The sequence below is a fragment of the Vigna unguiculata genome, chromosome 1, assembly GCF_004118075.2.
Source record: "Vigna unguiculata cultivar IT97K-499-35 chromosome 1, ASM411807v1, whole genome shotgun sequence".
Taxonomy (NCBI): domain Eukaryota; kingdom Viridiplantae; phylum Streptophyta; class Magnoliopsida; order Fabales; family Fabaceae; genus Vigna; species Vigna unguiculata.
The window spans coordinates 27,149,077-27,221,165 of record NC_040279.1 but is presented as its reverse complement, the minus strand read 5'-3'; the positions used below and the strand labels follow the sequence as shown (position 1 = coordinate 27,221,165).

At 31.4% G+C, this 72,089-nt stretch overlaps 4 protein-coding genes across 6 annotated transcripts in view; 3 read left to right on the top strand and 1 right to left on the bottom strand.

Moving 5' to 3' along the window:
* The first annotated feature begins 19,018 nt into the window (after positions 1-19,018).
* Positions 19,019-23,476, top strand: LOC114194415 (protein NRT1/ PTR FAMILY 3.1-like). The gene is made up of 4 exons (XM_028084610.1): positions 19,019-19,274; positions 21,290-21,507; positions 21,715-22,274; positions 22,368-23,476. Exons 1-4 carry the CDS (start codon positions 19,166-19,168, stop codon positions 23,308-23,310), a joined length of 1,830 nt encoding a protein of 609 aa, XP_027940411.1. The 5' UTR covers positions 19,019-19,165; the 3' UTR covers positions 23,311-23,476.
* A 15,098-nt stretch (positions 23,477-38,574) lies between these two features.
* Positions 38,575-56,445, top strand: LOC114195610 (ubiquitin carboxyl-terminal hydrolase 5). 2 transcript variants are annotated; one of them, XM_028086140.1, is made up of 13 exons: positions 38,575-38,941; positions 40,183-40,434; positions 40,638-40,782; positions 40,910-40,969; positions 41,071-41,166; positions 41,272-41,673; positions 43,668-43,808; positions 43,889-44,059; positions 53,197-53,457; positions 53,555-53,700; positions 54,041-54,616; positions 55,725-55,998; positions 56,083-56,445. In XM_028086140.1, the coding sequence occupies exons 1-13, from the start codon at positions 38,805-38,807 to the stop codon at positions 56,239-56,241; spliced, it is 2,820 nt and encodes a 939-aa protein (XP_027941941.1). In that variant the 5' UTR covers positions 38,575-38,804; the 3' UTR covers positions 56,242-56,445. The 2 variants fall into 2 exon arrangements, with proteins under 2 accessions (XP_027941941.1, XP_027941949.1); XM_028086148.1 differs by having other exon boundaries at positions 38,805-38,941; positions 56,098-56,445.
* Positions 45,099-46,630, top strand: LOC114195627. Of its 2 annotated transcripts, none has more exons than XM_028086166.1 (2): positions 45,099-46,219; positions 46,477-46,630. In XM_028086166.1, the coding sequence occupies exons 1-2, from the start codon at positions 45,256-45,258 to the stop codon at positions 46,512-46,514; spliced, it is 1,002 nt and encodes a 333-aa protein (XP_027941967.1). In that variant the 5' UTR covers positions 45,099-45,255; the 3' UTR covers positions 46,515-46,630. The 2 variants fall into 2 exon arrangements, with proteins under 2 accessions (XP_027941967.1, XP_027941959.1); XM_028086158.1 differs by having other exon boundaries at positions 45,133-46,240.
* Positions 56,446-71,191: 14,746 nt separating the features above from the next.
* Positions 71,192-72,089, bottom strand: part of LOC114164028 (cytochrome P450 94A1) — a 1,812-nt gene continuing 914 nt past the window's right edge. Inside the window, exon 1 of the mRNA XM_028048492.1 lies at positions 71,192-72,089. This exon is cut by the window's right edge and continues 914 nt beyond it. Within this exon, the coding sequence (XP_027904293.1) occupies positions 71,326-72,089 (764 nt within the window). The 3' untranslated portion in view covers positions 71,192-71,325.

Sequence of the window (72,089 nt, the reverse complement as noted above, 5' to 3'; positions counted from 1 at the left end):
TATATATATATATATATATATATATATATATAAAAGTATATTTTATTTATATGTATATATACTATATTATATTATATTATATTATATTATATTATATTATATTTTATGTGTAAATATATTATTTATTTATATATATTTTTTAGATTATTTAATAAATTATAAATAGTTTAGTAATTTAAGCGGGGACGGGTATTTGGGCGGGTATATATATATCCCCATCCCCATCCCCATTCCCAGTTGAAAATTTCGGGTATTACCCATACCCATACCCATACCCAGTCAAAGCGGGGATTCCCCGTCAAAACGGGGACGGGTTCGGGTGATACCCACGGGCACGGGTTTATTTGTCATCTCTACACATGATAGTTTACTTAGCATCTCGCGATATTTGTGTTTACAATTAAAGGTAAACTTTTGAATTATTTTGATGAATAAAGTAAGTAATAAAATCTTAATAGAGACTAAGATTGTGCTCTATTCTATCAACACGGGATAGAGCTTCTTCTCAATTTTCGTTATGGCATCTATTAATGCTTTCATCTTACGATCAAATGTGTTGCAACTTCAACACTATTATTAACATGTAAATATCAAATGATTTTCGATTGTTAAATTTGATAAAAAATAAAATTTGTTAAAGAATTTGGAATGGAGAGAGAATTAAAAGAACCCCAACTTCTTGAAAATTCATTGTGCAAATTAAATTAGGTCAAGGAAAATTGGGCAAGGAGTATAAATATTTGGTTGAAGACAATCTGTTGTGCAAATTGAATTCACTTAGAAAATTCTGTGCTTTAATTCTAGAGGAGGCATTGGAGAAAATTGGCTAAGGAGAAAATTCTGTGCTTTAAGGATGAAGAGTTTAGCTTTTGAAAATTTGCTCAATGGAAAATTTCACTAAACTAATTTGCATGAAAATGATTTCCCTTTCTGAAAAATTGAATTATATAAATAGGTTTTTAAAGATAAAATAAGCAATAAAAAATAGGAAACTCCAAAATAGCAAAGACAACGGGACAAACTCCACTAAATTCATCCAAAAAACTTAGTAAAGAGAAATATTCTATTAAGTCATTCATTTTCTTAATGAGTTTTGCTCCTTTATCATTATTTTTGTTGGTTTCGCTATAGTTGAGATTGAATATAATTAATCAACCAACTATCTTATATTATTTTAATTATCTAAATATATTTTGTTTATCTGTATTAGTGATTTAATATTCGCATCCAATATTTTTTTTGCTAGGAAATTATAGTTTAAACCTTAAATATGGAAAATTTCAACGAAAAGTTTATATATTTTGTTATAGATTAATTGAATATCTAACAAAAGAGTTTAAGCTGTTAGTTATTTCCAAATATGTCATTTTAACTATCATTATGAACTTTGGCATCTTATTTATCTTATTTATGCTGACACTTCAAAATTCATCAATCTTTTGTCATCACATGAAAATTTATCAAAAATAAAAAATAAAATAAAAGAATACAAAGCATAGGAGATCACACCAAACTCATGATAAAATCAAAACTTCGCGAGATGTAGACAAACTATACCTATTATGAAAAAAAAATCTAAATAAATACATGGAGGTAAAACATTAAACCACATATATTGTTCTTCATGAATGAAAGCTAAATTAGATAACTTATTAATACAATTATTTTCTTCATGAAAAAACATGAGAAACTTTAAACCGCATATGCAATGCAAGCAGTGACGTCATCTCCCTCTAAAACTCAAAGGAACTACTCGTTGATCCAGAAACCATGACAAACTAAAAAAGAATCACTTTCCAACCAAAGTCTTTGAAAGCACTCCTTTTAAGTATGCTTCAAAGCATAAATGGCCTCTATAAACTCAACATAAATAGAAGTTCGTAATCTTAAAAAAGTTGAAAAACTACCCAAATATTCATCTCTGACTTCCTCTAAAAATACCAGCATATGAAGTCAAACTAGGAAAACCTCTAGTTGCACCATGAGTATTCACCTTAAGCCAATTAACATATGGAACTTGTAAATTTACGTCCAAATGAAACCACTTTACCCTCTCTAGTTTGAATATTGTGAAATTTCAACACCAAAAATCATATATAATATTACTCATATACTTCTTAGATTTATTTTCATACTACGTACTAACTCCTTAATTTGAAAATTGGCAGAAGGAAACACAATTGAATCCTGAAAATCTATTATGATTTATCATCCTCTAAATCATCTAAATAACTACAGTAATGTCCATCACTTTAATCAATTTAAGCAAAAGACTACAAGAAAACTTCATAAATTGAACAACAAATCAAAAGAAGAAAATTACAAATATTGAAAAACTTCCTTCTACCATTCCCACAATCGTATAACAATAGTGATGTGATCCCAATAAGCCTAAGCCCAAATGCATCAACAAGCCCAAGCCTGCCTCGAGGCCCAATCACTAGAAGCATGATGAAGAAGATCCACATGGGCATCTCACAACATGATCAAGTCAAACATGGGTTTTTCACTTTATTCACATGGGCCAAAGAAATCTACAAAATATGAGTTGATACATGGAAGACCGTAGTTTAGATTTAAATTTGGCCATTGTTTAGGCTTTGCTTTCAATAAAAAGCTAGAATACTTTTGGATCAATTGGGCCAAGCCCAATTTGCTATCTTTGGTTGAGAATTCCTTGGTTGTCTCTCCACTTGGATGCAAGCAAAGCATGAGCAAAGCAAGGAGAATGTGATGGTAGCATGGAGCGTGTGACTTGGGCAAGGAAACTGTGACATGCCACTTGGTATCATCAAGGCTCATCTTCTACATCACATGGTCTCCAATCAAGCTTCTCCTCCAAGCTACATTTGCATTTCATCTTTGTTGTATTTCCTTCTCATTTGGTCGACCATGTGTCTATAAATAGAGCCATTCAACTATTGTAATGGTTACTATTGAATTGCTAATAGATGCTAGTGTTGAGATCACTCCAAACTTCTATTAATTTGAGAGCATACATGGCTATTCTTCTCCTTCATCTCCTCTAGCCACCTTCCACACCATAGCTCCACTTCTATTCTTCATCTTCACCAAAAACATCCATTGCTGAGAGCTCTTCTTGTTCATATCATCAATTCCGTTGCATTTCATCTCCTTCTTGCTGTCCTCCATGGATTTCCTTCCAATTCTCCATCAAGGACGTCTATCAAATAGAGCAATGAAAAAACTAATAATAAAGTGATTCAACATTATTACCACACACAAAAAACACATAAAGCATAACACCACTCCTTTTCTTTTTAACCTTCAAATCAATATAACAAATCAAGTTTAGCTAGTGGCATCTCATCTAAACAAATCAAGTTTCCCCAAATCACACGTTCCATACAAGAAGGTAAAACTTTTTTGCAGTTTTTTGAGAAAGCACACCAATATCATCTAGAGTCCAATTAGGCACATTCTCGTCCTCATTAACCATTAAAGAAGAAAAATCACATAAACTAACAACAAAAGAATGAAAGTTCTTGTGAGTATTTGTCCAAGACGATCTAAGAATATAATATAATCTTACCTTGTCAGAATAAGGAATTCTAAACAATTTAGATATTGTCGCAACTGAAATCGCGACGAGACGACGAACCAAAAAAATAAAATTTGTAAAAACAGAGTTTGGAGTCGCCACCATAGTTATTATAGGAAACTATGGAAAACCATAAAAAAAGCAAGGTCTGCAAAAAACCAGAATTTGGGTCCGGGGAGTCGGTTACGCGTGGGGAAGGTATTAGCACCCCACAACGCCCATCCTAAGACGGTACCTTTAATTAAATGTGCAAAAGTTTTGTGGTTTTTCAAAATATTTATGTTTTCCCAAAATTAGCATAAAAGAATGTACTAAAAACAAAACTATTTTTTTGATTTTTTGGGCCCGACGAGGATTAATCCTCGCTCCTATGTATCTCCATGTGAATGGAGAATCAGGGTTACGTAGTTTTTTTTAAAAAAATCTATTTGGAAAATTATTTGAAAATGATTTAAAGAGAGATAAAGATGAGAGGTGTTTGTCTATGTGGGTGGTAATGAGAGAAAGAGAGAGTGTAGAAAATGTTTTTTTTTTCTATCTCCTTCAATATGTTTTTTTTTTTAAAGAGAGATTAAAAAGAGGTGTGTATGTGGGAGTGGTGATGGGAAAGAATTAGAGTAGTGTAGAGAAGTTTTTTTTCGAGCATGACAGAGTGCGTATTTGTATTCACACTCTCAGCCTTAATTGTAACAAACAATATAAGGAAGGAATTGATCATGATAGTAGCAAATTATGAGTATCAAATCGCAGCAAAACAGAGCACAAAATCAATCATCATCAATAACAAATCAGAGCACAAAATTAATCACAATTAATAATATTGATTCTAACCATTAACAAATCAGAACACAAAACAAAGGTAGAAAATATTTGAGTGAGTTATTGGGCTCATGAAAATTAATAACAAATTGAGTTCTTCCTCCTTTTTTCTTCTTCTTTTTTTCTCTTTTTTCTTTTTTTTTTCTAAAGTTGATGTTTGAAAATCTTTTTGAAGAAAATTTTGTTTCACATTTTTTTTATTTTCCATTAACTAAAAAACATTTTTTTATTATTTTTTTATTTTTTTCGAAAATAAATTTATTCACCTGGACGAAATTAGGTGTTGACAGATATGCAGATGTTAGACAACCAATGATCATTCTAAATATTAATACAATCACCCTTACCTAGTATCAAAAAAGTATTTTCTAAAAGAACATCATATGCATCCTTAATATACCATGTCAAATTAATGACAATTTAAAGAATATATATTTCTGACTCAGACTTAAGACACCAAATACGCATGAGTTTATTCCAAGTCATTTTTCCATAGTAAACTCTCAAGCTAAACATAGCATATAAGCTATATTTTCCAATATTAGTAATCTACAAACCACCATTCAACTTAGAACCACTACTAAAAATTATCATATTACATGAAATTTTTCTTGTAAATTTGTTAAAAGAATTTGTAAGAAAATATTTTTTCCTCCTATTTTTTCTAAGAATCTTAATTGGCAGGTAATTCCTTCATGAGTAATTATTTACTAAAAAATTATAAAATTCGTAAGTATTTTCTACAAAATTTGTTGTGAAAAAGTGTTTTATACAAAATATTTTGCAAAAAAAATTGCAACAATTTCCTGCATTTTTTTTTCATAACAAGTATTTCCTACAAAAAAAAATCAAAACAAAATTGGTAGGAAATATGAGTTTTTTTAGTAGTGAAGCACATAAGATGGACCCTTTAAACCCTTTAACAGTGAGCAATCCCCGTTTTTGTGTATGTCTAGTCCAAACAAAATTTTGAATTCATTGTTCCATCTCAAGAAGAAGCTTAATATATCGTCTGTAAACTTGAAAACTATAAGCCAATTCTACAATTACTGAATTTACTAACTGAATTATTTTCATCATACTAAGCAACTTCTCTTTTCAAAAAACAAGTTTATTATGAATCTTCTGTTAGTTCTTTGAAATTATTAAAAGGCTTAATTACTCGGATCATACCCATTTTGGTTCGAAAATTTCAAAATGGTACCCACTTTGAACTTTGTCTCAATTTAGTACCCAATTTTGATTATTGCATCAATGTAGTACCCTCCGTTAAGTCTTCACAAACGGCGTTAACTACCTTGTCACGTGTCAGCCTCTGGATTTTTTAATTTTTTTAATTTTTTTTTAATTTTAATTTTTTTTAAAATTTTCTTTTAATTTTTTTTTTGCCACGTGTCAAATTCTTGATGTGACATATGGCAAGGTATCGCCACGCGTCAAGGTACCTGACAAGTGTCATTGTCTTCATTTGAACTTAGTTCCCACATGTGTCTATTTGTTTCAATTTAGTACCCATATATATTTATTGATTTCAATTTAGTACCCAATTTATTTGTTTTAATTTTGTCTGAATATTTTTTTACAAAATAGAGAAATATTATGTCTCCCTTAAGACCAAATTTATTATTTATATAAATGTTATATTTATATTTGTTATTAAAAATGACTTACAAATATGTTATTCATGACTTCTACCATTAACTTTAATATAAATTTCAATACTTAATTTTATAACTCATTTTTAGTAACAAATATCAATATAACATTTATATAAATAATAAATTTTGTCTTAAAAGAGATACAATATTTCTCCATTTGAAAAAAAATATTTGAATAAAATTCAAACAAATAAATTGGGTACTAAATTGAAACAAATAAACATATATGGGTACTAAATTGAAACAAATAGACACATGTGGGGACTAAGTTGAAATGAAGACAATGACACTTGCCAAGTACCTTGACACGTGGCAATACCTTGCCACGTGTCACTGTCAATGTCACATGTAACATCAAATATTTGACACGTGGCAATTTTTAAAAAAAAAATCAAAAAAAAATTAAAAAAAATTAAAAAAAATTAAAAAATCCAGAGGCTGACACGTGGCAAGGTAGTTAACGCCGTTTGTGAAGACTTAACGGAGGGTACTACATTGATGCAATAATCAAAATTGGGTACTAAATTGAGACAAAGTTCAAAGTGGGTACCATTTTGAAATTTTCGAACCAAAATGGGTATGATCCGAGTAATTAAACCTTATTAAAATTAATGCAAATTTTATCTTTAATTATTTAAAAAATAATATTTAAGGAAAAAAATTGAAAATTTAATTTTTAAGAAATTGAAAGTAAATTATTAAGATCTTATTAAGTTACACAAAGTAATCAACTAAAAAAGAAATTTCATTTAAGTTGATAAATTTTAGTGTGATATATTTTAGTTTGAAAAAAAAAACAGTTTAATAAATCTTAGGTTAAATTACACTTTTGGTCCCTTTATTTGTCATGAAATTTCATTTTGGTCCTCACGTTTTTTGTTGTCTCAATTTGGTCCTCATTTTCTTAAAAATGACTCAATTTGGTCATCACCGTTAACTTTGATCAAACAGTGTTAAAGTCAATGCCACGTGTCAATTTCTGGTTTTTTTGAATTCTTTTTGAATTTTTTTTTTATTTCTGACACATGTCATTTCACCGTTGTGCGACGTGTTAAAGTAACTCAATTTGGTCCCTATATTTGTTTTTAGTTTCAATTTAGTCCCAATTTTTGTAAAAATGAAGCAATATTGTCCCTCCTTAGATTGAGACTCAATTTAATCTTTGTATACAACTTATGATGATATTCTTAATAAAATTGACATTTTTATTAAATATTTATAGAAATATTTTAAATAAATTTTTTTTAGTTTTATTATTAAACAAAGTTAAACCCCAAACTTAATTTCAAAAATTAACAATTTTGTCATCATATATAAAGGTATCAAGTGTATATCATATTATACAAACTTGGTAAAGATTAAAAATCAAATAACTTGTCACACATAAATTTAGGAACTAAATTTCAAGTTCAAAACAAAATCAAAGTCTAATGTTTTGTGTAGAATTTAAAGTTAATTTAAAATATTTATAGAAATATTTAATAAAAACGTTAATTTTAGTAAGAATATCACCATAAAATTTATAAAAAAGTAAATTTAGTGTCAATTTGAATAAGGACAATATTGCTCCATTTTTACAAAAATTGGGACTAAATTGAAACTAAAAACAAATATAGGGACCAAATTGAGTCACTTTGACACGTGGCAAAACTGTGAAGTGACACGTGTCAAAAAGAAAAAAAATTCAAAAAAAATTCAAAAAAAATCAAAAAATTAAAAAAAAATTAAAAAAATTAAAAAAAACCAGAGATTGACATGTGTCGTTGACTTTAACACCGTCTTGTCAAAGTTAACGGTGAGGACCAAATTGAGTCATTTTTAAGAAAATGAGGACCAAATTGAGACAACAAAAAACGTGAGGACCAAAATAAAATTTCATGATAAATAAAGAGACCAAAAGTGTAATTTAACCTAAATCTTATCATAACACACACAAAAAAATAATAACAAATAAATTTATTTTAAGTGAATTTAAGGAAGTATATTTTTAAGTATACCTTAACTTTATAAGATTTGGTATAGAATAAAGTTTTTACTTACAAAATGCAAAACATAACAGATCCAATAAATAATAAATCTTGTTAATATATATTTTATATAATTTTAATTTTAAAATATAATAAATAATAAATCTCGTTAATATATATTTTAGATAATTTTGATATCAAAAATAAATTTTAAGTCTAACCTAATTCTTATAAAATTAATTTATAAAATAAAGTTTGTAGTTATGTTAATAAATTTATGTTATCTTTAACGGATGTGAGAGACTATTAATAGTTTTTTTCTTTTACATTATTATTATTTGAGGATGAAAATGTCTTCATTTATTGAGCCAACTAATGTTCTTATCCAACTCTTTTAAAATATGAGTTTCACTAAACAAACAAAGACCAATCCTTGGTTATTGATTATATGGAGGACATCTAAGGTTTTGCTGTTTTTTGTCTTTGGCCTTGATAAACATATAGTTTGTTTGGTTGTTAATTTATACTAAGAAAAACAAAGAAAGCAATGAATATAGAATGGTAATTTGAAGAGTTGATTTGGGAGAGAATCTAAGGTCCATGTGTGGGTGGAGAAGTGGGGACTGATTGGTGTTCACGGACATCACTTTTGCAGAAACCACCACACATTGGCCTCTTCTGTGAGACTCTCATGTTTCCACATTGCATTTTCTGTCCTTATTTGGAAACATAACCTCTCAATTCAAACTTGTTTCAATCACAATCCCAACACAGTGTTGCAGATATTGACTTTTCAATCATTCCAATTCACTTCACGTAAGACAGGACGTCATCACAAATTTAAATTATTTTTCTCAACCAATATACAACTTTTCCAATTTCATCATTTCTATTGCATTAAAAATACAATAATAACCGCGATGTCAAAAAAATCTATATTCTTTGTATTGATTTTGAATGAGTTATATTTTATTAATTAATTTTTATTTTTATTTATTTTTTGTTGTTTTGGTATATCTAATAAATTATATATCGCTTAAGAGTCGAGATAAAATATATTTTATATATTTTTGTCTCTCTCCATCTTTTGAGACGTCTTTTAAGAATAAAATTGTAATAGAATTTCACTTTTAAAACAGACAATACCTCAAAAATGAAATCATTGTCCCATCTCTAATCATGATTTTCTTTTCATTTAACAATCTTAAAACACTTTCATGATTCTCACTGTACTAAATCAAGTTCATGTACTAAAATTCTATCAAGAAATGAAAATGTTCTGAGTTGAAGTTTTTTTAATTAATATTATTATCATTACAATTAATAATTTTTTTTAAGTATTATCTCTTCGAGGAACGATATATCACAATTTTATTTGTAAAGATATCTTAAGATTAATATAAAACTTTTTAGATGTAATAGAAATTTTCTCTTAGGTTTTGAGAAGTAGAACCCGAGACAGCAATTTGAAAAGCTATTCAAATCGTGAATTGTAATCAAGCTAGCCATGGAAAAATAAGTGAGAAGTCATCACGTGTAATTTATAGTAATTAAAGGATAAATATTTGTTTAAAGTAAAAGGGTAAATTGTTTAGAAACATGGAAAACAAATTTATATTTTCTTACAATTATATAATATGAAGTATCCATCAATCTCTATAATAAATTTTGATTAATTAGTTCGTGGATTTTTTTTTCTCTAATTACAATTTTTAATGTGTTCATAAAATTTTAATTTGAGACTTTATTTAAATAAACCGAATTAAGTACTACTTAAACCAATATATAACTTATGCAGATGAAAATCAGTTTCATATACGGTAAATATATAATAAAAAAGTATTTTTCTTAATAGGGAAAATTGAATATAAATCTAATCAGTCCGAGCAAAATGGATTTATAATTCTTATCTTATCTAAGAAAAAAAGAAATCTCTATCTCTATCTGTATTGTTTTTTTCTTCTTTAAAAATAAGTGATGTTGCTTGACAATTTAAAAATAATTTATTTTTATAAAAAATTAAAAATAATTCACGATAAAAATATATTATAATTATATATATATATATATATCAAAGTTAAGTGAAAATAATGAAATTGTTTTATTGTGGTGCTAGAGAAGAGTTATTTCCTAATCAATCATAACCATGATTTTCTTAATCAATAGTAATAGTGTTCTTTTGACTAATGTCGAAGACACTTCTTTATTAAAACTAAAGGTAAAAATTATAATGATCAAAATTGTCCTCAGACCAACTACTTATTAGAAACAACATACAATTACAACATAATAGTGGAATGTTATGTCATTATAAGGAATGAGATATTAAAAAACATTGGGACAAAAGTCAGTATCGCAATTATAATAATTATAGATTATATTATTATAAAAATATAATTTTATTATCATTAACAATAATCACGTTTAATCAATAAAAAAGAGGATAGGACGGTTGTAATTATTTTTATAATAACTAATAATTAAAAAAAAGTGTGACTTGCCTTGCCTTAACAGTTAAATGATATAGAATATTGATAGTAATTCAAATTAAACAAAACATTATGATTTAATATGATAAGTATTTCTTTATCAATAAAATGCATAATACTAATGTTGTGTTTGTTTTATAGGATTGTGTGTTAGTGAAGATGGATTAAAAGGTGATTTGAATGTTTGTTTAAGTGAATATGAAAGTGAGGAAAATGATTATTTATAGGGTAAGGTGATTTTTTAACTGTGTATCGTTGGAATTGATTTGAGAGGATACTTTATGTAAATATCATTTTATCCTAAAAGAAAAAAAAAAGTCATGCTTTCACTTGGAATTGATCCACGGAAAATTCAAGGGAAGAGGGATCAAATTTATTCACTTGAAACCAATCCATGAGACCTTGGAGTGATAGAGGATCTACTTCTCACCTTTGGAGAACCAATCCATTGCACTTTGTGAGAGAGTGGATCCAATCATACTTGCTTCAATCCACACATGGATTACTAAAAAAAATATTTTATAGATATCATTTTTTTAATCTTAATTTTACTAAGAATATTTTGGTAATTTTAATTTTATATCTATTAAAATATTATTTTAATATATTATGTCAGTCACAAATTTTACTTCCAAATTCATTTGTTATGAGTTCTAAATCTTTTTAAAAAATATACAATTCAATCTCAAATCTATTCTCCCAAATTCGCTTACTTAGGGAATACACCCTAATGCCAGGTTTCATTTAAATTAATAGAATGAAATAGAATACATAGAAAACCACCTTTTAAAAAGAAAAAAAGAGAAATAAAGCTAAAGTTTGAATTATCAAATAAAATACTTTCTAACATTGTACATTTTCGTCACAGTTTATCCAACTTTAATTTTTTTTTTTCTTTCTCACAATTAAGAAATATGAGAGGGATTAAAAATAGTCAAATTTTTATAATTATCAAATGGCAATTTTATCCATAATTTTATTGTTTTTAAGCACTCTAGGCACCCCCTATTGCTTCAACACGTTTCTGTGCGTTTATTTTTTTGTCCATGAAATCCTCGTTCAAATGTGGCAGCTATACACTTACGTCTAATCTAAAGCTAAAATATGGGATTTGGTGTGATAAGATTATCATTCTCTCTTTATATTGTTTCACACCCACCACTACTGCTGCCATACACTATTTGGTGAAGTGCTTTATCATACACCAATAATTTTGATTAGGTATAGCAAATTATTGCTTCTTCTTTACGTTATGGTAATATCATTTTTTTTTAAATAAATATAGCACAATATTTTCTTCACAATATTTTTGTATATGATAAATTCCACTCTTCCTTCACCCTTCATACTGTTCATTTTTCATTTTATATTCTTTGGGTTGTCCTATTCTGCCATTAGCTACAGATCTGGGAATATGCATTCATTTTCCGTGATTGGTCTGAACAAATGTCACTCTCAAATATATATATATATATATATATATATATATATATATATATAACACTAAAAATGTTCATAAAAACCATTATAATGTTAATATTTTTGTTAAGAACATAAATTGATATAATAAAGAAGACAATTGATGAAAATAACAAGCATAAATGATATAATTATGATAGTAGTAATGTTGTGAAATAAATAATAACAACAATAATAATCATAACAACCTTGATAATATTAATAGTTGTGTTAGTGATATAGTTCCAATACAGTTACGATAATAAAGACAATGAATATAAGAATAATAATATCAATCATGAATGATATTTAATGATAAAAGCAATACAGTTCTAAAAATTGTAATGAATATGAGATAATAAAAGAAAAAAGTTTGTTACATCACCATGCTAACTTTTAGCTCAATCATTTCTTCAAATTAAAAATTATACTATTTAAAATAGAACAATTAGTAAAATTAAAAGAAAAACTATACTAAGTGAAGATTATATACATTTTATCCTTGCAAGGGTTTCACTTATTTACACATGCATGATCCATGAATGCATAAAAATTGAAAACAAGCTGTGTTTACTAAACTAAAAAAGAAAAGTGTTATAGATTGGTCGTTTTCTACATTTTAGATTATTTTAGACAAAACCGTCGAATCAACTTTTATATATATCTAAAATAACATTAAACTAAGGTTAAATTATGATCTAGTCCTCGTTTTCTTAATTTTTCTTTTACTTTTTAGATGACTTCACTGTGATGTTATTACTTCTCATTATTTTTTTTTAATATTCTATGTATTATTTTTTTTTAATATTCTATGTATCGGATATTAAACTAAGGATGACAAAATGTGTCATCTTGCGTTTTAGCCAGCAAAGTGTATGTCAGGTTGGTCCGTCCCGTAATTTAATATCGAATTCAATTTTCTGGCCCGCCTTGTCCCGTCTCGCGGGTTGGTACGCAGATCCGCGGACTGACCTGCATTTGTGATAAGCAAAATATTTATTTTTTGTTGAGCAAAATAAAAACTTTTTTTTCATAATAATTGATATTCATTTTTTATTAAAATAATTTCAATTAGTTTACCTAAACAAAAGACAAAAAAAAAATAACAATAAAGATTATAGCTAAAGTACAATCGCAACATGTCATCTTACAAGACATGTACCTAAAAATGCATAGAAGGATATTCTATATTCAATAATTAAAATCATTATCTTATATACAATGATTATACATAAACATAAACATAAACATAATAATAATAATAAAAGAAACTTAAAAAAAAGGTGATGATTGATGTGAAAACTAAAAAAATAAGAACATATAATTTTGTAAGCGAACCAACAGGTTAGACTGCCGCACTCCGCCTTTAGCCCACGCGAGCTACAAATCTATGCGGGACGGGCCATTGTGGGCCAGCAGTTTCAACATTCCAGCCTGTCCCGCATTTTTTTGTGCGAACCTACGGGTTAGCCCGCCTGACCCACCCCAAATTGTCATCCCCGTATTTAACTAACAATCTTTTCCTTACTTTTTTTTTCCTTTTAACCATTAAATCAACTTAGTACTTCTAAAAATTAAAGGTAAGTAATTTAAAAGTTATCCCATCTAGAAATGAAAAATAAAATTACAAACTGAATTCAATATATCCAAATCGATTTCCAATATGCCACTTAATATCTTTAAGCAAGAACTTCTTTTACAAATAATAGCAAAAAAAAAGTACAAAATTTTATATCTATTGTTTGCCTTCAAACAAGAATAAAAGATAAAAACCATCAAAACTAACACCTATATATAGCAAAGCCGATACACCAAGCTAAAGAAACTTACCATAATATAATTAATTAGAATACTTTTGAACATAAGTCTATTCATACTTCTTACTAGAACACAAAGAAAAAGTATATTAAATTTTTATCTACCCGTTAGGAATTCAAATTACTAAGACACGTCAAAACAACTCAAATTGCAAAGAAAAATAAAAAAAGGCAAGTATTTGTCAGTTCTTTAATATTAGGTATGAGTGTGCTTATTCTGTTTATGTGTATTGTATTATTACTTTTTAAAAACTTTTAAAATTATGTTTATATTAACATTGTTTATTATTATGTCTAATTTTATATATTTTTACCGTATTTTGAATTCAAATTTTTAGAATTAATAATAAAAAATATTTTGAAATATTTTCAGGTTTTTTATTTCACTCGAGTTAGTTAAAATCATCACAAGATAATAATTAAATAATTATTCACTTTTGAGATAATAAATTGATCAGGTAGTATTTAATGAGTTAATAAGAAATTTGATTAGTGTGATATAATAATTTTTCTAAACTAATAACTTAAAAGTATCAAAATATTTAAATGAAACATAACTAAATGTTAAGTATTATGAATTAATGATTGTCATTGATTTCATACATTTACTCGTATGATTGATACTCGTATGATTCATTAATTATTCTTTATGTCTTTATGTAAATATTTGTATTAATTAAGTTGATTTGTTTCCTTTATAGATTACATGTTGTATCTATAAACTCTTCCTATCAATAATAATAGACAGAAATTGCTCCTTATTCTCTCATTCTATATTCTTCCTTCTATTTCTATTTTTTTCTCTTTTCTCTATTATGTGCTTTATTTTATAACACGTTATCAACACGATGCTTCAACAAACTGAGAGTTAGCGAAAGTTTTTTTTTCTCTCGAAGGACAATGTTTTGCGTGTCTCAATCCAGGCTCTTTCTAATCTTTTCTTCATTTACAATTTTATCTTATATTCTTATTATTGGGATAAGAATTCTTTGACTTTATCGATTTTCTTCTTCGTCTTATTTTTTTTTTTTTTTATTATGATGGTGACTATATTATCATTATTATTTTATGTGCTAGTTCTAAACACGCGAAACGTTGCAAAATTTGATTTGTGACCCTTGATATTACAAGGAAGAATTACTTGTATTGGATATTAAATGTTAAAATACATTTAGATGCAATGAGACTTGGTGATACCACTACATAAAGAAATAAAGCATCTCAGCAATTAATTTGTTCGTGCGAGAACAATATTGTGAACAAAGATTTCACAAATATTATGAATTTATTTCATGCATTTGTATGACTGAACAAAGCAATGAAACTTTTGATGAAAAATCATGAGATTCGCCTAAAGTGATGAGATTCGCCTAAAGTGGCTCTGCTCCATTCCTAGAAGTGAATGCAACAATAAATATTATGAATTAATTTCATATTTCATGCCTTTGGATGGCTGAACAAAGCAATGAGCTTTTGATAGAAAATCATGAAACATGTCTGATTGGTTTTGCTCCATTCCCATAAGTGAATGCAACAACATTTGATTTATATTTTCATGATCGTGATCGTGATATTGATTATGAACATGGTTATAAAAAAAATATCCAAAGACACATTTTGTCACCAGAAGTGGTACAATAATGTGAAAAAGGGAAAAGGAAGATGTGAAAATATTGACAAAAAGTTGAAAGTATATATTACCATTACAGTGGTAAAGGCCATTTGAGTTGTACTTATTGTACACCAAAACATAGAAACACATTTTGCTTATGAAGATGGTGATTCTGATTATGGTCATATGGATGTTACTCATCTTGATATTATTATTTTCTTTGCTAAAGCAAATGGAAACATTGATCACCTCATTGATTATGAGAGTGTTAAAAAAATCATATTGATATTTACGTTTATATGAAGAACGAATGTTGACACTAGTATCAAAGGTTGTGTCTTATGGATAGTGCAACAACTTATACAATTCTCAAGAGTAATAAATTTTTCTCTTGATTGATAGTGTTAGACATTAATGTTAGTATTATTTATAGTACTACAAATATATTTGAAGGCTCTAGAAGAGCTATAATACTTCTATCAAGAAGTTGAATAGAAACTTATTAAGTTTCAAGGATATTTGTCTAAATGGATATTTATTGAGACAAACAATAAAAAAGATATAAAATATCTTTATATCTCTACGATTGAGTTGAAAAAAATCTATATTGGAGAAATTATCAACATTCTCTTATGGTTTGTTAATTCCAAAGACACGCTTGAAGCGTGGTAGGCCTATTGGTTCCAAAGATAAAAACTCTTGAATGAGAAAGGGAGCTAAAATGCAAAATGACCTAATCGAAAAGGTTGAAATCTCAAAAGATTCATTTGACATAATTAATGGTTCGGTTCCAGAAGAAGCTCAAGTACCTGAAATTGTTGAAAATGAAGTTAACATTGACGAAACTTTTACTTATAATATAGCAATGAATGCTATGAATGACAATAACGATCAATAAGCAATGATCATTGAAGATTGTCGGCAAAGAAAAGATTGGGCAAAATGAAAATATGCAAAGAAGCATAATTATATTTGCTTGCTAAACGAAAGGTTTTTGGACATATAGTTGCACACCTGAAGTTGTGAGACTCGTTGGGTACATATGGATTTTTGCGCAAAAATCAAATTAAGAATGATGAAATTGTTAGATACAAAGCACAATTGGTTGCTCAAGGTTGTTCACAAAACCTTGTATTGATTTGTGAAAAAAACATATTCACTAGTATTAAATGCAACCACATTGCAATATTCAATTATCCTAGTTGCACAACAAGGTTTGCATTTACATCTAATGGATGATGTTACAACTTATTTGTACGGTTCTTTTGAGAATGAGAATCATATTTATATGAAAATCCCTAAGGATTTTATTTGCTCAACAAGACCAATTCTAAAGAGGGTTATTCAATAAAATTGAACATGCTCTTTTATTGATTAAAGCAATCAGAACGTGTGTGACATAACCGTCTTATTGAGTACTTATTAAAATAAGGATATAGAAATGATCCTAATTGTTCTTGTATTTATATGAAAAGATCCAAAAATGAATTTGCCATAATTATTGTTTATGTAGATGACATAAACATCGTTGGAACTCCTAATGAGCTCACAAAGGCAATTGATTACTCAAAAAAATAATTTGAGATGAATGATCTTTGAAGGGCAAAGTCTTATTTGAAATTAGAAATTGAGTATTTAAATAAAGGTGTTTTTATACGTCAAGAAGCTTATATAATTAAGGTGCTTAAAATGTTCTAAATGGACAAGTCATGTCCATTATGCACTCCAATAGTTGTGAGGTTGTTAGATGTTGATAAAGTCTCTTCTTAGAACTCAAGAAAATGATGAAGATCTTCTTGGCCTAGAAGCACCATATCTTATTGTCATAGAAACACTAATGTATCTTGTTAATTATACTCTATCTAATATTGCATTTGCTGTAAATTTGTTAAGCAAAATATAGTTCTTCAACTACAAAAAGAAAATGGTTTGGAGTAAAACATATACTTCTTTACTTTAAGGGTACTATGAATATGAGCTTATTCCATCCAAATTATTCAGATTCAGACAAATGGGTTATGTATATACATGTTATTTTACATATTCTCACAATGTCATAATGGTTGATCATAAACAAGATGTTTGTTCACATATGGTAGCACAATGGTTTCATGAAGGTATATGAAACAAATCATAGTAGCAACATTGTCTAATCATACAGAATTACGAGGAAAGTTGTGAATATGTTTGGCTAAGGTCTATAATTCAACATGTGCAAGAAACTTGTGCCTATCCCCGACAAAGATGGAATCAACAATCATATATGAAGACAATAGTGTATTGTTCAATTGAAAGAACGATATAGATATCCAAAAATTCATTCATGTGAAAATATGGCAAGTCTATTTATGAAGTTTTTGCCAAGAAGAACTTTTGAGCAAATGATTCACAAGTTCGGACTCTGTCACCTTAATGATGTAAGTTTACATGAGGGAGAGAAATAGAATATGTGATGAACAATATTGTATTAAAGAATACAAAATGTTGTACTCTTTTTCCTTCATTAGGTTTTTATCCCAAAGGGTCTTTCCTGATAAGGTTTTAATAAGGTACATTCTTTTATCAATGGACACACACTCAATGGGGAGTGTTATGAATTAATTATTGTCCATTAATTTGATACATTTACTCATATGATTGATACTCATATGATTCATTATTATCTTTACGTAAATATTTGTATTAAATTAAGTTGATTTGTTTCTTTTATGGATTACATGTTGTATCTATAAATAAAACTCTTCCTATCAATAATAATAGAGAGAAATTGCTCTCTATTCTCTCATTCTATATTCTTCCTTTTATTGTCTATTCTTCTCTCTTCTCTCTATTACACGCTTTATTTTATAACATTAAGAAAGTTTTAAACATCTACTTTTTTATTAAATAATTTGTTTAGTTAAAAACTGAGTATTCCATTATAAAATAAAAGTTGATTATTTATATTTACCTATGTCCATAATTTTGTAAGAGAATTTAAAGAAAAAATAATTTAAGAAAATATAAATTGAGTTAAAATAAATTTTAAAATAAAATAAAAAATATTATAAAATCTTAATAAATGAAAAATATATAATTTAAAACAAAAATAAAATAAAATAAATTTATTCACAAATATCAAAATCCTAATTAATTAATTTTACTGAATTTATTATTTTAATATGTTTTGTTTCAATTATTTATTCTATTATAATGAAAAACAAAAACATCAATAAAATATTACGCTGGATCATACCTTTACATTTTTTTTTAACATAACCAATTAGATATAAAAATAGAATAAAATATTCACTACACATAATTTTGTATAAACTGTGATCACCTATAAATTTATATGCAAATCTTTAAAGTCCATAAAATGTTCTTTTGTTTACTTTTTCATTTGTGGTATTTTCTTTGGGGTTTTATAGCTCCGATCCTAGGTTTCCACTTCCTGAAGCAAACTATGTGCTAGAATTTAATATCAGAAAATTACATGGCGCAACAAGCATAACTTGAAAATGGGTCAGAAACATTTTGTGCAATAATAAATTACAAGTGGTGAGGGAATATCACAGTACTTTTGGCGTATCCAAATACATAATTCACCCAAACATTTTTGGTAAAGTAATCTTAAGATAAAATAGAGAGAAATGTAGTTTATATTGATAGGACCCCACGAGAGTGAAGTGTTCATCTTTCACAAATCTATATATAGAGAGACAGAAGAGAAGACAAGACCCACATGACTGGGTACACTACAATACACAGTGAGTAACTGGAGTGAAGTGAGAAGAAGAAAAAATGGAGATAGAGAAGAGCGCCAAGAACAGTGAGGAAATCGGTGCTCAGAAAGAAGCCAAGACTACCCAACATCGACGAGGAGGCATCAGAACGTTACCTTTCATCCTTGGTCAGTTCCACTTCTTCTTTCTCCTTCATTTTTTTCTGTCTTTTTTTTTTACTGTTATTTTTGACATTACACCTTCTTTCACTAACATTTTTCATATTTATCCTTTTTTTTCTTTTAAAAATATAAAATTTATATTTTGTTAAAATTATTTTACTTTTATAAAAATTACTAATTAGTCATCAAATGGTTTTACCTTTTCTTAACTTTCGGTTTTCATGAATTTGTTCAAACTCATTAACCAGAAAATATTATTAATTTTTTACAAAATAAAAAAAAAAAGAGTAATGTGGTTAATTTCTTCTTTTCATTATCATTATTTTCTTGATATAATAATTCTTACAAATAGCTCAGTTTTGGTGGTTAGACGAAAAAAAATGAGCAGCGACGGTCGAGTTTAAACGTAGGAGAATTTCTATTCAAATAATTTTTTTTTTCATATACCTTTCATTTCTTTTAAACTAGAGTGTGTCGAGTATTGTTAACTTAATTTTATAATAACAAAATATATATATATATATATATATATATATATATATATATAAATAGAGAGAGAGGAAGAAAGAGTAGTTTTCACTTAATTAATCAGAGAAAGATTTTTATTTTCCTTTGAAATACTCAAGCACTTTTACTGAACCCACGGAACCAAACGGTTTTCACGTGCACTAGAACAGAAAATTTGGGTTTTTTTTTATAGAAAAATTAACCTCGACTTATACTAGTTGTTTTGAAATTTACAATATATATTTTTAATTTCAATTAAAAATAGCTTAATTTAATTTTTTTATTTAAATCCTAACGTGTTTAATACAATATAATTGAGAGGCAGACACTTTTTAACTTATTCACGATTTAAGCTTTGATGTTATACTATTATATTTTAGGTAAATTTTAATTTATTTATTTGATGATATTAAGGGTTTTAGTAGACCCGAGATGTTCCTTTGTTAAAGATAATGATTAATATTTCAGAATATTAAAGTTTATTACCAACTACAACAGTGATTCATGATATTAAATCGTTTAATGCTTTGTATGATCTTTTTTTATATTCTTAAAATTATTAAAATCTAATTTTCTTAATCTACAGTTAGAATATCTGGAGTAGTGATCTTATAAATAGCATACTGAAATTCTTATTTCATTCTAAATGAAATTAGCTATATTATATTATATTTAAGTAATTTATACTAAATATTTACATTTTTTTAATATATTGTTATAAATACTTATATTTTTCTAATAAACACTGTTTCTGGTAAAAAATAATGTTATTAAAATTTTAGAAACTTTTGTTATTACTTAAATTAATTCTACCACAGTTTTTTATAAGATAAACACGGACTAAACATTCTTTGCTCGAAATCATCTTACATAATTAATTAATTCATATGTATTCACTCGAGGGCAATTTTATAAAATATATTTAATGTTATAAAAATGAGCAAGACACATCTTTCAAAGACTTCTTATAAGAACGGTCAAAAGTTGTATCATGAAATATTTAATTACAAGGGTTTAAAAGAAAACAATTTTTTTAAGAATATGAAGTTGTTTTCCCGATTAGGCTAATTTGTCTAAAAATTTGTATTAATTTAGAAAAGAAATTATTTTCTCGACATCATTAATTATCTCATATATCATTTTACCGCGATGACTTGTGCAATTAGTAATTTTGTAAAAAATATATATATATATATAAAAAATAGTTTTTAAACTAAAAACCAGATGAAAAATATATTGATATAGTAAACACTTGAACAAGTAAGTTTTCATCTTTCTTTAGCATTTGAAGCATCTTTCTTCTTTAACTTTTCATGAAGAGACTTATTAATAGCAAAGTTTGAACTAATAAACAACACATTTACTTCTTTTTTCGGGTAAAGCTAGACTTATTAAACACCTCTTGAAGATCATACTTTCAGAAGCTAACAAGTGAAAAGAAAAAAGCAAAAAAACTATGGTGCAGTGTCCAAAACCCAAATATTCTTAACACAAATTTGATACGAATGATGCAGCAAACGAAGTGTGTGACAGATTTGCAAGTGCTGGTTTTCATGGTAACCTGATAAGTTACTTGACCCAAGAGCTGAACATGCCATTGGTGGCTGCCTCAAACACTTTGACAAACTTTGGTGGAACATCTAGCTTCACCCCTCTCATTGGTGCCATTATAGCAGATTCCTTTGCTGGACGCTTTTGGACCATTACTGTTGCTTCTCTCATTTATGAACTGGTTTCTTACCCTTTCCTTTCCCCTATAATCTAATCTTAATCAACTCTCATTTCATTACTCTACTCCTAACCTAATTCAAAAAAATATCAAACACTTATTTCAAACTCTCAAACTTGAAAGTCACAACACTTTCAAGATTCAAACAACTGATTTCAATTATCAGCATCTTTCATTTGAGTACACCCTGAACTATTGTTCTTGCTACAGGGATTGCTCAGCATCACTGTATCAGCTATACTGCCACATTTTCGACCTCCACCATGTCCTACACAAGTGAACTGCCAAGAAGCCACATCCTCGCAGCTATGGATACTCTACATCTCTCTCCTCCTCACATCTGTTGGATCAGGTGGCATCAGACCCTGTGTTGTTCCCTTTTCAGCAGACCAGTTCGACATGACCAAAACCGGTGTTGCATCAAGGAAATGGAACCTCTTCAACTGGTACTTTTTCAGCATGGGATTTGCTTCTCTAAGTGCCTTGACAATTGTGGTTTACATTCAAGACAACATGGGATGGGGTTGGGGCCTTGGAATTCCAAGCATTGCTATGATGATCTCCATCATTGCCTTTGTGTTGGGTTCACCACTCTATAAGACCGTCAAACCAGAAGGAAGCCCTTTGGTTCGTTTGGCCCAGGTAATCGCAGCAGCTGTAAAGAAAAGGAACCAGACTTTACCAGAAGATCCCAAGTTTTTGTACCACAATTGGGAACTCGATGCTCCTATTGCTCTGGAAGGCATGCTTCTACACTCTGATCAATATAAGTGAGTCAGATACTTACCATTCTTTACTCAAACCAAATCCTTAAAAAAACATGAATAATAATGATGTCGTGTTGGCTATTCTTGGATTTGCAGATGGTTGGACAAGGCTGCAATTGTTACAGAGGAAGAAGCCAGAGATTCATCTGCAACACCAGACTTATGGAAGTTGGTCACTGTCCACAGAGTTGAGGAGCTAAAATCTATCATCAGAATGCTTCCAATATGGGCATCTGGAATTCTGCTGATAACTTCTTCATCACATCTTCACAGCTTTGTGATCCTACAAGCTCGTTCAATGGACCGCCACCTCTCTCCCTCTTTCGAAATCTCACCGGCCAGTATGTCCATTTTCAGTGTGCTGACCATGATGTCGGGAGTTGTTTTATACGAACGTGTTTTTGTCCCCTTTGCCCGTAGGTTCACAGGGAATCCTTCTGGAATCACTAGCCTACAAAGAATGGGAATAGGCTTCGTCATCAACATCATAGCCACTGTGGTTGCAGCTCTGATTGAAATGAAAAGGAAATCAGCTGCTGCTAAATTTAACCTCTTGGATGATCCAAAAGCCATTATTCCTATAAGTGTGTTCTGGTTGGTACCTCAGTATTTTCTTCATGGGGTGGCTGAAATTTTCATGTCTGTGGGGCATTTAGAATTTCTGTTTGAGCAGTCACCTGAAAGCATGCGTAGCAGTGCTACAGCACTGTACTGCATAACCACAGCCATTGGGAACTACTTAGGCACATTGCTGGTTTCATTGGTGCATAAGTATACTGGCAATGAGAGGAACTGGCTTCCGGATAGGAACCTTAACAGGGGTGGATTGGACTACTATTACTTTCTTGTTAGTGGGATTCAAGTTGTAAATCTTGTTTATTATTTGATATGTGCTAGGTTTTACACTTACAAGCCCGTGGAAGAAACTACAGAAAGGAACAAGGAAGAAGATTTGGAAGAAGCCAATGAACATGTATCATCGCACATTTTGAAAGATGGTGGGGAGGAAGAGAAGAGGGGAGTTACGAAAGATGAATGAATTGATAGGCTTGTTGATATTAGTTCTTAGTGTTGTTGAAGAACTCCATGTTCTTTTCCTCATCAAATGATGTAAGCGTAGACTGCAACATGTCTTGTGTTCTATGTTTTGTTCAACTTATCTAACTGAGCTACTGTTAATGATACTTTAACACATTTTACATTTATTTGATAACACGTTATAATGGTAAAATAGTTATAAAAAAAGTGAATTTTTATATTTCTAAGAGAAAAGAAAGCGAAAAATGGCGAGTATTATTACTATCAAATGAATGTAAAAGATATTTGTCTCTTAAACTCTATTTAAAAACGTTAACATAATATGATCTTATTACAATCTGTGTCATATGGCTCACTAAGGGCTCAATAAACAACCTCTTGAACATAAGGCTTTTACTTCCTCCACCCCCATAATTACTACCTTCACTTACATGAGTTTTAAATAACGATTCTACCCTTCATGATATATTGGATTACCTATTCCAGAGTTTTGCAAAACAATATTTTCAAAATCAGGTTTCCAAAACAATAAACTTTTCGAAATATATGAGATACTTTTGAGAATAAGTTTTTCCAAATAAGTTTTTTAGAATATGAGATACTTTTCACAATTGAATTTTCAGAACAAGTTTTTTTTTGAAACATATAAGATATTTTTCAAAACGCGATTTCTAGAACAAGTCGCGTTGTGTAGAGGTGCAAGTAGTATCATGGAGGTGCAGGAAGCAAAAGCATGAACCTAATTCACAAAGGTCTCTATTAGAAAAACTTGGAGATTTATTTTGGAATTTTTTTTTCTGAGAAATACTTATAAATTTTTTCCTATGAATAATAATTTACAAGAAATTATCACCAATATTTTTAACAATTTTTTTTTACCAAATTCTTGACAATTTTATTACACCTCTACTTATTATTTATTTATTTATTACCGTTTGCAAATTAATTAAAGCAAGAAAAATTGCATGTTTTAAAAAAAATTTCATGCCAATTTCTGTTCAATGTTAAAATCCAAGGCCCTGCTTGAATATTGGATGCTTAGCTATGAAGTGTGATTGTTAGTTGAGTTTGAATGAGAAGGTATTTTGCTATAAATTCAAAATAACCTTTATGTTCATCGTTTGAGTGTTGCTATGGAACTCAAACGAGGATAAAAAGTATGTTCAAAGAGTGTTGAACTAACATTCGTGGTGACATTCATCAATTATCAATTATGTGAAAATGGTACTTAAGCGATCTTTTTCACTGATGAGTTGTTCCCCGAACTTATTCGTTTGTTTTGGTTTTCAAGTAATGTCGACTCTGAACTTTTTTCTTTTTTTATTTGTTTAATTTTCTCCAAAATATAATATAAAATGTATTAATATATTAATTTACGATTTAGTTTTTAGTGAGAATTTATTTCATTTAAATGTCAATTTTGGTCATTCAACGATAATTCTTAGCCAATTATCATTAGAGAGTTTAATTTAATTACATAATTGTCACCATGTTTTATTAAAATGATTCTTGAATAACCATTATGGAAATATATTTATTTTCATATTTTGAATAGACCATTTAAAAAAATCTACTAGTAAATATTATAATTGTTGAACTATTTAAGGAAAACACATCAAAGAAGAATAAAAGATGAAAGGTATGCAATGAAATTGATGAGAAGCAAAACAAAACAACCAAAAATATCAAAATATGCAACGAAAAGAATTTTTTCAAACTTACAAGAATCTATAAAAAACAATAATAATTAAAAATGACAACAATAGAACACTAATACTTTTAATGTGTGAAAATCCTCTTAATATGAAAAGTAAAAATCCACAAACACAACACAAGTGAGTCAATCAAGTTCTATAAGATCAAATATGGTTATAAAAGAGTTAAATAAAAAAGCACAAACAATTATCTATAATTAGCCAATACATCAAAACAATAATACTCTCAAATATGAATAATCAAAAAGAGAAATCGAAAATAGAGTCATAGTGCGAAACTGATTTCTCTAATCACAAACCTTCAATTCACAATCCAAGTGTCAAGATGGAGAATCATGTGCTACAAACCTTATGTTAAAGTTTCAGCCTGCTCCAATGATACACGAAGCAAGAATCATAATTTTTCTCGGGTGGCTCGGTGAATATGCTTGGTAGTACCTTAGTCATCATATCAACATTCTTGTCATCTATATGAATTTTATCCAACTCTAACAACTTAACATCCAAAGTATCATGTAACCTCACAACAACTTATTCAGACATAGAATACCCGTTTCCAACAAATTAATTTTAAAGTATAGTTCAAATAAAATTGTATATTAAAGAAAAAAAATTAAATCAAGTTCATCAATAATTATTAAAGGCACAAATAATCGCAAATTAGATACAATGATATTCATACTTATCTCATTAGCAAGAGAATAATTAAATACCCGCTACATGTACATATTAAATAAAGATATCCATTATAAATTTTACTTATGGATATTTGAATACAATTTTTTTTATCTTTAATACATATTATCATCTTTGTAGACAACAATAATCATATCATATAATCAAATTATAAATAAAAAAGTTTAATCTCTCAGAAGGTCTTCGTTTTCTTTCAAAAATCTCAATTGGATCATCAAATTTTAAGAATTGAGTCCTATTTTTTAAAATTTGTTTTGATTTGGTTATTTCTGTTCGGGCACCACTAACGACGTTAACTGTGTATCACGTATTAACACGTGATTTATTTATTTTTTTACTTTTTTTTCTTAAAAAAATAATTGACACGTGTCAAATTAGAATTCTGCAACATGTCAACTTGTAGTTTTTTTTATACTTTTTTTAATTTTTTAATTTTTGATTTTTTTAATTTATTTTTAAAAAAAAAAAACTGCGACATATCTTGATTTAGTCTTAATTTTTTGTTTAAACCGGAGTAATTTCATCCCTTCCAAATTAAGACCAAATTTAACTTTTATATAAATATTATAATGATATTTTTAAATTTTAACCAAATTAAATTTATTTAAATTTAATTTTGCATTGAACTTTATTTAAAATTGATTTAATAATTTTTAGAAAACTTTATAAATTCAAATGTAAAATTTTAAAACAATTACAAATTTCACATGTAAAATTTAAGTGTTTGTAATTGTTATAAAATTGTTCAAAAATTTTACATTTAAATTTATAAAGTTGTCTAGAAATTATTAAAACAAATTTTAAATAAAGTTCAATGCAAAATTTAAATTTAAATAAACTTAATTTGGTTAAAAAAAATTATAATAAAAATATCATTATAATATTTATATAAAAGTAAACTTTGTCTCAAGTTAGAATGGTGAGATTACTCCGGTTTAAAAAAAATAGGACTAAATTGAGACAAAATAACAAATATAATACAAACATCAAATTAAATTTTTTCATATAAACAATTTATCCGTGACGTAACCATATTTTAACATTTGACAATTTATTTTTAAATTAAAAAAAATATTTTTTTTAAAAAAGATCAACAAACTCACAGTTGACCAAACTTAATTTGACACATGTAAGTTATTTTTTAAGAAAAAAAAGTTAAAAATTAAAATTGAAAACCACGAGGTGACCAAATTAAAAAGAAATACGATGCAAAAGGAAATTAGAACTAAAATTAATATGAATAACATAAATCAAAATTAAGATTTTTTGCATAAATAATTGACACGTGACATTATCATAATTTGACAATTTTATTTTTTTTTCAAATTAAAAAAATTAAAAATTTAAAAATTTAAAAATTTGAAAAAGATAAAAAAAACCGCAGATGACAAAACTTTAATTTGACACATTTTATAAAAAATTAAAAATTAAAAACAAATAAAAAAAAAGAATATAATTAAATAAACCACGATACATACCATACACATTTATCATTAGGACATGTGCTTTAATGAAAACTAGTGCTATAATCGGGCGTACACACGGGGTGTATTTTTTCTTTTTCTTTTAATTTTATATTTGTAAAATAAAAAAATATTATTTATATTCAAAGTAAATAATTATTTTATATATATTATTATACAATATTATTGTTTACACGAATAATAATAATAATGAATATTAGAGTTATATATTATTAGAATTATGATGGATAAATGTTACTTTAATATTTGTCGTTATAATTTTTAATAAAGTAATTTAAAATTGATTACAAATCACTTTAGATATTTTGTTAATTATTTGGAATAAAAATATATTATATTTTTAATAAATTACTCTAAAATTTCTTACAAATAATAATAGATATTTTGTTAGATGGAATAATAAAATATTATGTTTTTTAATTGCTTACTAATAAATAAATTGGTTACAAATAATATTATTATTGTGATATTTATGTATTAAATGTCACATGATTATTGGTTATTATAATCTTTGGAGGGATATGATAATTAAAAGTTTAAATATAGTTGCAAAAGTGAGGAATTGTTTTTTTTTAATATATTGGAATACAAAATTACAAACATTGAAAGTGATAGATGGAAAATGATGTTTTAATTGGAAAAAAAACTGTTTGGGGGATTTGTTTGCATTCAAAGAAAAAGTTTAACCCTAGGTGAGAAAGGAAAAGACAACTTCATGATTGTATCAAAAAGATTGTGCACTAAATAATTACAAAATTCGTTACCTTGTTTTCATCCTGGAAAAATAAGTTTGTTTGTATATAATATGAAAATGCATTGGATCGAAAGCCGTTAATTCAATATTGATTTAATTATTGTTATATTTAAATATTATAATGATGTATAATTATATATAGTATCCAAATAAATAATTTGATAATATTTAGATGTACATTTATTTGCTTTAAATTATAAAATTGATTGATGGTAATTAAACCATATAAAAAGTTGAAGTGGAGTTTACACTTTTCAATATAAAATATAAACATAAGATATTTTAAAAATTCTTAACAATATGATAATGAGAAGAATAACGATCACAATAATGATAATGATAATTATTATAATACTAATACAAAATAATAGTAATATTATTAATAACATTAATATTAATAATAAAAGTAATAATAATACTGAATATTTATTAATACTAATATTAACATTGATAATAATAATAATAATTCAAATTATTTAAATAATAATAATATTATGGATTATGTGAAAAAGAATAACCGTATAAAAATAATTAAATAACTAATCACAAGTATTCTTAGTAATAAATAATATTTATTTCAGAATAATAATAATTTTTTTAATAATAATGTTAATAATAATACTAATGTAATACAAACTAATAATAAAAAGTAGTGGTTGGTATTGAAACATACTCATGTGTTTAGGGTTATTATTATTTTTTTAAATTATATTAAGAAAGTTAATATAATTATAAATAATATGATATTTTTTCTTACTAATATATAATTAAATAATTAATGTTAGTTGTGCGCACACTTACATGTATATAATTTGTAATTTAGTTATATGTCTTAACTTATGAAATTATTTTTAAAAGTATACTTTATATAACTATATAATATTTTATGATTAGATTAGATAAATTAAAGTTAACTCCTTTATATTTAAATCCTGTGCAAATGGTCATAAAAAAATTTCTCTGGTCAATTAACTAATGATATGTTGATTGTTATTATTTATAAATTAGAAATTTGAATATTAGTCTGAAAAATCAAAGATGATGAGTGATCTAAAAAGTATATATCAAGGATAATGCATAAACTTAAAAACGATGGAACTAGTTTCATAAAAATATTAATATATATATATATATATATATATATATATTATTGATAATATTGTTATTGTTATAAGTATTTTTTTAATTATAAAAAATGTTATTGTATTATATTTCATAATTTATGAGAAATTAGACATTAATATCCATGGAATTCACATTTCCATCTTATAACTTATCATGAAGGATAAAAAGTGAATTTATTATTTCGAAAAAAAACAAATTTAATATCTTAGTATTACAAAAGAATGTTTAGGGTTATAGTATGTTTTACAATAACAATATTTGGTTTTGGTTATAATATTTAAAGTGAATTGGTGATATGAAATTATAAAAAATGTGAAACTAAATATAAATTATTATAATATATATATATATATATATATATATATATATATATATATATATATATATATATATGATGTATTATGGATCCAAAACAATAATAATAATGCAAAATAACAATACTAAATATTCATTAATACTAATAATATTAATTAAAATAATAATAATAATAATAGAATAGTCTAGAATTATATATCTCGTACAAAATAATAATAATAACAATAGTAATAGTAGAATAATAGTAATATTGTTAAATATTCATTAAATACTAATCACTTTAGCACTAATAATATTAATATATTATTAATTATGTATAGTAAAATAACATTTTTGTATGATTAAAATTTATAATTAAAAATTGTAATTATATATTATATATTATATTAAAATAAAATACATATTTATGGTCATTATTAAAATAAAATGTAGGGATACAAAATAAATACAACAAAAGATTTGAATTGAGTTTATAACACTAATTAAAAAGAATTGGCCAAATGAAATTTAGAGAAAAGTTAGATGTACATGGAGAGTCGATGTTTCTTTTGTTTTTTCTTTTTAATTTATATTTAAGTTTATAATTATATATAGTTATAAAATAATATTTTAAAAGAGAGTTTGATGATAAAAAACCTAAAACATTAATTATGGGTATTTATTATTTAGTGACAAATTAATTAAAAAATAATAATATTATTTGAATATTAATTTCTTTAAATAAATGTAATGGATAAATATTTATTACAAAGATTTTAAAGATAAAGCTTTATTATGTTTAATGTCACACAATTACAACATAGATAAAACAGGGACTTATGGTATATTTATTTAGCACCTGTTGAATCAAATTTAAGGTTAATCACGTAATTGTGCACTCAACCAAGTCCAATCATTGAAAATAGTTTTTTTTTTTTCCACTAACATTCTAAATATGAAAATAATAAAGTGTAATGAATTTACTAATTTTCAATAAATATAAATTCAATCTTCATTGAGTGTTAAAATTATAGCATTAATAAATTGATAAATAAAGAAATAAATTAAAATAAAATATAACAATTGATTATATTTATAATAACAAACAGTAATAGTAAAAGTAACATTAAAATCGAGAAAAAGTATTAAAATGAATATTAATTATTGATAAATAGATTATAAATTAAGAAAGACGTCGTGAATCGATTCTTGAATTTTTTTTTCCATAATCAATTAATAACTATGATTAAAATAGTTCATCTACACGGTATTTATAAAAATAAAGTAATATTAAAACTAACATCGTAAATGAAAATAGTGAAATGTAATAAATATATTTAATAAATATTGATTAAGATTTGTTGAGTAATAATTAAAGAAATAATTTAAAATAAAATATATTTATTGATTAAAATAATTAAAAAAAACAATAGTAATTATAATAGTATTATTAATTACCGATTAAAACTTCGTTCATAATTAAAGAAATTTAAAATTATTAATAAAATAAACTAATTGATAAAATATTTTAGAAATTAATCATGCTATTATTAATTATAAATGTACAAATTTAAAAGATTTCAAAACGTATTGAATAAAAGTAATTAACTCATAATTAAAATTTAAAAACAATTAATAGAATTAATTAATCGGCTAATGAAAAGATTTAAAAAATAATCATGATTGATTGTATAAATCAATTTGATTGTATAAATCAATCCTATGTTTTACATATGAGCACAATTAATTATAAATGTATTATTAGTATAAAAAATAAAATCTTGTTACATTAACTGCTGTTATTGTATGTTATGATTTTGTTTTATTAGTTTTATAATTAATAAAATAGGCAAATTAAAAATAATTAATAAAATAAATTAATTGATAAAAAATCTTTACAAATTAATTGTGTAATTATTAATATAAAATATATAAATAATTTATACAATCATAAAAATTGTGAAGCTAAATATTATAATCAAAAGTAATATATATATATATATATATATATATATATATATATAAAATGTATTATGGATCCCGTAAAAATAATAATAATATAAGAAATAATAATAATTAAAAATAACAATATTACATATTCATTAATATTAATAATATTAATTAAAATAATAATAATAATAGAATAGTCTAGAATTATAGATAATATATTAAAATAAAATATATGTTATATATATTATATTAAAATAAAAAACATATTCATGATCATTATTAATGTAAGTGTACTGTGCATTACAGATTTGATACAAAATAAATACAACACCATATTTAAATTGAGTTTATAATAATAATTAAAAAGAATTAGTCAAATAACATAAAATAAAAAGTTAGATGTGCGGGAGTTCGATGTTTTTTTTTTTGTTTTTTGTTTTTAATTTATATTTAAGTTTATAATTATATATAGTTATAAAATAATATTTTAAAAAAAAGTTTGATTATAAAAAACCTAAAACATTAATTATGGGTATTTATTATTTAGTGACAAATTAATTAGAAAATAATAATATTATTTGAATATTAATTTCTTTAAATAAATGTAATGGATAAATATTTGTTATAAAGATTTTAAAGATAAAGCTTTACTGTTTTAATGTCACACAATTACAACAGAAATAAAACAGAGACTTAATGATATTTATTTAGCACCTGTTGAATCAAATTTAAGATTTTTTTTTTTTACTAACATTCTAAATATGAAAATAATAAAGTGTAATAAATTTATTAATTTTCAATAAATATAAATTCAATCTTCATTGAGTGTTAAAATTATAGCATTAATAAATTGATAAATAAAGAAATAAACTAAAATTAAATATAACAATTGATTATATTTATGATAACAAACAATAATAGTAAAAGTAACATTAATAATCAAGAAAAAGTATTAAAATGAATAATAATTATTAATAAATAGATTATAAATTAAGAAAGACGACGTGGATTGATTCTCAATTTTTTTTTTCATAATCAACTAATAACTATGATTAAAATAGTTTATCTATACCGTATTTATAAAAATAAAGTAATATTAAAACTAACATTGTAAATGAAAATAGTGAAATGTAATAAATATATTTAATAAATATTGATTAAGATTTTTGAGTAATAATTAAAGAAATAATTTAAAATAAAACATATTTATTGATTCAAATAATAATAACAAAAGCAATAGTAATTATAATAATATTATTGATTACCGATAATAGTAATTATAATAATATTATTAATTACCGATTATAACTTCATTCACAATTAAAGAAATTTGAAATTATTAATAAAATAAACTAATTGATAATTAATTTTTAGAAATTAATCATGCAATTATTAATTATAAATGTATAAATTTAAAAGATTTCAAAACGTATGGAATAAAAAAATTCACTCATAATTAAAAATTAAAAACAATTAATAGAATTAATTAGTCTGTTAATGGAAAGATTTAAAAAATAATTATGATTGATTGTATAAATCAATTTAATTTTATAAATCAATCTATGTTTTACATATGAGCACAATTAATTACTAAATTTAGTATTAGTATAAATAATAAAATCTTATTAATTAACTGCTGTAAACATGAGTATTGTTTATAAATGTGGAATAAATAGTATTAAGTTTAAGGCTTATCCCGATAAAGTCAAAGCGAAAAGGGAGACACAACTTTTATTTGTATACCTCCTAAAATTTGAACAAAAAACAAAACCTCATTCTTTTTACCATATAGAATGTAATAAAGTATTATCATGCATATTGGTGCATCTTCTCAATTATCTAGTATGGCACTCAAACTCTAGTTTTTTACCTTGCACTTGATACTTTCTGAACAGTTAATCATATATAAAATTTTAGAATGAAAAAGATGAAAAATGAATTCAATTCAAAATATCAAATTAATAAAGTAATTCTAAAAAGTACAAATAAATACAAATGATCAATCTACCTCTAATATAATCCCCTAGAAGAAATATAAATAATTGTTCATAATATTTATGATTAATCTCAAAAGTTAGAAGAGGTCTTTGGAAATGAAGAAACCATATAACAAAATTTGCAGACCATTCTTAATTTGTCATAATCATTGCAAAGCAAATAAACCACTTTCACAAGTTCTCCAACAATATTGAATGGTCTGTTGTCTTAAACTCTAAACCAAAATATAGGAAGCAAAGTGTTTCAACAACTTCAACACATTTACCATCCCCATCTTCAAATCAAAATCCAACAATTTCGGTCGATTAACAATCAATCGTGCCACATCCTCTTTCTTCGCACCAAGCCTACAAAAATACTCTTGAATCAACTCCTCTCCCCCATGCTTAACAACAACACCTACACCAACACTATTGTTCCCTCTAATTAACTCCCATGTGTTTTTCCCTGCATTCAAATCATAAAACAACCTTATCTTCCTACACAACCTAACCCAATCATCCACACCATTCCCCTTCTCTTCAACACACCCAGCCAAACCAAACTTCCTAAACAACAACCTCAGATCACAAAACAAAACCCTGAACCTCAGCACCCTTCTGGTCATCAAACACAAAGGGGAAATGACGACAACAGGTTCTGATCTTAGAATACTCGTTGTCCATCTTAATCAACAAATCATTAATTTTTTGAAATAAGAAACTTTGAAGAACAAAATATCAATAAAGTAATGGAAGATAATCTGCAAAACCCTTCCACTCGTCACAAGTAATGAAAGATAATCTACAAGACAATATGTGCTACATGTTCCACTCACTTTTACTTACCGTGAATCTTTCACAAACTCTTGAGATCAATCCATGTCTTTCTTTAGATCCAAGTATAGATACTCAAAAACCAGGTACAACTGTTTTTCACTGTGCTCTACATCCTGCAACATGTCATCCACACAACCACAAAGCACAACTCAATAACAAATTGACTAAAAGGAAGAATTAGATTAAGAATAGCACATATCAAAGTAACATTAAAATATACGTTTGTTATAGTTGCCGGGCCACACAAATTTGTATACACATTGTTGGAATTGAGATAGACCAAAGGCAGGAGTTAAAAAAAATTGCTGACATGACTAAAAAAACTAAACACCACAAACTATTCACTAAACATAAACAACAACCGAATGGAACAAAAGTATCAGAAACAGGTTATCAATTGTTCCCGCAATAAACCCTAAACAATACACCTACAAAAAACAACATAAAAAGACCTCCTTCACTAATTACACCTCCTCCAATTTGAGCATCAATAAAGAGACACTGCATTTGAACAAAAGAGCCAAGGAAATGGTGAATAGCTAACAATGTTCCTATGTTGCATCTCTGAGGAGCGAAATCTCACCAATGGCGGTGCTGGGAACCCCACGTCCTCCTGCTCACAAATAATTAAGAAGCAACCTTAGAATCATTTGCTCGATTAATTAGATAAGGAAATTATTGAGATGTATAAGGAACAATTACACTCAAAATTCTAAAATTTAAGGATAAAGTCAAATAAAAATAAAATTGTCAAATAAAGTAAGATAAAGTCGTCAACATTCGTCCATAGATTAGTAACACATTATATTCATACCAGATAAAGATGTAAAATTGACTAAGGAAAATAGATCTACAATCACATGATAAAATAATATGAATTCATATCACAAAAAACTAACATTTCTTTTGATTATAATCCAACAATCCTTTTTGTAGTTGTGCTTAGCCACATCCTTAAAAGTAAAATTCTTGGTACTTGAGAAGGCTATGCACTCATGAAACAAAAGGTGGATGATGAATGAAGATGCAATGGATGTGGTGCTTTATATAAATTTTCACTGTAATTAGAAAACTACTAATTATAACAAATCATGTACGCACCAACTATGAGGCCATGCACCTGCATTAAAAACTAATAACAGTTACAACTCAAATCCTGCAACATATTAAGTGTGAAATTATTGCTATAATATAAGTAAATAAGTGATTGAAACAACAAAATACTAAGTTATATGTTACGGAAATAGTACCATTATAAATGAGAAAATGAGGAGTCTTCCTTGTAGTCCGGCTAGATCTCACCATTGCAACTTACATGCAAGCCACCATGATCACCAAGGCACTGGCCACCACGATCCACAAAATCCACACAAGCAACTCCAGATCTCAATAATCACGCGAGTAACAATGAAAAAAGGAAAAGTACAAGTAAATGGAAAAATTAAAAGCTCCATAAGTAAAAATAAATGGGATCAAAAGAAAATACAAATCTGCACCAAATTTAACCAAGAAATACCATAATCCAGATTACAAAACTTACCATTTTGTTTCCTCTAGTCTTTTCATAAACTCATCTACTACCTAAATTGGGACACAAATATTGTTAATAAGGAAATGAAAATGACAAAAACTTGTTTTTTTTTTTCTAAGCTCTGGAACACAATGATTATAGATCCCATTTTGAGAAACCCTTCTCCCACAATAAATGACTGTCACTATCAGCTTGAGACAACAGGTAGATCCTTCATCAATCATAATGACCGCTGAACTTATAGCCTCTTTCATGTTAACTGATCAATTTATAGGTTGTTCACCGTAAAAGACCATACCATAATTTCTTATCCCCAAGAAACAAATATTAGTAAAAAATAAATAAATTGGAAAGGATGAACACAATTACCAATGAAGTTATGTCTCCTGGTGGAAATGAGAAATCATTGTTTAAATAATTGTATGGCCCATCTCGAGATACTCCATTTGCAAGAAATGATCTACAGCTACTGGAGCTACTTGAACTCGCAACAGAGCCATTTCGCATGGCTTTAGGATCAACGTTCATCTTAAAAATTTTCTTCACCTTCTTTTCTTGAACCTATATAACTTTCTCTCATAAAGAAAAAATACGAATCAGCCTATAAGCCAAATCAATCACATGAAATCTTACGTAGAAAAAAAAGGCAGAGAAAATCCAATCACAAAACAAATTCATTTTGAATATATGCTCAAGAAACAACAATTAGATGTCATAGATATTAATCATTCTTGTCCTTGGATATTTTAGGGAGCATTAATTGATGAATAAAAATTACCTCGAGCTCATGACTCTGAAATTCTGTTTTATAAAGGAACTTAGGATGTCTACTAACATAATAGTCCATCCTTTTCAAATCCCTCCTTGATCCACGATGTCGTTATATATAGTAGTATACATAGATATTACAAAATCAAGGATGTGAGATTGAATCTTTCAAAACTAAGTTTAGTTATGAAAAAAATTACTAAAGCAAAAATCAAGCTTTCATTTTTTTTATCTGTTCTCTCAAAGAGAACTACTCGACCACCATACTTGTCAAACTCAATAGTAGAAATAATGTCCACTATAGAAAGAAAAAATTGCACAAATAATCTGGAAACATACACATTAACTTGCAACAAAGATAAAAAAAATGTACATCAGCTTAGCAAGAAGAAGATAATATAAAAATTTAACATGGAAAACATAAATTCTCTTTTTTTGGGTGTCAACGTTGATTGTAAGATCAATAAACCTGGTAAAATTATAAGGAATCATTTCTTAAGAACAGATTTTGTGACTGCCATATTTGGGAACAGGTGAAGCTCCAAATTGATTTGTAAATTGTAATAATATCGATAATGGTGAGGAAGGAAAAGAGAGACTGACCTTGTCCTCGTGGATGTTGAGGCGACAAAGTTAGTGGTGCTGCCATTTTCCAACAACGGGGAGGGAGCGAGAGTTGAGCTTGTTGAGCAAACCCTTCAGCATTGTTGTTGCATATATTGCATATATAAAGATATCAGAATGAAATGATCAATTTAAAACAACTTTCTTCATAAAAAAACAAAACAATTCAACTCTTTACAAAACCCAAACAAAATCTAAACGTTAAAATGTTACCTTTTATTTTCATTGAAGACACTTTTTCTTCGATCTCACTTCTTCTTCCTTGATTCGGTATCTAATAAACAACAAACACATTATTCTTGTATTTTACAAAAAGTAACAAACAAATAAACCAAAAAGTATGTACTTTCATTGAACGAAGAAAAGAAAAATGAAAAATTTTACTTCAAATAAACCTAAGACAAAATATAACAAAATAAATTGACAACCAAACAATAAACTTTATAAAGAACATACAAAAGATAAGAAAAAATGAAACTGAAATAAAGAAAAATTAAGTAAACAAAAGGATTACAGGAAACAATAACACAAAAGCAAAAGAACGAACAATACAAACAAACCGATTCAAAACTTTTAAAGAAAAAAAGTAAGAAAAAGACAATCAAATTTCATGTTCGGAAAACACAATGAAGAGAAAATTTACCTGAAATAAAGCAAAATATTCTTAACATATGGAGAGCACCGGAAATGAAAACCACAATGACAATTTGAAATGGAGAAACACATCATATAAATCCAAAATCTTCCATTTTGAAAAAAAGTAAATATACGTCAATCAATCAATCAATCACAGAAGAGAATTGAGTAGCAAAGAAGAGCGGGAAACGAAATTTTACAATAAACCCATCAATTAGAATGAAAAACTTCAGGAGTATGGGGTAAAATTGGAACTGAGTTCATGGGCTGAAAAAAGGCAGAAAAACCATTAAAAGAAACAAACTTTGCAAAATTACGAAATACCCAATCACAAATACTACGGAACAGAAAACAGGGACAAAAAAGTCATTACGTCTTCAGCTGCTTCAACCTTTCCTAAAAGACACCAAAATGACGAAAAAACCTATTTATCGGACACGTGTCAACTAATCAGATAGGGGTTTTAGGGTAATATCCCTAGTAGTTTGTTTTCTTAGTTTTAAAGTAGATGATAAAATTGATAAAATTGAAATAAATTTTTAAAAATATAACTCAATTGGAACTACATATGAGGACCAAATGAAAATGGAAATTGTTCTAATCTGAATCTTAAAATTTTGTTTTTATCTGGATCTTTAAGATCAAGACCAGAACAATAATCTTCCAAAAAAATTAAACCATAAAAAAATCTATATTCTGTGGAATATTAATAAAATCATAATCACAAAACACGTTAAATTAAAAAAAAAACCTAAATTTATTTATTTTAAAAATTTTAAAAGTTAAAATGTATCTAAATTTAAGACACAAAATTTTCAATCTCGACGAAAGTTTTTTTTTTTTTTGAGACAAGTGAAAAATGGGTGCGATTGTGTAACCTAGGTAAAATCTCCACAATTTTAACGGAAGCAAAGTTGCGATTGTGTAAAACTTCATAGGACCGAGGTCGGCCTGCCACGGCTAACCGGTGTTAGACGCTGATATAAGCGAGAGACCAGCCGTTGTTTGTTGTTTTTGTCGTTTTCCTCTGAAACTGGCTTGTCTAAGACAGCAGACAGAAAGAGAAGAGAAAGAGGAAATTGGGTTGAGTTGAGAGAAGAAGATGATGGAGGTGTCGGTGGGTGGCAGCAGCGTCTCTGAGCTGAGTCCGGACGAGGAGAGGATCATGATCAAAGACATTGCTCTCGCTGCCCAGGCTAACAGCAAAGAAGGAGACACCTTCTTCTTAATCACTCAGAGGTTTTTCCTTCTTCTTTCCCTCACTTTTGCAACTGGGTACCCTAAATCACACCCAAAGTTCACACCTTTTCTGTTTTTTCTTAAGTTATGCCAACGTTTCCTTCTCTTGGCAAAATGGGATTGCCCCCAATTTTCTAGATCTTCCTCTTTCTTTGCCCTCGGTTTTCTGACCTGATTTCGCTCTACATAGTCATTGGAGTGGAATTTTTGGGAGTTGCGGGATGGATTTTAAGTGAATATTGCAATAATCTTATACTGGTTTAATCTGTTACAATGATGATTCCTTGATTATAACTACCCGTAACCCTCAACACCCCTGTCCAATAAGAGGGGTGGGGGGAGTAATTTTTCTGTGATAGTAATTGTAACAATTCTCTAACAAAGAACTAGCTTCCTGTTCAATTATTTGTTAGAAAGTTGCATTTTGAATTATGGGAAAATGATAATACTCTGACTGGGTTGTATGAACCATTTTCCATGACAATTTAATATCCGATAAATATGTACTGTAAATCAGTTTGCTTGGGGCAGGGTTATTGAGCTGCTTCAATGTTACCCTTGTGAACTTAGGAGGTATTGGGTCAAGCAGTTGTTTGCTGCTGATTGTGCAACGAAGACTTATTAGAATCCCTTGGTTGCATTTTTGCTTGGACTTGCATTTTATCGTTGTAATATAAACTTCAAGGACTAGGCTTTTATTCAGTTCAGTAAGTTTTGTTAAACCTGAGACGGGGGTGTTCTGTTGTTTGTGTGTATGAGTACGGCATACTACAGAAATGATAAATATTGCACCCCTCTGCAAAATATAGGTGTTGCACTTAGTACCTATACTCCAAACAATAAGAAATTGCTTCACTTAGTGCCTTTCATACAGATGTTTCCCTAGAACTGGAAGCAATTTGCTCCCAAGGAAAGGAGCTACTTGACTATTTAAAAGCAATTAAAGTTGAGCTGCCGTTCCAAAGTTGATTTGCATGTAACAAATATGTCGGGACAAAAAGCTGTGCGTGAAAAGAAAAAAAAAATTAGTTCCTTTGTTCATGTCTGTTGGTGGAAACCCAAAGAGACTTTTTTTTTTCTTTTAATTAGTGACAATAACCTTGAAGCGGAAATGCTTTGTAGTTTGTACTTTAATCTTCATTTGTGGCTAAAGACCGACTAGCTTAGTTTGAATGAATACCTCCACACACATGTAATTATACAAAATTAGAAGGATGTTGTTTCTGATAGTTTTTATGCAGATGGTGGCAATATTGGATTGAATATGTGAACCAAGACCAGTCAAACACTTCATATGATGGATCTTCCTTATCTGAACATGATTTGGCCAACTCAAGTGCTTTAAAGAGGCCAGCTGGTATTGATAATTCTGATTTGATTGATGATACTGTGTCAGAAGACTCTGGTATGGGTATAGAGATTCATGACACTCTTCTAGAAGGCCGTGACTATGTATTACTTCCCCAAGAAGTTTGGGATCAATTATTTAGATGGTGAGATTGTCTACCTGTCACGTAGGTCATATATGGTTCTTCTAAAATGTGATAAGCACCATACGGTAGTTATGATTCTCTTTTTTAATTTCTTGATTTTCATGGTTTTTGAAGAATCTATAAATTGACATAAACTCAAAGATGACTAATCCCTTAACTGTGCTTTAATGAGGTGCCTGACATTTCGCCCCCTTCTTGACTAGGTATGGTGGTGGACCTACATTGGCAAGGAAAGTTATTAGTTCAGGTTTTTCCCAGACTGAATTGGCGGTGGAGGTGTATCCTTTGCGGCTTCAATTACTTATGTTGCCAAAAAATGATCGTTTTGCTATAAGAATAAGCAAGAAGGTATGATGTGATAAAGTATTAGTCATGATATTTGATAAATATATCTTTAGCATCCTTGTCATTCCTTTGCTAGTAAAAATTCAGGTTACATGCTATATCTACCTTAGAGTTGAGATATTTTGAGCAGGAAACCATTGGACAGCTTCACAGAAAAGCTTGTGAAATATTTGATCTTCCACCAGACCAAGTAAAGACTTCATATTTCCTTCTTGATATTCTAATTTGTTTGAAAGCTTCTCTTTTTTTTCTTTTATATTTAGCAAGTAGTGAGAGCTACCTCTACTGTAGGTGTGTATATGGGATTACTATTCCCGTCGGAAGCATGCTTTGATGAATGACATGGACAAAACTCTCGATGATGCTAATTTACAAATGGACCAAGATGTGAGTCTTCACTAATTTTTATATTGGAGTGTTCTCTTGTTCATGCTTAAACACTTCAATTTATCACTCCTGTTTTTCTTTTGACTATTGACAACATTCATGCAGATTCTTGTTGAGGTCATCAACAATTCAAACAACACAAGTTTTGCTCAAGAAAACGGTTCTGCATTGAGGGAGGCGAACTTTGCTCTTGTGGAACCTCCAAAGTCGAGCTTATCAATTGCCGGTGGCTTATCTGCTAGCAAAGGTGCATCTAGAGGCTACAACACAGACCTTTCTTCATCTCTAAACATAAATTCTCCTCTCAGAGACATCGAAAACCCTTATGGAACCAGTGGTGTCACCACAAGAGGTTCATTTGGTGGTCTAACTGGGTTGCTGAATCTTGGCAATACCTGTTACATGAATAGCGCAATACAATGCCTTGTTCATACACCAGAATTTGCCAGATACTTCAGGGAAGACTATCATCGAGAGATTAATTGGCAAAATCCATTGGGCATGGTTGTAAGTATCATCTAAAAAGCTGTAAGCATGAACTTGTTTCCTCTTCTTTATGTACTTTTATTAGGAATACTCTAAGAACAAGGATTTGGTTTAGAGGTAAAAGGTTATTTACAGAATTTGTTGTGTGTGTGCTTGTTTTGATACACCCATAAGTTCTACATTGCTTAAGAATTGAGGTCAAAGGTAACTTATGTACACCTTGCTCTATTAGCGGACTCAAGGTTGGGACGTTGATAGTGTTTGTGGGCAACAAAATAGAGGGTTCTAGGCTACTCTTGTTCTTAAACCACCATTGGTGGCTTGTTCTGATACTCTCATAAATCTCACATTATTTAATAGTTGAGATCAATGGTAACTCATATACACTTTCCTCACTAAGGAGATTTTTAAGGAACAAATTGTGATCGAGGCATTAAATTCCGACGAATAGTACTTCAAATGTAGTGATTGAATCTTAACAATACTATATTTGTGGACTTGTGTCAGAACCATATATATGTATATATGGGAAAGGTTCCTTAATTGCAGCCTCGATAGGGATGTCATCAGTCACTCTCAATGTGGATGTTGTTAGCTCGGCCGAGGTCACCTCATCATCAACTCAACATTGTTTTTTCAAAATGATGTTGATGAGGGTTTCTTTGAAGCCAAAGTCAATTGTGGTTATTTTTTGGCCGACATTGTCTAGGTTATCTTTCAAGCCAAAGTCAATTGTTATTTTTCTAATGATGACTGAGGAAGCTTTCGACCAATGTTAGTGAGGGAGTTTTTCAATAGATATTATTCAAAAAGCTGACCACAAAATAAACTCTATCAATGATGTTCAAAAAAATAACCTGGTCCCGTATATCATCCAAAATAATTGTGGTTGATTTCAATAATAAATAACCTCGACCAATGACAACTAAGAAAAACTTTAGTTCAAAATTTTTCAAGAAGCTTTGCCCAAAATAAACCTAGTCCAAATTGATTGATAAATATTGCCAATTGATATTTATGAATTATTAAATATTGTATTTGGTGGTAATTGAAATAATCTATATAAACAATAAAATTAAAGTTCAATAAATTTGAATTGCTCTTTCTATACAAAACAATCGAAAAATGAAACAATTTGAATTGAAATTGTATTTTAATTTCCTTGGAATAGTGAAATTCCCTATTCCAATACATTGTAAGGGTTGGGTAGAGAGAGTTTGTCATATTTGAATTGCATTGCTCTACGAATATAAGCCCCCCTCAGTAATATTTTTAATATTTTTCTATCAATAATATAGTTTTGATTTCTCTTGAGCTTGGGTTTTATCTATTGAATTCTAGAGGGAAGAATGTATTCCCTCCCCTCCTAAAACTAGGAGGTCCATTAATGCATATAAGCCTAGCCTAAGTCTAAGTCTTAACCTCGGGGAAAGAGTGTTCCTTTTTAAATATCTCATTTCTGTTGTTTAACTGACAAAGAAATGCCTTTTTTATTCTATTATTCTGTTTTTCATGGAGGCTATTATTTTTGGTCATATTTAATGTTTTGAAATGAAGCATATTTGACTCCTAGTCTACGGTAACATATATGAAAATATTGGTCTTCATTGATACCATTTGGAAGAGAGTTATTATCTTGTGTTGTATATGTGACAAGACACCTATTTGACTAGTATAAGGGAAAGGAAAATGCTTTTTTTATTCTATTGTTCTGTTATTCATTGAGGTATTATTTTGAGTTGTATTTCATGTTATTTTGAAATGAAGAATATTTGACTTGATGTCTATGGAAACATATATGAAAAGAATGGTCTTTGTTGATACCATTTGGACGAGAGTAATCTTGGGTTGTCTTCATATTCCTTGAATGCCTACATTAGGATTGAACTTTTTGTGCATGACTGTGCCATCCTTCAATAACTTGGTTTGTTTAGGAAATGATTTTGTCTACCTTATGATAACTGATGTGTTATAATTATGAAGTATTGTTCTAAATGAAAGTTTTCACCATGAAGGGGGAACTAGCCCTAGCATTTGGTGAGTTGCTTCGAAAGCTATGGGCACCTGGACGAACCCCAATTGCTCCTCGGCCCTTTAAAACAAAGCTTGTTCGCTTTGCACCTCAGTTCAGTGGGCACAATCAACATGACTCTCAGGTTTGCTCGATAACTGAAATTTCACCCTCCAATTTCTATGATGTAGTCTGCGGTAATATTTATTTTATTATTTTTTTCAGGAGCTTTTGGCTTTTCTTCTTGATGGTCTTCATGAAGACTTGAATAGAGTAAAACACAAACCATATATAAAGTCTCGAGATGCTGATGGCAGACCTGATGAAGAAGTGGCTGATGAATATTGGGCAAATCATATTTCTCGTAATGATTCCATAATTGTTGATGTATGCCAGGTAAGTCAAATGAGTAATTAGTAGATTTTTTTACTGTGTCACAGTTAATGGCTTAATATCAGCTTGTCAGAAACAGCTTTAACTTGCATGGTTAACTGGAAATGCTGCATAAAATATTACTATAAATCATTCAGTTTGTCTAAATATGACTTTTAACTGAAATTCAACATGCGTGTGTGCCTGCACATGCAAATAGTGTTACAATCGCCATGTTGCTAAGTTAGATTTTCATTCAATTGGTAAATATCTTGTATCCTGAGACTGATTGTTGGCTGCTTGAATATTTGCTTACAGCTAATCTGAATCCTGCATATGGATCTTCTCATGCCACTCAATCATATATCAACCCTTTTTGTAACTGTATCTTTGTTACTTCTAGATATAATTTCAGGTCTCATTCTATCCATTCAAATAATCTTTCTTAGCATTCTGAAAATTTGATGTAGGTGTTGACATATCAACATTTTAGAAAATTTTCAGGATTCTGTCAACTAGCTTTTTAAATTAAATACAATCATACCCTCACAAACTCAATATTTTCCTTTGCATTTCACCTTTTCTTATCTCTGATTCATTCAGCTTCTAATATTTATTAGTTGCTACAATGAGTAATGTTGAGATGTAATATTTTATTTATCATGTATGGGATCCTTTCTTTAGGGCTAGGGTTAGGACCGGGCCTTGACTCTTTGTATTCTGCTTACTATCTTCTTATATAAACAGTAGTAAAACAGTAACAGTGATAAGTTTTTTCACTGTTTCATTTATCTGAAATCTCTTCAAGATGGTATCAAGAGCCAGAACATGAGTCTGGTTCATCTTCACTGTTTGTCACAGTGACTGTCATCGTCCGCCGTCTTCCGCAACTGTCCGCCGCCGTCCGCCGCGCCGTCCGCCGTCGCCGCCGGCGTGTATACTCCGGCGAAGTCAGGGTTAGGTGCGCCTCGAGGAGCGCAACCCATCCCCGCAAGTCACGTCCCCGGAAACCTCCGCACGCGCTGCCACGCTCCGCTTCTCTCCGGCGGCCTTCAAGCGTGTGTACACCACGCGCCGCCTTCCCGGCGCCGGAATCGCGCCGCGCCACCGTCGTTCGTCTCGTCGGAGCCTCCTGGTCTTATATCTGCTCTTGGTTCTCTGTTTCGGTGACCATATCTTGAACCTAGGGTTTCTTCTCAAAAGTTAAGTTTTTTTTTTTAATGGCTTCTACGGGTGGAATGTCTCCCTCTCTATCAGCTACTCCTATTATTACCTCTGCGAAACTGAACTGGAAAAATTACTCCTCTTGGTCAGCTTCGGTGGAGTTGTGGTTTCTTGGTCAAGGTTATCATGATCATCTTGAAAAAGAGGTCTCTAATATTTCCGAGGAAGAGAAACCTAAGTGGCAGAAATTGGATTTTCAGTTGTGTGCTGTTTTATGGCAATCAGTTGAGCAAGGGGTCTTAGACATTTTGAGACCTTACAAGACATGCTTCTCTTTTTGGAAAAGGGCACAAGATATTTTTGCTAACGACATTCAACGCCTCTTTGATGCAACTCAAAGAGTAGCCTCACTCAAACAAATCAATCATGATATGGTTTCTCATATAGGAAAGGCTAGGGCTGCAGTAGAAGAATTGAAGAGTTTTTTTGTGGCTAATTCATTAGAAGATATCAACAAAAAACTTGATAAGTTTTACATGGTCTTAATTCTGAGGAGCCTACACTCGACTTTTGATCATGTGCGTGATCAAGTTTTAGCCGGTGATCAAATCCCTTCGATGGACAACTTAGTTACTAGACTTCTTCGTGTACCTACATTGGTCAAAGATGAAAGTTCAACTGATGTTTTTGAAACATCAGCAATGGTAGCACCACGAGGAAGAGGAGGAGGTCGGAGCAACCGTGGAGGACGTGGTGGTCGAAGTGGGCGTCCTCAATGCTCATATTGTAATAGAATGGGCCATACCCAAGACAAGTGTTATTCCTTACATGGTTTTCCCGATAAAGCTGCTCATGTGTCCAAGTCTGATCATTCAGAATCTAGAATTTCTGATGAAGAGTACCAAGAATTCTTGAGGTACAAATCTGAGAAATCCAACAATCCTGGCCCATCCTCTTCAATGTCAACTGCATGCATCTCTCAATCTGTGGAAGGTCTTAGTCCATGGATTCTTGACTCAGGTGCCTCAGATCATGTCTCTGGTAACATTTCCTCATTTTCCTCCATTTCCTCTCCCAAAAGTCCTCATTTTATTACTGTTGCAAGTGGATCCAAAGTGGCATCTCAAGGAATTGGCAAAGTTTCTTTATCACCTTCACTAAATTTAAACTCTGTTTTGTACATTCCTCATTGTCCTTACAATTTAATCTCTTTGAGTCAATTGACTCGTTCCTTAAATTGTTCTGTAACCTTTACTGCTAATTCCTTTGCTATACAGGAACATGGTACGGGTCGTCTGATTGGAGAAGGACATGAGTCACGGGGACTTTATTTCCTAAAACCAAGCTCCTCAGTATCTTGTTTTGCAACTTCATCCCCAAAACTTTTGCATGATCGTTTAGGTCACCCAAATTTGTCTAAGTTGAAGATGATGGTTCCGAGTCTCAAACACATTCAAGCCTTAGATTGTGAATCGTGTCAGTTAGGAAAGCATGTTAGATCTTCCTTCCCTAAAAAGTTTGAGACACGATGTAATTTTGCTTTTTCTACTGTTCATTCTGATGTTTGGGGACCAAGTCGTGTCACTTCTTTTGGTTTTAACTATTTTGTAACGTTCATTGATGAATTCTCTCGATGTACTTGGGTTTATCTAATGAAAGAAAGATCGGAACTTTTATCCATATTTGTGTCCTTCTTTAATGAAATTAAGAACCAATTTGGGAAGACAATTAAAACTCTCAGAAGTGATAATGCTAAGGAATATTTTTCTGCTACGTTTTCCTCATTTTTATCTTCCCAAGGAATTTTACATCAGTCAACATGTCCTCATACTCCACAACAAAATGGCATAGCCAAAAGAAAGAATAGACACCTTATCGAAACTGCACGCTCTCTCATGTTGAATACCAATGTTCCTATTCATCATTGGGGAGATGCAGTCCTCACTGCTTGTTTTCTAATCAATAGGATGCCTTCTTCTTCTATTGAAAATAAAATTCCTCACTCGATAATTTTTCCAAATGATCCTTTGTATCGTGTTTCTCCACGTGTGTTTGGATGTACTTGTTTTGTTCATAATGTCTCTCCAGGTCTTGATAAACTTTCTGCAAAGGCTATTAAGTGTGTTTTTTTGGGATATTCTCGCCTTTAGAAAGGGTATAAATGTTATTCTCCCTCAACCAAAAGGTATTATATGTCTGCTGATGTTACATTCTTTGAGGACACACCTTTTTTCTTGTCCTCCATGGAGGAGAGTTCATCTATTCAACAAGTCCTTCCTTTACCATCCTGTGATCCCTTGGTTCTTCCTGAAACTCAACCTCAAAATGCCAATGACATTGTTCAACCACCTCTTCTCACATATCAGCGTCGCACTCCAGTGACTCCTTCCTTGCCTGAAGACCCCTGTGACTCAAATCCTTCTCCACCAGATTCTCGAATCATGGATCCTTCATCCTCTTCATCTTCTCTTGACTCCGATCACACTTGGCCTATTGCCCTTCGGAAAGGTACTCGCTCTACTCGTAATCCACATCCTATTTATAACTTTTTGAGTTATCATCGTTTGTCTCCTCCATATTTCTCCTTTGTTTCCTCCTTGTCTACCATTAAGGTTCCTAAGAATGTTGATGAGGCACTTGGTCATCCTGGATGGAGACAAGCCATGATTGATGAAATGCAGGCACTTGAACACAGTGGGACTTGGGAACTTGTCTCTCTTCCTCCTGGTAAGAAGTCTGTGGGCTGTAGATGGGTCTATGCTATTAAAGTTGGTCCGACTGGCGCTGTAGACTGACTCAAAGCCCGTCTCGTCGCTAAGGGGTATACTCAGGTTTACGGTCTTGACTATTGTGATACTTTTTCTCCTGTGGCTAAAATAAGTTCTGTTCGTCTTTTCCTTGCTATGGCTGCCATTCACCAATGGCCTCTGTATCAGTTGGACATTAAAAATGCCTTTCTTCATGGTGATCTGGAAGAGGAGATATACATGGAGCAACCTCCTGGGTTTGTTGCTCAGGGGGAGTCTGGATTAGTTTGTAAGTTGCATCGTTCTCTCTATGGCTTGAAGCAATCTCCTCGAGCTTGGTTTGGTAAATTTAGTCGTGTTGTGCAGAATTTTGGATTGAAACGTTGTGAAGCGGATCATTCAGTATTTTATGGTCATACTTCTCTTGACAAATGTGTTTATCTTATGGTTTATGTTGATGATATTGTTATCACAGGAAATGATATCACTAGAATTGCTCAATTGAAGAACCATTTGTTTAGCCACTTTCAGACCAAAGATTTGGGTCGTCTTAAATATTTTCTTGGTATTGAAGTGGCGCAATCAAAAGAAGGTGTCATCATTGCACAGAGAAAATATGCTCTTGATATTTTGGAAGAAACAGGTCTGACAAATTGCAAGCCCATTCATAGCCCTATGGACTCAAATCAAAAATTAACAAGAGATCAAGGTGAACTTTTCTCAGATCCAGAGAGATATAGAAGGTTGGTTGGAAAACTCATCTACCTTACTATAACAAGACCTGATCTTTCTTATCCAGTGGGAGTTGTTAGTCAATTTATGCAAAATCCCCACATTGATCATTGGAATGCTGTGATTCGCATTCTCAGATATGTAAAAGGGAACCCAGGACAAGGATTGTTGTATGAGAACAAGGGAAGTACTCAAGTTGAAGCGTATTGTGATGCAGATTGGGCTGGTTGTCCAATTGATAGAAGATCTACCACAGGGTATTGTGTATTCCTTGGAGGGAACCTTGTATCTTGGAAAAGTAAGAAACAAAGTGTTGTTGCTCGATCTAGTGCAGAGGCGGAATATCGATCTATGGCTCTAGCTACATGTGAACTAGTATGGATTAAACAACTCCTTCAAGAGTTGAAATTTTGTGAAAATGAGCAGATGAAGTTATATTGTGACAACCAAGCAGCCCTTCACATTGCCTCCAATCCGGTGTTTCATGAGAGAACAAAGCATATAGAAATTGATTGTCATTTTGTTAGAGAGAAATTACTATCCAAGGATCTTGTTACAGAGTTTGTCAGCTCTAATGAACAACTTGCAGACATTCTGACTAAATCTTTAAGAGGGCCTAGAATTCAATTTATATGTTCCAAGCTTGGAGCATATGATCTATATGCTCCAGCTTGAGGGGGAGTGTTGAGATGTAATATTTTATTTATCATGTATGGGATCCTTTCTTTAGGGTTAGGGTTAGGACTGGGTCTTGACTCTTTGTATTCTGCTTACTATCTTCTTATATAAACAGTAGTAAAACAGTAACAGTGATAAGTTTTTTCACTGTTTCATTTATCTGAAATCTCTTCAAGAAGTAATAAACTGCCTTGATCCTTAAGTAGGCATAATTAGGATCTTTGGGGACTATTATATACTATTTTTATCCTGAAAGATTTTTTAGCTTTGTCTTGGTAAGCAGTGATAAAACTGGTTAGAAATGCAGGATTCAATAATTGATATCCTGATTTCCTTGGCCAGTAATTTTTCCTGAACCAAATGAGAATCAATCTTTATATCTTTGGTTCTTTTGTGGAACATTGTATTAGAGACAACATGAAGTGTTCCTTGATCATCACAATACAACTTCATCTGCTGAACTTCACAAAACTACAGTTCTTGGAATTGTTAGATTCACTTAAGTTAACATGTAGCAGAGGCCATAGCTATATTCAACTTTTGCACTAAATCAGGCAACAACATTTTGTTTCAAACTTTCCCTGGAGATAATATTTCCTCCTCTGTATACAAAATATCCTATAGTAGTGTTTGTCCATTGGACTTCTTGCTCAATCAACATCAAAATATCCAAAACTTGGGTACTTTCCTTTTCTTCATAAGATAATCCTTGTCCATGTGCTTTTTCTTTGTATCTAAAAATGCATTCAACATCCAACTATCAATGTGAGGAGCCTACATAAATTGACTAATAATTCCAATTGCAAAAGAGAGGTTGGGATTAGTAATTCGTGAGATGAATGAGTTTCTTGACTATCTTGTATATTTTTCTGGATTTAGAAAGGTTCAACTTGCCTTGTCATTCATATTTTATTTGGACCCATAGGGTTATCAACAGGCTGACATTCAGTCATGCTTTGTTTCGTCCAAAATTTCGAAGACATTTTCTCTGAGATAACAATGCCTTCTTACGATTGAGTTTTCTTAATACAAAGTACTTTAAGCTGCTCAGTTCTTTGGTCTTCTAAAAGTGACTTTTCTGGGGAAATTTTAATGATGCCATTTCTAGTAATAATTATGCTGTTCAAATAGGCAATTTGGTAAACACTTCCCAGGAGAAATATGACAAAAGAGAACTGAATGATTTGGTTTACTTTGTTTCAACCCTTGTACAATGTGACTAAATTTTCCAAACCAAGCTCTTAGAAATTTTTTTAACCCATACAAAAGATCGACACAAGTTATATACTAAGCCACACTTCCCTTGAGCAACAAATCTAGGAGGTTATTCCTTGTAAGTCACTCCTATAATTTTTCATGAAAAAAAACATTTTTAATATCGAATTAGTGGAGAGGCTAGTGGTGAGTGACAACCATAGCAAGGAAAGGACGAACATTTGTGATTTTGCGTGAAAATGTATCACAATAATCTTGATCACTTATTTGAGTGTAGCTTTAAGGCAATCAATTTCGTCATTAGGCCCAACTTTAAATGTTGAGGCCCATCAACATCCAATTGTCATTAAAAATAACAAAGTACATCTTGAATAATTATCAGTAAAAGTGACAATGCTAAATTCCTAATTGTAACTAAACATGATTTGGTTACCAAATGTCATAGTGGACTCAGGCAAAAGGAGACAAAACACGTGAGATACTTTTGAGGAATGTACTATGACCGTGTTTTCTAAATTGACACGACACACAAGACATACTTGATAACTTACACAAACGTATAACAAGTTGTTGCATCTTGGCAAGGTTAGGATGACCAAGTTGAGCATTAATGGCAGGGAGAATCCATCACAAACCAACATGTTCAGATATCTGTAGATGATAAAAACCATGAGACTAACATTCGATACTAATCATCCATCCTGAACTCCAATCTTGTACAGAAACAATTTTTGGCAGATGTGATAATACAATCAAGGCAATGGGTGAGATGACCAAGGCATAATCCGTTAAATGGAGACCCAAAGATATAAAGAACATTATCAATATATAGAAAAGGAAGACGATTTATAGTACTAATACCATGTGAGCTGGTTGTAGAGCCATTGGCCATGGTAACATAAGGTAAATAACCAGAAGTAGACAAAGAAGAGAAAAAAGATTTATTACTAATAATGTGAGGTAAGCAAAGGATGTACTTGTGTGATGTACTTGTGTGTGCAACAAAAACGAAAGTTCTAACAATCCTCATAATTTTAAGAAATTTGGTGAAGATAATAGGTTGTCCTGAACTATCCAATAAAGTGAGTCCCTAATTAGATGGTTCCAATGCAGTAGCTTGGGCAACTACACCATATTGAAAAGGACGACTGTGTAAAGCATAACATCGGTCAATTTTTTGACCTACCTCACGACAATGTTGATACTTGTGACGCCTTTTTCTGGCCTGCGAGGGCGATTGTGATCATCATGCTAAGATACCAAAACAGAAAAGTCATCAGAACTGAATAAAGAATTTATTTTAATGGTTGACTTGGCACATGCAGTAGGGTGGAATAAGTGGAAGTAAAGGTAGGCCCAACTAGGGAGCCCAAAATCTAAATGGACATGTGAATAATCATCGAGAAGCTCATGTAAGGCCAATAACATGAATAACTTTGATTGTTGCTCTAGTTCTTGAGATGGAGTGGAGGCAGGAGACAATAACTCTTTGAAGTCATGGAGAAGAACATGAACTTTACCCAAATATTCAGCCATTGTACCATTAAGACGTCTGGGAGCAACAATATTTAAGATATTTTGACAAACACCATAAAGACATCGAGTATCATTGGTGTATAACAGTTTGGTTTATTCCCAAACTTCTGAACATGTGTCATAAGCAGAAACACCATACAGGAGTGGTGGTCACTGTCGAAGGGTGGGCCAGATCTGCCACCACGCACGGCAGTGACAAGAGATAAGGAGGCATGTGCAGGCGCGGGATAGTTGCAATTTTGGCAGCGTGGTGGTTGCTTGGCGTGGATGATTACAACCGTGGTGTTGCCAAATAAAATGATGGTGACGCCACTGTGGAAAATATTGTGTTAGCAGTAAACTGACTGGAAAAAACAAAGGTTGAGGCAGCAGCGGGGAGGCGGCGACCGGAGCTAATGTAAGAGCAAAGCCGGAAATTAAAAGGAACAATTTTTGGGAAAAATTTAGCATTGATGAAAAGACTGTTCACTAGGGAGGTAAGGAGTAAACCTAGAGTTAGATACATGTTAAAATAAAAGAGAAAACGACATAGGTCGAACCCCTAATGTGTATTGAGCACACAGAGTTAGGTATTTATAAATAAACAAATACAAAGAGATGGACTTAAATCCGTTGCATCTAACAACTTGTTTGAAATGATCAAAATGAATTTAGGAGGGGAAATTTACAGGGAAGAAGGCATGGGGTTGTGATGATTATGTTGGGCATAAAAATAAAGGTTTGTGCCACCAAAAACAATATACAAATAAAGGTTTACAGGATTATCATGACAATGATAATTCTTCTTCTTTTGAGCATTCTGAACTTCACAAAAAAGACTAGCTCATCCAGAGGGAGGGGTAATTATATGATTAAGAGATAACATGGTGTTTTCTAGTAGTGTAAATTATACTCTACATATCTGATTTATGTAGTACTCTTATAGACATCAATTTTCAATTATGCTAATTTTGGTCCATAATATCAACTTTGCTTTCCTGATTATCCTCCATTAATAATTGTTTATGCATGGTATACATTTACATTTTATATCAGTCCTGATCAAGTTCACTAACTTGGATATGTTTCTGATAATTCTTCATTTCACAGGGACAATACAAGTCAACTTTGGTTTGTCCAGTTTGCAATAAAGTGTCTGTCACATTTGATCCTTTCATGTACCTTTCCCTGCCACTCCAATCCTCCACTGCCACTAGAACCATGACAGTGACAGTCTTTGCTTGTGATGGGGCTGCCCTTCCATCTCCTTGTACAGTAACTGTCCCTAAGCAGGGACGAATCAAGGATCTCGTCCAGGCACTTAGCAATGCCTGCTCATTGAAGCACAATGAGAGGCTATTGCTTGTGGAGGTACTCACCATCTAGAATATAACTTAAATATATTTGTTGGAATTATTGCATATATTTTATTCTAATTGAGTGTCTGATATTGATGTGCTATTAACAGGTACGAAACCATTTGATCCATAGATATTTGGAAGATCCTGTTCATTTGTCTACTATTAAAGATGATGAGCGTCTTGCTGCTTATAAGATTCCAAAGACAGACAAGAACACAAAGTATCTCCAGTTGATACATCGCCGAAGAGAGCAGTATGTGATTTCTAATTTTACATGATATGCTTACAGTTGTTATATTTGCCAAATAATTGAATTTGCTTTGTCATATTAGTGCCTTTAATGATGCTTACTTTACTAGTTCTGAGATTTGGTAAAACAGTGTCATGTTTAATAACCACAATGAGGTATTTTGACTATTACGTTGTGCTGATTGGATCATATCTTGTCTATTTGGTGTGGATCCTTTAATATTTAAGTAGCAGTCGCTTGGCCATGATATCATGTCATGTGGGCCTTAAAACACCTAATTTTGCATAATTTTGTATGTTGTTTGTTACTCTGCTTTCTGATATATTGTTTCTAATTTTCTTAGGAGCAGTGACTCACACGTCATATCTGGATGGAAACCGTATGGAACACCTATTGTTTCATTGATTTCATGTGATGATACAGTCACAAGAGGTGATATACAAGTAATGGTTAATCGTATTCTTTCCCCTCTGCTAAGGAGAGGTGGTAATGTAGAACAAGCTACTAATTCTGAAGCAAGCATCCCAAAAGCAGAACCTGATGAATGTAGTAATACTCATGATGCTGCATGTGCTGGCAACACGGTGTCAAATTCATCAAATAAGGATTTTACCAATTCAAAGGCACCTTCAATGCCAACGTTACCTCTTCTCTTGGTTGGTGATAACAATGCTTGCATTGATCTTTCAATGGGCGAGGAGAAAGTGGTTAAACTGCCTCAATCATCTCCAAAAGTTTTAGTGTATATTGATTGGTCTCAGAAGCTTCTGGAGAAGTATGATACTCATCCAATTGAGAGTTTGCCTGAAGTTTTAAAATATGGGCCTGTAACCAAGAAAGCTCGTACTGAACCTCTCTCCTTGTACACCTGCTTGGAAGCTTTTCTGCGGGAAGAACCTCTGGTGCCTGAAGATATGTGGTTAGTTCACACCCAGCTCATTTTGTTCTTCATATCTTTCTTCATCTTATTTAACAAGTATTGAAATGGAATATGTATTAATAGTTGTGTGCTAGATCTGTAAATAACCTTTTTTAATTACATATTTCCTAAAAAGTTGACTTGCACAACAAAAGAATCTAACTGAAGTTAATAAAACTGTTAAAGATCTCATATGACTAGAAATATGACCAAATCATAATATATAAGTGCGTGCAAAGCTTACAAACCAATTTTGTATAGTTGAGTTTTGCACAAAATTCATTTTCTAAAATGATATTAGAGCTTATCAAAGTCTATTCTAAGTGAGGTTTGTTGGGCCTTGTGTCACCCACTGTCAAGTCTTCTCTATTCTCACGCTTTAGATGCTCACTCCTTCACATAAGTGAGTGTATTGGAGATTCCACATCTTCTAGAGATATGATCAAATTATAATATATAAGTGGTCTGTTGGTTTTGTGAGATTGTTTTACACTTATAATCCACTTTAGAAACAATCGGATTTGACCACTAACGTTCTTCTTAATTAAAGGGTTATTTGTATTGTATTAAGAGTAAATGCAAATATTGATCAACAACATTCACTTTTGTTGCATGAGGTGCCACTATCTTTTATTTGGTCACCCCGGCCAGCAGTTAACGTAGATTATCTTAGTAACAACAGCATTTTTGCTTAGCGAGCTCCTCCTTAATATGAGCTATAACTCTACCTTTATAATCTGTCTCTCTTTGACCCAAAAAAATACTACTAAAGAAAATCTGCACGAGACTCTAATCATGAAATCATTGGAACACTCAATTGAGACTCTGTTTTTAGCTGTATGTGTGCAGTCTTTATTTGTATTCTTTGTGTTATTTCATTCAAGCTATGTCTTCATGGTAATTTCAACCTTATAATAAAGAAATATTCATACTAGTCCCTTTGTATTTCAATCGTTGACATGGTTTACGTGCTTGATGTTGTATTGCAACAAAAATCTGACGTCAAGCAAAAATTTGTTACTTCCTACTGCAGAAATAGCTCTTCCTTAAAACATTTCTCTATTTACATATATAAAATTAATGTTATGTTTATATAAATCTGATATAGGTACTGTCCCAAATGCAAAGAGAGACGACAAGCTAGTAAGAAGCTTGATTTGTGGAGGCTCCCAGAGGTTTTGGTCATTCATTTGAAGAGGTTTTCATACAGCAGGTCAATGAAGCATAAACTGGAGACTTTTGTCAACTTTCCCATTCATGATTTTGATTTAACTAATTACATAGCCAACAAAAACAACTCTCGCCGCCAACTGTACGAACTCTATGCCCTTACTAATCATTATGGTAGCATGGGTAGCGGGCATTACACTGCACATATCAAGGTAAACTCTGAAATTTCAATCCATTGAAGTTGTTTTCATTTTAGTCCATGGTTCAGCACATATAATGCTATTCCTGATTCATAGTTTTCAAATGTGCAGCTTTTAGATGAGAACAGGTGGTACAATTTTGATGACAGCCACATAACACTGATAAGTGAGGATGAGGTTAACACTGCTGCTGCCTATGTTCTATTTTACCGGAGGGTGAAGACCGAGGAAGCAGCCATTAGCAATGGAGCTTAGTCCTTCATGTTGGAAGTTTTATGTATAATATGAAGTAGATGTCATGCTTTTGTAATTTCAGAAAAATTCTGGGAAAAGGTAGGTGAACAATTTCCAATGTATGGCTTAAATTAGGGATTTTAATTTACTGTATGAAAGGCATCAACCTGTTGATACAAGAGTGTATGTAATCAATGAAATAATGATTGATGTACTTTTGCTTCATTTATTTGCCTGTATGTTTGGGTTGGAAAAAGATTCTTTCACACCAATAACTACTATTTGATAATCCATTATTGGGGAAAAATAGTTCTAACAAAAGTGAAAGAGTAGCATCAAATGGGAGTAAAAACCTTTTTGAGTGTCAAATTATCTTATATTTTTGTGTTCCTTTTGGGGAAGGAAAGTGGAAGTTGAATTTTGAACACCCTTTGGTTTGAGAAACAAGTGTTTAAGTTGTTCACTTTTAAAACACTTGTAACTGTTAGTTAGTGGTACCATAAATATAAACAATGAGGTGATTGATTGTGGCATTGAACGCAAGTTTTTTCCATTTCAATGCAAAAGCATAAAGAGAAGGTGTTGGATTTACGTAATAGTCTTTCTTTTCACAAGTACAAATCTTGGTATATAAGTTGTAGTACGTTTACATGGACTTCTTCTAAACAACTTTCAAAAAAGAAAAAGAATAAAATTGTGTTATTTATATGCACAAATTAAAAATAAAATTTAAAGAAATTATATAGAAAAGTTTAAGAGATTGATTTATGTATGAATTAATTTGTCTATGGAAAATTTTAAATTAATATTTTCTCTTTTTTCAGTAACTGGTAATGGAGAAACTCTTGAAAACAGTGTTATAAATTTCGCAGCAGTACAAAGTTGATTTATATTTCTTAAAAGTTTTGATTTATTTTATTTTTGTTCATTAAACAGTTATCCGGATACAAAGCTAATAACTAGTTAAAGATTTATCATTTGGTCCCTTACTGAGAAAAACTGCCACAACAATCTTTTATTATTATAATAATAATAATAATAATAATAATAATAATAATAAGAATAATAATAATAATTACTCGAATCCAAAACAAATCTGAATATGCCAAAAACTTAGGTGGCTCTAATCATAACAAGAAACCAAAATCACAATTTCAAAATGTATTTTTTTTCATCTCTTTCTGTTGTCATTAGCATCACTTTCGCTATCATCATCTGTTCCACTGTCATGCACACACATCGAGCTCCAATCTTATATTCTTCTCTATCACAACTCTCCCAATGATCAAACTTCAGTATCAATAGCATGACATGCACATGATTTAACAATACAAATAATTTGTTTGGAACATGTTTTTATGATAGAAAAATATTCCAAACTTTTTTGGATGAACTTGCTACTTGAAATAAAAAAAATTAGCTTTGGCAAGTCAAACACAATAAAAATAGGTAAAACATGTGTTAATGCTTAATGCTATATTACATTTCACCCCGTGAAAAAAAAATGAAGACTATATCAATAGTATCTCAATGTCATTTCTTCTCCTATTCTTAAAAGGCCTAATATCAATAGTATTAAAAGATGTATGCAGTTGTCAACTTTCATTGTAAAACTATTTATTAAAATCTTGATCGATAATACTACTAAAAATTCTTATATTACATATGATTTTCTTTTGTAAATTTAAAAAAAAAATGCAAAATTTTTTTTCTATTATTTTTTCTAAGAATCTTAATTGGTAGGTAATTCTTTTATGGGTAATTATTTTCTACAAAATTATAAAATTTATAAGTATTTCCTACAAAATTTATTGTTAAAAAGGTTTTATACAAAATATTTTGCAAAAAAATTGGCAGCAATTTTCTGCAAAATTTTTTTATAACAAAATTTATTAGTATTTCCTACGAAAAAATTTTAAAACAAAATTAACAGAAAATATGAGTTTCTTTTATAGTGTATATTATGTTCTATCGCTAGTAGAATTGTTAGTATTCAACATGAGATTTTTGTGAAGTTAAATACATTAGAGATTGTATTTACATTATTTGCTTTTAAAGTCATTAACACACTTTTCATTTAAACTAACTGATAATTGCTGGTCAAAATTCATACTAAAAACTTTTAATACTATAAATTTGGATTTTTTTTATCAAGGTATTTGATCAATTTGACTAATACTATCCTTACTCTACTTTTCTTTGTATTTAGATTAATGGTGGGATGATTATATATATATATATATATATATATATATATATATATATATATATATATATATATATAGAATAAAGTACAATAAAATTTTGATTAGGTGTTATTCGATAATAAAATGTAATTTGGAATATTCTTCATCTTTAAGACCAAGTCTTCTAAATGCATGTATAAGACATAAGTACTTCATTTGATTGATAAGTAACATATTGTAATCTTTGTTGTCTAATAAACAAAGTCTTCGTCAAATAATAAGTTCACATTTATAAACTAATGTTATACAATTTAAAACATTCCTAAGCTTATTTTATCTTATGCAAAGAATGCCTTCATCTCCTATCTACCACAGAGATTTTGTAAATCTCATGTCTACACCAACAGTTTCTTAAAAGACACATTAAAGTTGTTTTGCACCAATAATCATCTTCACACTCTTTATGTCAACTTTGGAAAGGTTATCTGCCTTGTACAATCCCTTGCTTTACTTCAGTTTAGATAAAAAAAACTCTAATTTTGGCTTGATAGCTTAGATTTTGGAATGTTTCTTGAAGAAGATATATATGTATTTCATATTGTATGTAGAGCATTTAATGTATTTTTATGTTTGTGCCTATACAAACACAACTTAGGAAGAAAACCTTCTTTGAAGCATCTTAATCTGCATAAAGAATTTACAACAATTGTTTTCTTCAAGTTTCTATAAATAGAAGAATTCATGATGAAGAAGGGTTAGAAAATGATGCACGACTTCAAAGCTTTAAGAAAAAAATCTTTTTGTGTCCTAAAGCTTTAAGAAGAACATTGTTTGTGTTTCTTAGTTACATAAAAGAATGCATAATCCTTTCTATCTATTGTATGATGTCTCCTTTCTTTCTAATGAGAAACATGGTGATTTTTCAGAAAACCTTTGTTTTTTAGTTAGGAGTGATTGCCTTCTTAGTAATACTTGGTGGTTTAGCCAATAGTAATTGCGTTCCAAGTAACATCCAAAGTTTTTAGCCAGGAGAAGTTGGAATTTTAGCTAGGATTGATTGTGTGATCAAACAATACTTAGGCTGTATTAGTCAAGAGAGGTGAAGGTTAAAAAAAAAACTCCATTATACCTTTATAGCATCAATTTGTTTAGTGAAACTCAATCAAGTTGATTGAGTTCTAGATGTAGTATGAAGTTTATAGATGAATCAATATAGAAACAATAAGATTAAATATTTTCTCTCACTAATCTTTTGACATTACATGTTATTTAACTATAATTTATCTAACAAGGGAGATTTGTGAAAAGCAAGTTTGCAAAAACATTTATAATAACACATATGACAAACTTAATGTTGTGTCTGATATTCTTCATCAAACTCAGTCCCTTAAGAAAGCTATTTGACAATGCATTTGTCAAGTATAAGATTTATCTGTTTGAGTTAATTAGACAAAACTTGTAAATTTTTTGAAAAATTTTAATACACAATTCAATTCTCATTTCTTGTATATTTGACCTATTTTCACATTATTGTCAAAGAGGGGTAAGGCACGGTGATCCACCCTTTCTCCTTTTTTGTTTTATTTTACAAAGGAAGTTCTTAGTAAAGGTATTTAACATCTGGTTCGAAAAATATACTTTCATATGGCTGGTCTTAAAGATATTTGCATTCCCTTATCAAGTTAGACAATAATTTCATATTTTGCAATGCTCAACACAAGTTTTGATTTCTGTTTGTGCATTTCTTTCATGAGTATGTTTCGGTTTAACATATATGACTTAGTGTTGATAAAAATGAATTTCACTTAGTTTTCTTTTAATTCCTTTAATATGTTGATGGAAAGTATTTTGGTGTTCCTATTCTTAAATAAGTTTCTTAAATCACAAAATTAAATATTTCCTGACAAAGTAAGATGTGGGTATAGAGTACAATCGGTCAATTATGTGACTATAGGTAGTATTGCTTGTAACTTTCAAATTTATTGATGATCCTTTTATCTTGAAAGATACATTCGTAAATATATTTAGTTTGGTGATATTACAAAATAACAACTTGTTTTTAAAGTGGAACTCTGTGTGTCGTCCTAAGTCTAAAGCGAGGCTTTGCTTGGTTAATATTCAAGAAGAAAACTCTATTTACATGATTAGGTTTGCTTGTGATTTTACACATGGTTTCATGAATTGCTCACATCTTATGAGAGCTTAATTTCTTAATACAAATTTTCAAAAACTTACTATATACAAATCTTTTCTGTTTGAGCAGGGTTTAAGGATTGGTTTCATATACGATTCAAGACAACATAATATTAACTTGACTTTTAGCCAAATTTATTTTCTATTAATGCTTGGAATATGAGTTGGTATATTCCTCCTTTATTTCATATTACAACTTTTTTCCATATTATACAGTATGATATTTTTTTTATGTTTATGATTGTGTTGTTTGGAATTAGAATGATTTGAGTTTTCTATTGAGTTTTTTTTTTTTACTTACATTTATCCATATATTTTCATTTTAATATTAGTTAAGATAAATGTTTGAAATATTAAATAAATGTTACGCATCTTTCAAGTTTAAGAATTAAATTAGACTAAATTTTGAAGTGTAACTAATTTCAATTTTATCAATAAGTAAGAGATTAAAAACATCTTGAAGCCTTCATTGAATTATGTAATAAAAAGAAGTTAGTTAAGCTAATATTCCATGGGGTTATTAGGTTGAATAGCGATCTAATTAATAAGAGTTTAACGTTGATTAATTTAATATACTTTTAAGAGAAGGAGAAGAGTCGCATAATTACATTTACGACATGATAGAGTTAATGGAGAATATTTTGGACAATGAAAACTGAGGGGAATTTAGAAGGTCGGAATTAATGAGGAGTTTTTGTACAATAAAAACTAAGATGAGAATAAAGAGATTATGAGACTTAGGGAAAAGGTAGAATACTTTAGGTGATTGGACTATAAACCCTTTTTACTATAACAATAATAAGCATTTAATTTTTATGTATGAATTAAAAACATTAGTTTTCATTGTGCGACGTTCAAAATATGTGAAGCTTAAACGACCAACCCTATATTTAATGAGAAAATGTGACACAATAGTGTGATAACATTTCATTGAAATACCTGAAATTATATTTGAGCCTATATCTCTTCAAATACCAAAAATATTTGGGAAGGGTCAATAAGTTAAAAATAAATAAATAAATGTTTCATTGGAAATATAAAGTACTTGTATAAAAGATCATATACTAGTTTTTAGAATTATCTTGTACTAAGGATGAAAGGGAGTATTATTTAATAAATTAAATAATTTTTTTATCTAATTTTTATTATTGAAAGCTCAAAAGTTCACAAATACACTCAAATTTCATTTATTCACTTACTGTTATTATCACTTTAAGTTCTTATTAAGTTTCGAATTTGATAGTTCATTAGAACTCATCTTCATGAAGTTCTCTGACTTGAAAAAAAAGGAGAATCTATTATTTCCACATGTCATCCAAACAACTCTATTTCGAGGTGAAATTTGATCTCAAATGACTTAGTTTAGGGTGTTTACTAAAAGCTAAACGACTAATTTTTTGAAACATTGAAATGGATCCTTCAATAGTCAATATTCTATAAAAGCACACATGGAAAATCTTTTCCAAGAAATATTAAAAATAAAATTCACCAATATGCAATAGGAACAGACTCAGTAAATCACTGAATTCAAGTGCAAACCATTAAAGATTTAGAGTTGCTTGGCAATAATGTCACAACAAGTTTCAAAACCTTACGTGATCAACTAGGTGTGCTCATTGGTGAATGATATTCAAATTTCTTAATTAGTTTTTCGAAAAAAATGGTTAAAGACAGATTATCTTTTACCAAAGATGCTTCTATTAATGTATCACCTATATTTAACTAGGTTAATTATAGTTTTCAAAAATTATGATGAAATGTTTTGAAACATTTGGGATATTATCATATATTCCAAAGCCCAAAATATTTTTATTGATAAACTTAGGTTGATTGGACATAATTCGTAAGGCAAAAAATATCATACATTTTTCATTAAATCTTGATAAATTTTTCATGTTTCACTATGTAAATGTGTTAAAAAATTGTAAAATACCTTGAAAATAACAAAAAAAAGAGTACCACATTAATATCTACTGTTTGTGAGGAGATGAGAGCTTGAAACGATGACGTTTGGAACTATATATTTGGAGTGTTTGAAGTGAAAGAAAGGAGGGGGAGATGGGTCCCTTATAAGCAGAAATGTGATGAAAATGTGTTCAAATAAACATTTGTCCTCTAATTGTAGTAATTTTTTTTCTTAGAATACTGGTGTAAGTTGGAGGAATTAATATCCTTGAAATGACTCTGATATTATGGAGAAAATGTCGAACTCAAATCACAAATTAATCAGATACAAGTTTTAAATTAATTGTACCTCAACTGAAGCCAACTTTTGTTTTTAAGATTTTATTTTTATTTTTCATTTTTAATTATTTTTATTAAAAGAATTAAAAATTGTAATTAAATATCTATGGTAAAAAAACTTAAATACACTCAAAATGTCTTAAATTATTTAGAAAACTAAAACAAAAAATAGAAAAATTATCTTAAAAGAATTTCTTTAAGAACATTTATCTTTATAGGAGATAAACGAAAACAAGGAGATCATACTTTATTCATAAAACACTCTGTTACGAGTATACTTACATTATTATTGGTCAATATGGATGACATAATTGTTGTAAGAGATGATGAAACAAAGAAATTGGTTTTAAAGAAATAATTGACAACCCAATTTGAAATGAAAGACTTGGTAAAATTTAAATATTTTTTTGGAATAGAGGTTGCTTAATAGTGTGTGAAGGACTTTGGATAAAGATCATAAGTAATGACCTTAAAATTAAGGTCGACATCCCTATGCAATTATACTGAGATAACTTACTCAAAGCAAGTTGCATGATATTCTCGACAAGTTGAGAATGGTTGATCTTCAATTAACAACTTGAAAGAAAATGTAATAAATAGCATATTATTAAGATAAAAATATTTTAAATATCTTAATATTTCTATAATAATTAAAAAAAATATCTTGAGAACTGTAATGGCCAGACGCGCCCGAGTCCTATCCGACCAATGGACCTATGTGAATCGGCCCAAATAAAGACGACCCATTTCCTGCACGTTTTAGTAGTCAAACCATTACAGCTCGACCCCAGAAATCTCGGAAGGGTACCACCACGTTAGGAGATCCCCCACGACGCGGAACCAACTCGGATAGTGGGTTCATTTTTTGGTACACAAGGGCAGGGCAGTATAAGGAAAGACGGAGGAAGGGAAATGGCAAATACTTTTTTCTGGAGTGACTCTTGTTGTATTATTCTCGGTAACATCGAAATCAGTGCGGCAAGAACATTTGGCGCCCACCGTGGGGTCCAGGTAAAAGAGATTCCCCGACCCCAAAAACGATCTAAGTTACGATGGTCCAGAGTCCGGGGCAAGGATCAGATCATCAGGCAAATCATGCACAAGATGCTCCTCCGGAGCCAACCACCAGGGAGCTCTTGCAGCAAATAATAGAGTTGAGACGAGAAAACGAACTCATCCGACAAAGAGCCGAGGAGGCCCATCGACGCGCGGAAGAGGCTACCGCTGACAATCTAGCAGCACGCCAGGAGGCAGCCGAAACCAGAAGGCAAATGGATGAGACGATCCGAGGACATGACGCTTTTTAGCGTGCGAATGGCGACCTTCTGAGGCGCATGCAGACAAGGGATGAGCAGGAAAGAGGCAGGCGGACTGAGCTCGTTATGCCGGAAGAAGGCTACCCACTCTCCGCCGCCATCATGGCAGAGATTGTCGTTCAAAACTTCATCATCCCAAAGATTCCCCCTTTCACAGGAAACTCGGACCCTGAAGCGCACCTTAAGGCGTTCAATGCATAGATGTTGGTCTCAGGAGGAAGTGACGCGGTGCGATGTAAAGTGTTTGTAGGAACGTTGGCGGGCACGACTTTGAAGTGGTTTGGTAGCCTGCCTCGTTCCTCAATTTCATCCTTCGCTATGTTCCCCGGAAATTTATAGAAAGATTCGCAACCAACAGAAGCAAGTTACCTAAAATGGCTGACCTTTTTGACGTAAGGCAGAATCCTGATGAGTGTGAGGCGGCGTTCCAACAACTCAAAGAGCATCTGAGCTGTCCATCAATTTTGTGTCAGCCTATCCATGGGAAGCCATTAAAATTATATGTAACTGTTACTGACCGAGCCATAAGCGCCGCTCTAATGCAGGATCAGGGGGAGGACCAGAAACCGATTTATTTCGTCAGCAAAACACTCCGAGGAGCCGAGGTCAGATATCAGAAGATTGAAAAGGTTGCGCTTGCTGTGATCTTTTCAACACGCAGCGCCACTATTTTCAGGCACATTCGGTCTCGATAATGACTTATCAGCCCATAAAACAGATCCTTCAGAAGCCCAAAGTCTCCGGTCGACTCGCGAAATGGGCAATTGAGCTCTCCAAGTATGACATTTCTTTTGAGTCTCGCGGCCCAATCAAGGCCCAGGTCTTATCGGATTTTTTGGCGGAGCTGACGCCATCACCGACGAAGGAAGAGGAAGTGACTGCAGGGTGGATATTATCGGTCGACAGAGCGACGAACTCGAAAGGAAGCGGAGCAGGAATTATCTTGGAAGATCCGCAGAGAGCCTTAATCGAGCAGTCACTTCATTTCGCCTTTCGAGCCAGCAACAATCAGGTAGAATACGAGACCCTTATAGCTGGAATGCTGCTCGCTAAGGAACCTTTTGGCCAAAAGTGACTCCTTGTTGGTCACAGGACAAGTGTCAGGAGAATACTAGGCAAAGGACCCTTTGCTAGCTCGGTATCTAGATTTTGTCCGAACATTGGCCGATCACTTCCACTCTTTCAAATTAATGCATGTGCCACGAGAGCAGAATTCGCGCGCGGACCTGCTATCTAAGTTAGCAAGTTGTTCACGCCCGGGAAGACAAAGGTCGGTGATAGCGAGACATTGGTGACCCCCAGAGTATCGGATGTAGGATTCGATGTGCAAGTCTGCACACTCGGCGTCATGACTATAGAATAAGAACAATCAAGCTCATGGTTGATCCCTTATATCACATATTTAGCAGATGGGCATCTTCCCGATGATCAGGCGAAGGCTCAGACAATAAGAAGGAACGCCGCTAGATACACCTTAATAAACGAAAAGCTCTTCCGAAGAGGGTTCAACCGACCATTGCTCATCTGCGTAACGCCCGAGGTCGGTAGGCGGTTGATGTCTGAACTTCATGAAGGTATATGTGGAAGCCATGTAGGCGGCAGGGCATTGTCCCTCAGAGTCTTGCGCGCAGGCTATTACTGGTCAACTCTTAAACGAGATTGTCAAGAGCAGGTTAGAAAATGTTCCCAGTGCCAGTTACACGTCGATGTCCATCGCGCCCCACCAGAAGAACTACACTCTATAAGTGCTCCATGGCCTTTTCACACTTGGGGCATCGACATCTTAGGCCCATTCCCAGTGGCTACCAGACAGCGAAAGTTCTTGGTAGTAGCTATCGAATACTTCTTAAAGTGGATCGAGGTCGAGTTAGTGGCATCCATCTCAGCAAATACGATAAAAACCTTTTTATGGAAAAGAATTATCTGCCGATTTGGGGTCACCCACCGACTAATCTCGGATAATGGAACACAGTTCACCGCATCAATTGTTCGAGCTGCCTGCGAAAGTTGGGGAGTGCGTTAGGTATTTACCTCGGTGGAACATCCACAAACTAACGGTCAGGCCGAAGCAGCGAATCGGGTGATTTTGAGGGCACGGCGTCGCCGTATAACAACAGTAAAGTCCGACTGGCCAGAAGAACTACCCGGGATCATGCTAGCCTATCATACCACCCCACAATCTACAACGCGCGAGACTCCCTTCAGCTTGGTTTATGGCACGGACACAGTTCTTCCCTTAGAGATCGAACAACCCTCCTTCTGGGTTAGGACTTTCTCCATCGCCCTGACCGAGGAAGGCACGAGAGCAAACCTGGATATGATAGATGAGGTCAGAGAGGCAGCAAAGGTCACCAGTGAGGTGATGAAGAGGCGAGTAGAGTCCAAATTCAAAACCAAGGTAGTCCCTCGCTCTTTTGTTAAATCCGACCTAGTCCTGAGAAGAGCACATCCCCTGCAAATCGAAGATAAACTTTCCCCAAAGTGGACGGGACCTTTCCGCATTAAGCAGGTGCTCGCGAATGGCGCTTACACACTGGAAACATTGGATGGACTAGAAATCCCCCGAACATGGAATGCTGTGAATCTCCGTTTTTTCTTTAGCTAGTTATTCATGTCCTCCTAACACTCTTTTTCCCTCTTCCGGAATGAGGGGGTTTTTTAACGAGATCAAGATATCCCTTAAATAAAAATTATCTTTTGTTCCTAACTATTGGTTTATTTATATTCGTTAAAACACCTAAGCTCGGCTTAGGGGCGGTGAAGAGCCGTTTAAAGCGACTACCTAAGCTCGGCTTAGGGGCGGTGAAGAGCCGCTTCAAGCGACTACCTAAGCTCGGCTTAGGGGCGGTGAAGAGCCGCTTAAAGCGACAACCTAAGCTCGGCTTAGGGGCGGTTAAGAGCCGCTTAAAGCAACTACCTAAGCTCAGCTTAGGGCCGATAAAAAACTGCTCAGATAACGACTACCTAAGATCGGCTTTAGGAAGAACAAAACCTTTCTCGGCTTGAGGGTTACGCTATCAGAACATACTCGAAAATCAGGAACAAAACTCAAACACAACAAGCAAATGAATTTCAGCAAATAGCAAAGCAAAGGATGTTCATCAAAACCGGTAAAGTGTCAATACATAAAAAAAAAAGTTCATCATTGTTTCTCAATTAAATATAGGTCAAAGTCCTTCAGCCATCCACAAAATTTCCATCAATCACGACCTTCTCTGCATCCACGCCAGAGAGGTCGGCGGTAGGGCACAAAAGTCGAACCTGCTCCAAAGCAGCCTCAAACCCTACCCCATACGTGGTAGCAGCCTCATTCGCCATCTTCTCCTCTTGTTCACACCAGGATTTCTCCTTCTCTTCAGCGTCCATTTCCAGTCGGCGAAAATGAACTTCAATCTCATCAGATTTCCTCATAGCCTCCTTCAGCGCAATTCCAAGCTCCGCAGACCTCGTTTCTTCCTCTTTCAGTTTTCTCTTCAAATTCTCATACTCGACAAGCTCGACATTCAACCTAGCTATCTCCACTTTCGCAGCAGAAATCTCTTTGTTTTTCTTCTCCTCGATCAAGTTCATCTGGTTCAGCTTCTTGCACAAAGCGATAGTGGACACCTCAGCCTTATGAAGAAAGGCACAAATGTCTTCCTGAACCGAGGAGAGATCTTGATTCAGTAGGCACTGTAGGTCGCCTTCAAATACGTTATGCGCTAAAGAATGCGACACGTGTTGATAGGATGAGTCCCAAAAACTTTGGCCACCACTACTGGATCCTTCGAGATGTAGCGATCCAATAGAAGATGTCGCCTGCTCAGGTCGGGATTGGGACAACGTCGTTATCGCTTCGGCAGGAACTCGGGTTACCAATCCTCTCCTGCGACGTTTTAATCCCGATTCAGATACAGTCTCCTTATCGTCTGAGGAAATTTGTAGAGTTTCGGTCGCTCGAGTCAAAACCTCCCCAACAGCTGGTCGGGGAAGAAGGGGTGCACGGATGCTTTTCAGGCGCCTTGCCAGATCCTGCTTGGACATGCCCATTCTCGACTCTACAGGGATATAACAAGAATTAGGAAGTACAATGACAAACAAACAAAAAAACCAATTATCCGAATACAAACCGATGTAAAGCTTGAGGTTAGCTGGCTGGTATTCATAGCTCAGTACTTGTTTTGTTTCAAAGATGGTTTTCAATTGCTCCAACAACAAGCAATGCTCCCGTTCTTGCGATTCGAGATCTCCGAGTTGCCTCGCCCCGACAAGGTTCGGATTCTGAGTCCAGTATAGTGGAAAACCTTCAAGCAAGTCGGGTTTTTGGGGTGATGCTTGAATTTTCAGAAAGGAGCCTTTAAAATTTTTATAGGATGATTGGAACAGAGTTAGGAGACCTCTACCCCCCACGACCACACCTTTTTTGTTGACTTCTTCATCTCAAAGAAGTAAAGGAATACATTTGCGCTCGGAACCACCCCAAAATGTGTACAAAGGATATGGAAGGCTCGGATGAAAGCCCAACTATTAGGATGGAGTTGTGCAGGAGCCACGTTCAACTCAGTTAGCAAGTTCTTCTCAAAAGAACTCAAGGGTAACCTTAGGCCAACTTTAGAGAATAAGGTAGAGTAGAAAAAACAGAAGTGTCCCAAAGCCAAGTCGGCCTCGATATCAGCACATACGGGCTCATCTAAACCACAGCGAACCACGATAACATCTGCCTCATTACTTTGACATAACCTCTGCCTTTGGCGGAACCGATCTATCACTTGATCGGAGTTAAAGCCCGACATCTCTCGGCGAAGTTCTAAAGACGCCCAAGGATATAACTCGTCATAAGTCGTCATCGGCTCACCCAAACTCTAATCAAGCACTCCAACCTAAGGATCTCCTCGCACAACCAGAAACAACCGGAAAACTACTCAGAAAAACCGCTCAGGAAGGCAAAACCGGAAAACCACCCACTAGGGCAAATAACCTCCGAAAACTAGCAAAATACGGCTTAAAGCTAAACGGCGTGGTAGTTAAAGTAAGCATTTTTAAGCTACCCTACATTACGCATCCAAAACCTCGATCAGGGGTTATCACACTAAAGCTTCGAAAGATCAGTCTTTGGGCAAAATCAGATAGTCCAGTATAAATGGAAATGCAGAAAGTCGAAGGAGATAAAGACGAAAATAGAATACCTGGAAGAAAACTGAGCAAGCACTACATTGATAAAGAAGGGAGCGGCGGCAGAAGAAACGGCAGTGGAAGAAGCGGTGGTAGAAGAAGTGGAAGAGGAAGAGCGTAAGAAAAGGGGAAGAGAAAATGAAGGGACGCGGTCATAAAATGTCGTCGTTTGAGAGGGAAAAACTTGAGTTTTTGCAGTTTAAAGCTTCTAGAACATGGACCACGTGGCATTCATTTATTAGCTCTGGGTAAATAAACGGACAGGACAGGGACCCACGCGCGCTGGGAGAGTGTTACGACCTTCTCGCCCAATGAATTGTCTGAAAGCTCGAAGGGTTAGTGTAATGGCCAGGCGCGCCCGAGTCCTACCCGACCAATGGGCCTATGTGAATCGGCCCAAATAAAGACGACCCATTTCCTGCACGTTTTAGTAGTCAAACCATTACAGCTCGACCCTGAAAATCTCGGGAGGGTACCACCACGTCAGGAGATCCCCCACGACGCGGAACCAACTCGGATAGTGGGCACATTTTTTGGTACACAAGGGCAGGGCAGTATAAGGAAAGACGGAGGAAGGGAAAGGGCAGATACTTTTTTCTGGAGTAACTCTTGCTGTATTATTCTCGGTAACATATCGGAATCAGTGCGGCAAAAACAAGAACTTTCTTATTATTTGAACGTATATTTTTTTAAGGATTTTAATTATTAAAAATAGAGACGATAAGAATGTAATTTAAATGATTTTATATTTTGAGTTAAATATGTTTTTTTCTTAACCTTTAGTGAAAATTGAGATTAGTCAATTTTCAAACTCAATTTAGTCCTTCAACGTTATAAATAAGTGAATTTAATCATTTTAACCAAGTTTTGTTAGATTTATTTGATGTTTCAAACGTATGTCAAGATATTATATGGGTTGTTTACACTCTTTGACACACCTCCTCTTCAATCTTAGCTAATAAACACATTTAAAATACTAAATATACTTAACAAAATTTGGTTAAAATGATTAAATTAACACATTTCTATATATGAAAGACTAAATTGGTTCAAAAATTCGAAGAGATATCAATTTCAATTTTTATTGAGAGTTAAAAGGACAAAAAATATTTAACCCTTATATTTTTATAGTAATAGATAACCTTAAACGAACTCTTAGGATTGAGTTCATTAACATGTTAAGTTTTAGTAAAGCTCAATTATAATATAATCATACAAGATTATGTGTGCAAGTTATTATTTGCTTGATTCTTATCATTAATCATTAGGACTGGTAAGAAATTATGAATATATCTCTCTAATTAGTTTTATACCTATGTTAATTTTTCGCCGTGAACATAGAAGTTATTTTTTTAACAGAACACAGTAGAAATACGAATGGACAGAAAGAAAACGAAATAGAAAAGTTTCGATATCACGATTCTAGAATAGAGAAGTTTCAATTGACGTTAAACTGAAAAGAGAGAGAGCAGAAGAGATCTTAGAGTGACAAAAGCCTATGGTTAATATTTTTAACCCCTTTAATAAATAGGATTTTAAAAACTTACCTAATACATATTAAATATAAGACTACTAATAAAAAACCAAAAGAAAAAGTGAGTAAAATATTGCATATATATACCTGTTTTTTGTTTTTTGTTTTTGTCTTTAAAATAACTTTACTTAAATAACATTTTTATCTTCTCTCTTGGCTTCTCATTGCCTGTTACCTCTTTTATTTTTTCTTTTGTGTTTTGCTATTTGTTTGTCTACGATCTTTCGTCTTTTTCTTCGTTGACGATGCTCTTCCTCTAACAAATACAAAATTAAACAAGAAACAGAATAATATTTTCTGAAAATAGTTTTGTAACAAGATTTATATTTATCTCTGTTATAGATATCTGACAGAGGAAAAAACCCCTAAATCATATATATTATTTATATATTTCATGACCTCTTAGAAACTTCATCGAAAATAAAGACATTATATTGGAATTTTTGTTAATTCGGAAATAGGAGAAAGTGCAAGGTGTGACCTAGAACCCAGTGTTACTGTGGAGACTTGGTTGTGTATCCCTTGTCCTTACCCTCACCGCCAAGCCTCCTTTGATCCTCAGCGTCAAAGAAAGCACATGCTGTGGACACGTGTCCTTATCCGCTGCCTCAATCTCAAAGCTCTCGATCATGGAGGCTGCAATGGACTTCATCTGAATATAAGCCATTTCTTTCCCCAGACACATCCGTGGACCCGCGTGAAACACTGGAAAACGAAACGGACTCTCTGTTCGGTACACGCCATTCTCCAACCACCTTTCAGGATTGTATTGGGTACAGTCTTTTCCCCACACGCTCTCCATCCTCCCCATGGCGTACGTGTGATACGATATGAACCAACCCTTCCCAATCCTCGTTCCATCCGGTAAAACGTCGTCGTCCAGACACTTCTTCGAGTCCACAGGCACCGGCGGGTACAACCTCATCGTCTCCGTAAGCGCCGCATGCAGGTAATGCATTTCCCGAAGCTCCTCGTACCCGAACGCGCCAACGCCACGCGTGGCGGACCGAACCCTTGCGATTTCCTCGCGGATTTTTCTCCGCACGTGAGGTCTGGAAGAGAGAATCCAGAAGAACCAGGTGAGCGCGGACGACGTCGTGTCACGCCCTGCCAGAATGAAACTTATCACAACGTCGCGGAGAAACTCCGGCGAGCTCTTATTTGTTCTGATGAAACGCGAAAGCAAATCCTCGTCGTCGCCGCTGGGCTCCCTGGACTCCAATCGGGACCGTATGATAGAGTCAG

Coding starts and splice junctions, on each gene's coding strand:
- LOC114195610 (XM_028086140.1), top strand. CDS start 38,805: ATGATGGAGGTGTCGGTGGGTGGCAGCAGCGTCTCTGAGCTGAGTCCG. Junction 40,435..40,637: donor TGGGATCAATTATTTAGATG/GTGAGATTGTCT, acceptor CTTCTTGACTAG/GTATGGTGGTGGACCTACAT. Junction 54,617..55,724: donor CTGGTGCCTGAAGATATGTG/GTTAGTTCACAC, acceptor AATCTGATATAG/GTACTGTCCCAAATGCAAAG.
- LOC114195627 (XM_028086158.1), top strand. CDS start 45,256: ATGGCTTCTACGGGTGGAATGTCTCCCTCTCTATCAGCTACTCCTATT. Junction 46,241..46,476: donor TGCCTCAGATCATGTCTCTG/GTAACATTTCCT, acceptor TTTGCTATACAG/GAACATGGTACGGGTCGTCT.
- LOC114194415 (XM_028084610.1), top strand. CDS start 19,166: ATGGAGATAGAGAAGAGCGCCAAGAACAGTGAGGAAATCGGTGCTCAG. Junction 19,275..21,289: donor AACGTTACCTTTCATCCTTG/GTCAGTTCCACT, acceptor CGAATGATGCAG/CAAACGAAGTGTGTGACAGA. Junction 21,508..21,714: donor CTTCTCTCATTTATGAACTG/GTTTCTTACCCT, acceptor TTCTTGCTACAG/GGATTGCTCAGCATCACTGT.